Here is a 69,277-nt window from a genome sequence, read left to right as displayed (position 1 = left end):
CCAAAAAGGGCTGTAATTTTCCTACTTCAACACACGCGCTAATAAGCCCTTTTTCTTTTTCCCCACTAATACACGCCTAAAAAGGCTTTAGAACATATCCGCTGAACTGCAAATATATTTTGATTTTGCCACTATTACACGCCAAAAAGGGCTTTAGAACTTGTAACTGCACCGCTTAACGGCAAATAGGCCCTTATTTTTTTCCACTTATACATGCCACAAAAGGCTTTAGAACATATAACTGCACCGCACCGCTGAACGGCAAATATAGTTTACTTTTTCTACTATTACACGGCAAAAAGGGCTTTACAACATATAACTGCACCGCTGAACGGCAAATATATTTTACTAATACACGGCAAAAAGGGGTTTAGAACATATAACTGCACTGCTGAACGGCAAATATGTTTTTCTTTTGCCACTAATACACGCCCAAAAATGCTTTAGAACATATTAAATAATGACAGAAAATAAGAAATGAATCGCACATCCACTGCTAATGCTATGATCTCATCCCTGCATTCCTGCAGGAGACAGCACTGAATAGCACATGTGTACTACCTCCATGCTAAATGAGGCATTTGTGTACATTTTGATCAAAAGGCAATAAGCCCACTCACCATGCACAAGGTTGCCTCTATGAGTGGGTCCTAACCTTAAATTGGCGCAGCGCTACACGGCGACCACCAGCGCTGTGGCGCCATCCTGGCCGGCAGCGGGACCCAGTGACCAACCAGCACCCCTGCTGCCTGACCATGCCATACCTAGCTCTGGGCCCCACCAACCAGCCAGAAAAACAGCACAGTGGCCCCCATGCAGCACTGCCCCATGTGAACAGTTGTCAAAGCTCACCTGCTCTGAAGCTCACAGGAACTCCAACTGAGAGCATAATAGGCTAATTTCACCCCTACTACTGAATACTAGGCTAATTAAGGGACAGAATTCTATGTATTAAATAATGAGAGAAAATAAGAAATTAATCGCACATCCACTGCTAATGCTATGATCTCATCCCTGCGTTCCTGCAGGAGACAGCACTGAATAGCGCATGTGTACTACCTCCATGCTACATGCTAAATGATGCTTTAGAACATATAACTGCACCGCACAAGGGCAAATAAGATGTAAAAATAGTTCCTTGTAATAAACCCTGCTAATGGCTGTATCAAACAGCACTTCCACCCCAATAACAAGAACTGTTTACTGGAATTACAGAGCTGTAAAATGGCAATTTGGATCCACAGACAGTGCAGCAAGGTGTAATAGGATTGTTCCTATTACCCAGGCTGTAAACTCCCCTACTGAACCCTGTTCAACATAAATGCTGTGGATAATGCCTCTCTATCCTTTCCCTACACCTTGAATAATCTTTCCCTGAACTTGCAAATCATTTTTTTAGCACAATTAAGCTTTTCTAGCACCGTCCCTAGCGTCTGCTGACATCTCTCCCTGCACTAAGTACTCTGGAAAATGGCAGAATCCAAGATGGCTCACGTTATTTATAGGGCTGTGACATCACAGGGCTGGATGCTGATTGGCTGCATGCATGGCATTATGGGTGATCCCGTGTTCCCAGAGTTCCTTGCTCCTTGTCCTCACACGTGCAGCAGCCATTTTAGGAAAAAATGTGATTCGTTACCACAAAGCGTGAGGAAATTCGGTTTTGATGCAAATTAAATTTTTCCTGAAATTCGGATCAAATTCCACTTCGTCAGGATTCGATTCGCTCATCTTTAACCAGAATCAATAAATAGCACATGGTAGATGGGGCCTGTTACAGACTTTACTTTAGGTCCCAGGAGATTAGGTTACATCTCTGACTTGACTTATTGCTTCTGCAGTCCATCCCCACCCTCTGTAGCAAAAAGACCCCTATAAAGCGGACCTTTCATGTTTTCTTTTTTTTCTTTCTAGATAAATACCTTTACTTGCGGTGTCCCCCCGCTGATGCTGCCACCCTGTCTGTTTTTTTTAAATATGGCTCCTACGCCCCGCTGTGCCCCCCTGCACTTTTCCCGCTCAGCGTCACAGCCAGGGAGGAAAAAAAAGCTCATCTTCTCCCTGATCCTCTCCTTTATGATTGGATCGCGGCACAGCCAGGGAGAAGGAGACACCCATTAACCACCTCCGGACCGCCTAACGCAGATTCGCGTTCCGGAGGTGGCAGCGCTGCGCAGAGTCACGCATATACGCCCACATCTCGCGAGACGCGAGATGATGCGCTTTGCCGGCCCGCGCATGCACATCGCGGGCCGGCAAAAGTTAAAGGGGGGTCACGTCAGCAACCTGCCAGCCAATGATCGTTGCTGGCAGGTTGCTGATTTTTAAAAAATCCAATGAGAAGCCATATAACACATCATATTAGTAAATATGATGTGTTAAATGGCTTCCCTGCTCCTCTGCTGGTCCTTTTTGTCGGTTGGATCCAGCAGAGGAGCAGGCTTCACAGTGAGTACACTAAACACCACACACTAGCCCCAGATCACCCCCTGCACCCCAATTAACCCTTTGATCACCCCTTTGATCGCCCCTGTCAATCACTAGTGAAAGTGAAAAAAGTGATCAGTGCAAACTGTCACTTTTTTTTTTCACTGGTATTGACTGTTAGGTTTTAGGGATAGTTTGGGCCCCTTGGTTAGGTAGTTTAGGGATCGGTTAGCGCCCAGCCCACCGCACCGCAGTCCGTTATTCGCTGATTAGCGTATCGCTAATCAGCTTTTGTACTTTTATAGTATCTGTAAGTGATCAGAACTGATCACAGTCAGATCTATAATAGTATTAGTGTCACCTTAGTTCGCCCTCCACCCAAAACGCAGTGTTTGCCCGATCAGGCCTGATCGGTCGCCCACACGTGCGTTCGCCCACGCCCGCCCCGCCGCAGTGACAAAAAATATATATTTTTTGATCACTGCACAATCACTTTACACGCGCTGCGGCGATAAAAAAATCTGTTTTGATATTTTTTATCAACCGCAGCGGCCTCCGGTACTTCGCTAGCCTCCCATTTGTAAGACAGGCTTGCTTTTTTTCTTGGGTAGTCTCAGGGAATACCCCTAAATTTAGTTGCCCAAATGTCAAACAGGGGGTATTCTTCTGAAGAGGCCTACAGGCTTCTGACCCAGTTGGATGAGGAATGGGAACCCTCATCTGATGAATCTAGCGGGTCAGAATATGAACCTGTAGAAAGCAGTGGCACTCTGACCCAAAGTTTGGACGAGGAGGTTGAGGTCCCTGATAGCACCAGGCGTACCCGGCCCTGTGTTGCTAGACCACAGGTTGTGCAGGATCCGCTTCAAGGGCAGCAGAGTGGGGCTGGCGCTGTCGGATTACGTGGTGAGGCATACACCAGCAGCGCAGCCCTCCCTGGACCTAGTACCAGCACTGCCGTAGAACATGGTGAAGTGGCGAGCACCAGAAGGGCAGTTGAAGCTGGTACGGTGGCACGTGCATTAGTTACCCCGTCGCAGCCACCGCACAGACGGGCCCGTAGAGCCCCTAGAATCCCAGAGGTGCTGGCAAACCCTGATTGGCAGTCCCCAACTTCAGCCGCACCTGTAGTTCCCCCTTTCACCGCCCAGTCTGGAGTTCGGGTTGAGACAGCTCAGATCGGTTCGGCCCTGGGATTTTTTGAGCTGTTCTTGACTGCGGAGCTCTTGGACTTAGTCGTGGCAGAAACAAACCGGTATGCCACTCAATTTATATCCGCCAACCCGGGAAGCTATTATGCCCAGCCTTTCCGGTGGAAACCAGTCCAAGTTTCCAAAATTAAAATTTTTCTGGGCCTTCTCCTCAACATGGGTCTAACCAAAAAGCATGAATTGCGGTCATATTGGTCCACTAACCCAATTCATCACATGCCCATGTTCTCTGTTGCTATGTCCAGGACACGATTTGAGGCCATCCTGCGTTTCCTGCACTTTAGTGACAATAGTACCTCTCGTCCCAGAGGCCACCCAGCTTTTGACCGGCTCCACAAAATTCGGCCCCTCATAGACCACTTCAACCAGAAATTTGCAGATTTGTATACCCCTGAGCAAAACAACTGCGTAGACGAGTCCCTTATACATTTTACCGGGCGCCTTGGCTTCAAACAATACATCCCAAGCAAGCGTGCCCGGTATGGGGTCAAATTGTATAAGTTCTGTGAAAGGGCCACAGGCTATACCCAGAAATTTTGTGTCTATGAGGGAAAAGATCAGACCCTGGAGCCGGTCGGTTGCCCTGACTACCTGTGGAGCACTGGGAAGACAGTCTGGGACTTGGTGTCACCCTTATTCGGCAAGGGGTACCATTTAGTCCCAACGGCTCGTTACCACCCGTCTTGCAAGGGGGGAGAGGGCTGCCTTGTGTAACGAAGAACTGCTTGCGGTGAAATGGAGAGACAAGCGTGACGTTTACATGCTCTCCTCCATTCACGCAGACACGACAATACAAATTGAGCGAGCAACCCGTGTCATTGAAAAGCCCCTCTGTGTCCACGACTATAATGCGCTCATGGGAGGAATGGACTTCAATGACCAGATGTTGTCTCCGTATTTAGTTTCCCGACGCACCAGACGCTGGTATAAGAAGGTGTCTGTATATTTGATTCAATTGGCTCTGTATAATAGTCTTGTTCTCTACAGTAAGGCTGGGAGAACAGGATCCTTCCTCAAATTTCAGGAAGAGATCATCGAGAACCTCCTGTATCCAGGAGGTTCCGTGGCCCCATCCACCAGTGTAGTTAGCCGTCTACACGAGCGACATTTCCCCAATGTCGTTCCTGGTACCTCAACCCAACCGTCACCCCGAAAAAGATGTGTCTGTAGCAGGAGTGGAATAAGGCGTGACACCCGCTATTTCTGTCCTGACTGTCCTGACCACCCTGCCCTGACCACCCTGCCCTATGCTTTGGAGAGTGTTTCCGGAAGTACCACACACAGGTACACCTAGCATAGGGATCACATCTCACCAGGACAGGCACACAGGGCTATTAGGGCCCATTCACATACAGCTGCTGCAAACCTCTCCGTTCACCTGGGATAAAGTGCATAATGTACTTCGCCACATCTTTGGGCGATTTGCGCTTTGTCCCATGGGGAAGGAGAGGTTTGTCCTATAAAGGTAAAAAAATAAAAATAAAAATAAATCACCAGTACGCAAAAAGGTTAATGTTCAGTTCAAAAAGTTAAAGTTTATATGTTCTGTTCAAAAGTTTTTTTTTTTTTTTTACCTTCCAGGTGGACCAACCGATCGACTAGCTGCAGCACTGATGTGCATTCTGACAGAAGCATTGCGGCGCTGTCGGTGTCGGTGTATGCGGTGTATGCGGCGCTGCAAGACGAGATTTCTCCTCTGCAGTAAAAGATACGTTTGCCGAGGCATATGAGCTGAGGAGGTGGCGGTGTTCCTATGCTTTGGCAAACACTTTGTATATTAAAAAAAAAATCCCGGCAATGATTTTTTATTTTATTTTTTTCTTACAAAGTCTCATATTCCACTAACTTGTGACAAAAAATAAAAAATTCTAGGAACTCGCCATGCCCCTCACGAAATACCTTGGGGTGTCTTCTTTCCAAAATGGGGTCACTTGTGGGGTAGTTATACTGCCCTGGCATTCTAGGGGCCCAGATGTGTGAGAAGAGGTTTGCAATCAAAATCTGTAAAAAATGACCGGTAAAATCCGAAAGGTGCACTTTGGAATGTGTGCCCCTTTGCCCACCTAGGCTGCAAAAGAGTGTCACACATCTGGTATCGCCGTACTCAGGAGAAGTTGGGGAATGTGTTTTGGGGTGTCATTTTACATATACCCATGCTAGGTGAGATAAATATCTTGGCAAAAGACAACTTTTCCCATTTTTTTATACAAAGTTGGCATTTGACCAATATATTTCTCTCACCCAGCATGGGTATATGTAAAATGACACCCCAAAACACATTCCCCAACTTCTCCTGAGTACGGCGATACCAGATGTGTGACACTCTTTTGCAGCCTAGGTGGGCAAAGGGGCACACATTCCAAAGTGCACCTTTCGGATTTTACCGGTCATTTTTTACAGATTTTGATTGCAAACCTCTTCTCACACATCTGGGCCCCTAGAATGCCAGGGCAGTATAACTACCCCACAAGTGACCCCATTTTGGAAAGAAGACACCCCAAGGTATTTTGTGATGGGCATAGTGAGTTCATGGAAGTTTTTATTTTTTGTCACAAGTTAGTGGAATATGAGACTTTGTAATAAAAAAAAATAAAAAATCATCATTTTCCGCTAACTTGTGACAAAAAATAAAAAGTTCTATGAACTCACTATGCCCATCAGTGAATACCTTAGGGTGTCTACTTTCCGAAATGGGGTCATTTGTGGGGTGTTTTTACTGTCTGGGCATTGTAGAACCTCAGGAAACATGACAGGTGCTCAGAAAGTCAGAGCTGGTTCAAAAAGCGGAAATTCACATTTTTGTACCATAGTTTGTAAATGCTATAACTTTTACCCAAACCATTTTTTTTTACCCAAACATTTTTTTTTTATCAAAGACATGTAGAACAATAAATTTAGCAAAAAAATTATATATGGATGTTGTTTTTTTGCAAAATTTTACAACTGAAAGTGAAAAATGTAATTTGTTTGCAAAAAAATCGTTAAATTTCGATTAATAACAAAAAATGTAAAAATGTCAGCAGCAATGAAATACCACCAAATGAAAGCTCTATTAGTGAGAAGAAAAGGAGGTAAAATTCATTTGGGTGGTAAGTTGCATGACCGAGCAATAAACGTGGAAAGTAGTGTAGTGCAGAAGTGTAAAAAGTGGCCTGGTCATTAAGGGGGTTTCAGCTAGCGGGGTTGAAGTGGTTAAGAAACACTGGCGTCTCCTCCTCCCTGTACCGATGCTCAGTATTAACATACTGAGCGGAAAAACTACAGGGGGCACAGCGGGGCATATTAAAAAAAAACAGGCAGGGTGGCAGCATCAGCAGGGGGGTACCCTGCAAGTAAAGATATTTATCTAAAATAAAAATTAAAAACATGAAAGGTCCGCTTTAAGGACGCTTTTAGATGAACGAATGTCAGGCTTCGGACTCCCATCGCAGCACCCGTCCTGAACTTCCAGCACTGCCGGGCTCGCAAAGCATTTTATTGATTTATGATGCTATGTGACCCTTACAGTTCTGAAATGTATTGGATAACACTGACAGTATTATGTCAGTGTTATCCAGTACTTTCCAGATCTCTAGGGGGTACATAGCATCATAAATCAATAGGTTGGTATGCAACCCCAGCAGAGCTGGAAGTTCAGGACGGGTGCTGCAATAGGAGTCAGCAGCTTGACACTCGCTCATCTGAAAGTGGCCTAACACTGCCATCCTGTAGTGTCCACCAATACTGTGCCCGCTGCTGCCCTGAAAATACTGTACTGCCAAAGGGCGCAGCTATAGAACTAGAAAATGATGGGTCCCAATGCGACTTTAGGAATCAAACCCCCAGACAAAACCCCAAATTAATACAGACCTCAGATTAGCCCCAAATTAATGTGGCTCCCTATAATCTTCATCTCTTATCAGACCCCAAATTCATATCCCCTTTAACCCCCACCCCTTCATCCTTCAAATCAAACCCTAAAGTTATGGTGCCTTTATAACATCCCCTCCATGAATTAGACCTCAGATTAGACGTGAAAGTCATGGCCCCTATAACACTCCCCTCCTCCATCAATCAAATCTGATATCAGACCAAAAGTCATGGCCCGTTCAGATCGGATCCGTCTGCATTATTTTAGCATATAACAGCTAAGTGTGAAAATAGCCTCGGACGGATCCGTCCAGACTTTCAATGTAAAGTCAATGGGGGACAGATCCGCCTGAAGATTGAGCCATATTGTGGCATCTTCAAACGGATCCGTCCCCATTGACTTACATTGTAAGTCTGGACGGATCCGCACGGATCCGCACGCCTCCGCACGGCCAGGCGGACACCCGAACGCTGCAAGCAGCGTTCAGCTGTCCGCCTGTCCGTGCGGAGGCGAGCGGAGCGGAGGCTGAACGCCGCCAGACTGATGCAGTCTGAGCGGATCCGCTCCATTCAGACTGCATCAGGGCTGGACGGCTGCGTTCGGGTCCGCTCGTGAGCCCCTTCAAACGGAGCTCACGAGCGGACCGACGAACGCTAGTGTGAAAGTAGCCTAACAGCCCTAGCAGCTACACTCACCGCTCCCTGACCTCCTGTAAAAAGTAAATGATAGAAAAAAAAACACACAAAGACATTAAAATAATGTAAATGCACCACCCCCTTGAGAATCCTGGACATTCCTGGTCATTTAAAAAATTCCTACTGGACATTTTTTTAGGTCTCAAAATGAGGACATGTCTGGGCCAAAGATGTCCTATATTCTGTGGTGCAGAGGCACTGACCCGGAAACACACGGAAGGTTTGTGCCTCCATAATTTAAAAGATAGGACATGTCCTATCTGTGGCTGCATCTTGAAGTTAACGGGTCCGCACAGCGATGCGGGTTGTACACGGCCAGTGCCAGTGTTTTGCGGATCAGTGGTTTTTGGTCTGCAAAACAGGCACATCTATCACATGATTGCATGAATGCACCTTTACAGGGAGGACAGTGGTGATTATGGCTGACAATGTCCCTTGGCCACTGAAGCAAGTGTCAGTTCCATTCAAGCACGCTGTTACAGATCATCCTACAGATATTGCAGTCTAGAATTAATAGGACAGGCAGATAACAGTTTCGTAACTCAACTTTGCAGCACCCACATTACCAGTTCTTAGCAGCCTGTAAAGAATGTGCTCATAATCTTATTATAATTAATTCAAGCCATCCCAAAGACATATTCTAGAATACAATTACGGTACAAACTACAATTCTGTAAAAAAAAACTTATTTAATGGCATACATGTGTGTATATGAGTGTGTATTTATCACACAACCAAATTATCAATGGTCAATTAGTAGATATATAATAGGTGACCCAACCGACAGGATTTTGCCTATCGAGTTGCTATCTTGGTACTATCAGTACTATCATGGGAATCTCGGTGAGTGTATTGAGGAGGCGTGTCTGGCTCATTCAGCCTCCTCACCCAAGAACCTGCCCAACCACAGCATCATGGAGTTGGACGTGCCTTCTGTGAGCTTAATACCGGTCACGTCACCTACTTGGTCATGTTTCCGCTCATTTGATCGCTCACATGCTAGAAAAGGCGGTCTTATAGTAAATCCGCACAGGATTAAAACCAGCCAGCATGGATGCTTGGGCTGTCACTGCCACACGCAGGACGAGATGCAGGAACATCAACTTCTTCATGGAGAGATAAGTATAAAACAATACAGAGACTGATCATCGCCGATTCTTGATTTCTGAAACTGTTGATTTGTGAGTCCAGTTTGTACTGTGGCTATTGGGCACTTGGTTGCCAATGTTGTTGTACCAGTCCCCTGATGATTTGGCTGTGTACCATTGAATCGTGTCGGGACGTCGCGTGGAGTTGGCATGAGTGTACCCTTGATCTTTTGTTTCCGTGATGAACACTGGGCAGCCTTCGCCACTACACAGGGAGAATCGGGGACACCTAGAGAGGTGGGAATTGGAGGAAGGTATAGGGACACATAGGGGAAGAGACCCAGCATTTGTGTCCCACCAACTTCTCTTCCTCATAACAACTTACTACTCCCTATCCCCATCTCAGTCTTTTATTCTCTTTTTGTATGCGGGAAGACTTTATGCATGCATGTGTTTTGCACCACTTTTTGTATCATTTTAAGGGCCTATTTTAAATTGATTATTTATTAAAAGCTAAGTTTTACTAAGGTCACCCACTATATGAGTATGTACCAGAATGTGTGATTATATAAAATATTTGCAGCTCCCTTTTTTGTGAGACAAAAACCCTAATTTACCTTCATACGGTCAATAATAAACTTCTAATTGCCTATACTGCCACTAGGGCAGAATATGTGGATGTATACAGCTAGTATTGACCTAACTGAGAGCTCTTAATATCTGTATTCAGTGACATTTAGCATAGTTTTAAATAAACTTCTTCAAACGGTTGGGTACACTTTAATAGTTTATTTTTATTAATGCAAAATGAATGAACAAAAGAGAGATCTGAATTCAATCAATATTTGGTATGATCACCCTTTGTATGCGAAACAGCAAATTAGATCTTCTAGGTACAAGTGCACACAGTTTTTGAAGGAACTCAGCAGGTAGGTTGTCTCAAACATCTTGGAGAACTAACCGCAGATCTGTGGAGGTACAGTAGCCTTGCTCATTTTCTTCTGTCTCTTCATGTAAGCCCAGACCGACTCGATGATGTTAAGATCATGGCTTGGTGGGGCCCATATCTTACTTCCAGGGCTCCTTGTTTTTCTCTATGCTGAAGGTAGTTTATAATGACAGTGGCTGTATGTTTTGGGTTGTTGTCCTGCTGCAGAACAAATTTGGAGCCAGCCAGGTGCCTCTCTTATGGTACTGAGTGATAGAAAAGTATCTGCTTGTATTTATCAGCATTGAGGACACCAGTAATCCTCACCAAATCCCAAAATCCATTTTCTGAAATGCAGCCCCAAACTTGGAAGGAACCTCCGCCATGCTTCTGTTGCCTGCAGACACTCATCCGTCGGTGAACAAACTGCCTTCTTTTAAAGCCAAATATTTTAATTTTGACTCCAGAACACTTGCTGACATTTTTCTGCATCCCAGTTCCAATGTTTTTATGTATAGTTGATTTGCTTGGCCTTGTTTCCACATGGAATAATGACTTTTTGGCTGCAATTCTTCCATGAAGACCACTTCTGGCCAAGCTTCTCCAGACGGGTGTACATGTGTCCCACTGGTTTTAGCCAGTTCTGAAATATGGCTCTGCTGGACATCTTCCAGTTTCAAAGAGAAGTAAGCATGATTTGTCTTTCATCTCCTGCAGTAAGTTTTCTTAGCCGACCACTGCATCTACAGTCCTCATCATTGCTTGTTTCTTTGTGTTTCTTCAAAAAAGCTTGAACAGCACATTTTGAAACCCCAGTCTGCTTTGAAATGTTTGCCTGGGAGAAACCTTGTTGATGCTTATGTCTTCTTGCTGTGCCTTGTCATGGTGCATGACCTGAAACTGTCTTCCACAACCTCACCTTGGTAGCGGAGTTTGGTTGTTCCTCATCCAGTTTTAGCCTCCTATACAGTTGTTTTTGTTTGAGTTAATGACTATGTTTCAACGTGCATATGAAAATTAAGATATTTATCACCTATTTGATATGTTTGGTTAATTCATACACCTGACTATAATCTTACAAAACCCCTGACTTTGTACAAGTGTACCTATAAGAACTGATGCTATTTTGAAGGCAAAGGCTGGTCACACCAAATATTGATTTAGATTTTTATTTTTTTTTGCTCATTCACTTTGCATTCTACCTGTGCCACCTCAGTTTGGCTAAATCCTGACATAGCACATTGGTACCCTGCCTGTACCGATATGCTATGCCAGGATTTAGCTGAGCAGCCCCATTCTAGCAGTACAAAATTCATACACCAATATACTGCTATGTCAGCAGTGTACAAGTGTACTGATTCTAAAGCGGGTGCCTATTTCTTAGTAAAACCGTAAAAAGACATTAAAGAGTAAGTCAACTTTTATTTAACTTTTTTAAATGTTCAAATCTTTGTAGGAGTCTAGTAAGAGTTTTTTATTTTTTAACCATGATTAATATAAGTTAAAAAAAAAATCTACATCATATACACTGTAGTACATGCCAATCTCTTTTTAAGGCTTTTTTCTCACTTGCAATTACCGATCCGATAGGCTGTTCCGGCCGGGAACACCAGACGCTGCTGGAATGCCATCTGGCCCCATTAATTTTAATTGAGTCTGTCCACCATCCGGCAAATATGCAGAGAAACTGACGGACAAATACTGCTGCATGCAGCAGTTTTTGTCCAGTCGGGATAGCCTTCTGGCAATGTGAAACAGGCCTAACAAGGCTACAACCAGCAGTCGAAGGATGGAACTGAGCATGTGCAACCATCTCAGTGAGGTGAATGAGAAATAAGGAAATCAACGAATGACAGGTGACACTATGCATATGCATTTTATTTAAAAACAGTCAATAACAGTTGATGTCTAGGCAAATCCAGTATATATTTAATGTCCATAAAGTGAAAGACTAAAATGTAAAAGATTTAGGCGTATTGAATATTCTGACAACTAACTTTCTTATTTCAACCCCTTCCCCCTCAGTGCCATAATGATACTTCACTCAAGTAGGTAGTTTGCTCTGTAGAAGTTAGCACTCTGCTCTCCCTGCTAGGCTCAGAGATAATTTATATCCTGGCAGTGTAACCCCTCAGATCCCATAGTCTTCCTTTTGTCCCCTGATTGGCACCACCAAGATGCAACCACAGATTCTGAGTAATTATCATGGCAGCTGTGGGCCCCCAGGCCTGCCTTGTCCTGTACCTGTTGCCTCAGACAGGATGTAATAGCCAGTAAAATCTCTTCCTGCTGTATTTCAGAAATATTGCGGTTTATAGCACAAGCAATCATAGGTTGATCGCAGGTTTAAGTCCTCTAACAGACAAAAAAAAGGTCAAACATATTTGAAAACAGTTTTTCAAACTATTAAAATTTACATTAAAAATGAAATACAAACCTATACCCGTTTCTCATATACAAAAAAAAACAAAAAACTAATTGGTATCAACATGCCTAAAAATGTCCAAAATATTAAAATAACATGTACACGTGGTGAACACTATAACAAAAATAAAAATATAAAAGTCGCCTCACCCCCCAAAGTGAAGGAGGATGGACAGTGCAAGTGTGGCTACCCTCCATTCACTTCTATGGGAGTGCTGAAAATAGGCAAGCATTGGTTTGGCTATTTTCAGAACTCCCATAGATGTGAATAGAGAGGCAGCCGCTCTTGAGTGGTGTGCTCTTCATTCACTTCTGTGGGAGTTCTGGAAATAGCAAGCACGCTTGCTCGGCTCTTTTCAGAACTCCCACAGAAATGAATGGTGAGTACGCTGTATATGTGCGGTGCATTCTCCCTTGCTTTGAGAGCCTTCTTCTAGATATATGTGTGGGTCTGAGAGGAGGGACCCGTAACTATCTGACATTGGTGGCATAACCTAGTGATATGCCACAAATGTGTGAGATGGGCAAACCCCTTTAACACTGTCACCGTCATGCCTAGTGCAAGACCCTTGTGGGAGAGGGGCATGACAAGGGTTCAAAAACACTGAAGATATCATTTCTGTGTCATGATCCTTGATCCTAGGCATAACACAGTGCATTAGTTTTACCTGTACTGTTCTTTTAAAAGGTCACGTTGCTTTCATTATAGGTATTTAATGCTTTTGCTACATTTTTCTAATTGCTTTGAATGTAAGTGTGTATTTGTACTTCCAAGGCAGATTATCTTTTCTCCTGATGCCCACCACCAATAATCTTTCCATTTTAGGTTCCACAATTTGTCTAACAGGCATCTTGTTAGAAGAATACAGATTTTTACTTATAAAGTTAAATATGATGCTGTACTTTCTATGTGAGCAAGCATTGGAAATAAAGAGCACAACACCTTCAGTATAGTTTCTGGTTTTCAGGAAAAGACATGGCTTTTGAACTATGGTCCTATACGTCTTAGTCCATGTCACAGTTTCAGAATCAGTATGATTTTCTATAGTTCTGTTTCCATATGCAGAATGTCTTTCACATATGCATAACTGAAGGTCAATAGCGGGGTCTGCACAATGCTTATATGAGCTGAAGGGGGTGAGCCTGCTATAGCCAAGGAAAAGTATTCCCTCTCTCTGGGATGTCGAACCAAACAGCATGGTTACTGTGAACCTCTCTTCTTCATGTTTTGTTCTGTATGGTGACATGATGTGAAGGTCCATCAAAATAGTAGTGTCTCCTGCCCCTTCTTCTGTGCTGATTTTCACATTGGTAAAACTGGTGGCAACAAGTCTATGGCATGATTTGCTGCTATTACTCCTCTGCACAATAATCCTCATATTTATGTAACTCAAAGCAAATTCTGCAAATAATGCATAATAGGAAGAGTTCTTCTCCATCTTATAGGAATCTTGACAAATACACAGATTTGGGTGTAGTCTTGGTATGTCTTTACATGTTCGAGTTACAGAAACAGGACTCAATAGGCCATCACGGTTTACAGGGAATCTTGGGATCTCTGAATATGTCTGTTTCGATGAAGAAAGAAGGCCCAATAAAGTATAATATACATCAAGAAGGCTGACTAGTCTCTTCTGATTTACTAGCAGTGCTTTCATTTTTGCATCCCCTAAGATTCTGGATGCACTATCGGGTACAATCACAAACAAAGAAGGGTGGAAAATTTCCACATGAAATTCTGGAGATGCTGAAAGAAATTGTCCATATGTATTACCATGATCAGAAAGAATGAAGGATATTGTGTTTTCCTGATGTGCCAAAAAGGAGACATGTCCAGCTAGCTCTTTATCCATTTGTTTTATTCTAATGCCGGTGTCCTCGTGTCCTGTGTCTAGTATCATGAAAGTGAATGTTGGCCTTCGTAGACTTGAGAAGCGACTTAAAAAATACTCCATGTACTGAAGAAGATAGGTGTGTTGGTGGATTCCATTGTAGCAGATAGAAGCTGGACCATGAAACTGATTCTTCACTCTGTTCGCCTTAAGAATTAAACAGTTGCTGTAGGTAACATCTATGCGGTTTATTCCAGCCCTATGAATGGCTTCATTAAATAGCTTTACTCGTTCCTGAAAGGGGGCAGATAGATTTATTGCCCCTTGTTCTTTAACAAGACCCCATTCATAAAGCCAACACAAGTCTTCAACATACAGGGTCTCGTATCCAAAGGCTCTAAATTTACCAAGGGTTTCATTGATATCCACAATACGAGGAATTTGTTCTAAAGCATCAATCAAGGGAAACAAATTTTTGTCACCTCCAAAAAGTGCTTGAAGTGATTCAAATGTTCGGCTCTTAATACCTTGAAGGAGCTCATAATCAAATACGTGACCACTTGTAAAATATTCTTCATTCAGGTGTCGGAATTCTTCGATAGTCCTTGGCAAAGACCTATAAAAATGATGCCTGGAAACGGAATCTATTAATAAAATGTTAATATTTAATAATGACCTAGCACTAGGTATATCTTTCAGCTTGCATCTTGTATGTAGAACAGGTGGTAAGATGAGGAGTTGTGAAACATACCCTCCGGCTGTGTCAGTACACTGAATTACACAAAATCCATTATTTGGAAACTGTAATTGGTAGTCTACAAGCAACTTGGAATTGATGAATATTTCTAGTTCTTTAGTTGATTTTAGATTGTGCCATACATATTTACCCATCTTAGGACTGTATAATCCGATAGATACATAGGAGAGGTTCCTGCAGATATCATGATGGCAAACAACATACGGGTTCTTTGGGTTCAAAAGCTAAGGATATTAAGAAATAAAATTAAATAGTAATAGAACTGAACTGACATGTTTTAATGTAGAAAATAGCAAATGTTTTTTTTTCTAATTTCTATTCTTATTCTAAAAAATTAATTTAGATTTGATATATACTTTTACCAAACACTAGTCCCATTGCTTCATTACCTCCTGTTTTTGTGTTGTAATTTGTTATAGTCATAACATGAGCCTTTCACTGTGCTTCATTCCTGCTATAACAGTATATACACTATACAGTCAAATATATATGGACAATCCTTCTAAGGCCTCTTTCACATGGGCGTCATGTTTTTGGCCCGGATAAGATTGAGTTGCGGGAAAATGCACGATTTTTCCGTGCGAGTGCAAAACATTGTAATTGGTTTTGCATGTGCATGAGAAAAATCGGCATGTTTGGTACCCAGACCCGAACCCGAACTTCTTCACAGAAGTTCGGGTTTGGGTTAGGTGTTGTGTAGATTTTATTATTTTCCCTTATAACATGGTTATAAGTGGAAAATAATAGCATTCCTAATACAGAATGCATAGTACAATAGGGCTGGAGGGGTTCAATAAAAAAAAAAAAAATTAATACACTTGTTCTCGCAGCCTGGCTGCTCTTCTGTCTTCATCTTTGCTGTGCACAAGAATAGGACCTTTGATGATGTCACTGTGCTCATCACATGGTCCATCACATGATCCATCACCATGGTGATGGATCATGTGACAGACCATGTGATGAGCACAGTGACGTCATCAAAGGTCCTATTCCTCAAAGAAGCAGACAGAAGAGAAGCCGGGCTGCGTGAACAAGTAGATTAGGTGAGTTAAATTATTTTTATTTATTTTTTAACCCCTCCAGCACTATTGTACTATGCATTATGTATTAAGAATGCTATTATTTTCTCTTATAACCATATTATAAGGGAAAATAATAATGATCGGGTCCCCATCCAGATCGTCTCCTAGCAACCGTGCGTGAAAATCGCACCGCATCTGCACTTGCTTGCGGATGCTTGCGATTTTCACGCAGCCCCATTCACTTCTATGGGGCCTGCGTTGCGTGGAAAACGCACAAAGAGGAGCATGCTGCGATTTTCACTGAACACACAAGTGATGTGCGAAAATCACCGCTCATGTGCACAGCCCCATAGAAATGAATGGGTCCGTATTCAGTGCGGGTGCAATGCGTTCACCTCACGCATCGCACCCGCGCGGAAATCTTGCCCCTGTGAAAGGGGCCTAATTATAGAGGCCAGGTGTTTCAGCCACACCCATTGTAAACAGGTGCATAAAATAATACACACAGTCATGCAATATTGGTAGTAGTGTTAGTGTATTCTGAAGTGGTAAATTGGTCCTTGCCAACTGTAAGTACTATTGGTGTCAAACTGAAGCGTCTAGGACAGGGATGGCCAACCTGAGGATCTCTACAACAACTCCCAGCATGCCTAGACTGCCTACAGCTATCAGCCTACAGCAGGGCATGGTGGGAGTTGTAGTTTTGCAACAGCTGGAGAGCTGCAAGTTGGCCATGCCTGGTCTAGGACTAGCAAAAGCTCAGCCACAAAGTGGTAAATCACACAAACTAGAGTGTTGAAACCTGAGACTCGTAAAAATCTCCTATCCTCTATTGCATCACTCACTACAGTTTCAAACTGCCTATGGAAGTGACATCAGCACATAAAACTGTGCATTGGGAGCTTCATGAAATGAGTTCTCATGGTCAAGCATCTGCACATAAACCTAAACCTAAGATCACTATGCCCAATGCCACCCGTCAGCTATAGTGGTGTAAAGCGCACCACCAATAGACTCCGGAGCAGTAATACATTCCATCACACTAGTGGGCATTCCAGTGGGTGAGTGTGGTTTTGCCAGAGGCCCAGAGAACACTACCTATAAGTATGTACAGTGCCTAGTTAAAAATTTGGTGGAGGGGTGATAATTGTACTGTATGAGACAGGTTTTTCAAGGTTTAAGCTACAGCAAATACACTGTAGACAATTGTCTGCTTCCAGCTTTTTGGTAACACCTTGGAGAAGGATCTTTCATGTTCCAAGAGGACTGTGTCCTTGTTCACCAAATGATGTTCATAGAGACATGGTTTGATGAGTTTGGAGTGGAGGAACTCGAATTGACCTCAACCCCATCGAGCAGCATTGGGATGAACTGGAATGCAGATTGTGATCTAGACCTTCTTGTGCAATATCTGTGCCTGACACTGTTTTTGCTAAAAGGGCACAAATTCCCACTAGCACACTTCAGAATAATGTGGAAAAACTTTCCAAAAGAGTGGAGGTTGTTCTATGTGCAAGGAGACTGTTACAGTTTTGGAATGCTATGGTGTGTTATAGTGGTATAGGGATCGTCCAGTTCCTCAAGATTTAGTCAATTAATATATATGCCCTTAAAACTGAGTCCAATCCCCGGTGAGCTAATGGCACCCAGACTGAATAACTGTCTAGTGAATTAATAATGCAGTGTCTTGTATCTAGTAATCATAGCCATTGAAGTGGCTTTACCATGATTAAAGGGTTTGCTCAAGGAAAAACTGTATTTAAAAACAAAAAGGGTATATCTACTTTCCTATTCCTGAAATGTTCCCCAGCATTTTCTATTTCCTGCTCTACATGTCACCACTGCAACCAATCACTGGAATGGGAGTGGTTTTGAATCGAGGTGAGTATACCTTTTTTTAATTTATTTTCACTATGCTGAAATGTTCTAAAGGTTATGAACACCTTTGTGCATGAAAATTCAATAAACACATATCTTACTAAAATATTGTAGAAAAAAAGCACTTATCAGTTTTTCGCATTGAGCAGCCCTTTTTTGTGCCAACCCAACACTCATCCAGTTACATTCTAATTTCTGACTCTGGGGGAGTTCCCTATGTACTGGTCATATAGTCTCTTGTAGCTGTCTGTGAAGCTGTGTGAGGGGTCATTTTTTGTGAGGTGAGCTGTAGTATTTATTTACATCATTTAGGGGTGTATATGACTTTTTGATCACTTTTTATAAAAAACAAAGACAGACCATCTACATTTTATTTTCCTGCTATGCCATTCACAGTATGGGATAAATACATTTATATTTTAATAGTCCGGCCATTTAGGGAGATGGCGATAACAATTACCTTTATTTTTTTATCGTTTATTTTATCTTTTAAATAGGGACAGCTCAGACCGCTCACACATGGTCAACATGCACACTTTGACAGCTCAGACATGGCAACAATCATATTCTGGCAGCTCACACGTCACCAACATGCACACTCTGGCAGCTCAAACATAGACAACATGCATTCTCCTATCAGACACAACCAGGCCCTCAAACAGTGGCTTACCCCTTTAAACATGGTGAGTTCCTCATGTAGCAGAGGCTCTGCAATCTGAAGCTTTTACTTGCATGGCTGAGTCTCCATTCCATGATGAAGCGCTCTGCTCTGCTTGTTGTCTACTGCACAAGCACACAGAGCACTGCGCTTCCTCATAGAAAGGACTTTGCAAAAGCTTCTGATCACGAGCCCAGCTGGGTCCTACACAGGACCATAACCTCATGTCCCTGGATACTGGCCAAGAAACTCCTCACGGTGGAGCAGGACTGCAGCTGACACCTGGTCACGGGTCTGCTGCACCTTGATGTTACAGTCATCACAGTATGGAAGAAGGAGAGCAGAGCAGGAACTAATGAGCCTGCTGCCCGTGCAGTGTTGAAACAGAGCATGAGTGGCACTATGGAGAGGACTGGGAGAGGACGATCTGCTGTGGCACCACAGCGACCCCCTGAGGAGCTGGTGTAGAGGATAGGAGTGGTAGTGGCCCTGATAAAGGCAAAAAAATATACAATGCAACAGCACTCTGCAAACCAAATAAAGTACAATAATGCCAAAATAATAGAAAGTATTCTGGTGCAAATGCTGCGCTAATAAATTTTAGATGCTTGGCAAATCATTTTGTACAAAATGATTTGGGCCCGTCTGCCAAACGTCAAGGCGATCTCAGTAAGACGGGAACCTAACAGTAAATACCACATTAACTGGTGCCATACTGGCCTCCATTACATTCAGGGAATGCAGGCTCCACATGCATGCCGAGCCCACATTATATTATGCCTCTTTGGTGCCGACCTCCATTTTGTTGAAGAAATGCAGGTTCCACTAGCATGCTGAGCCCACTCTGTATTTCACCCCACCTGGTGCCAAATGGCCTCCAATACATACAGGGAGAGTAGGCTACAGCTTTATAGTTTTACTAATTAAAATCAGCCTATAGGGCAGACAGGTTATTAGGAGTGCACTACGAACAGAGTCAGCCACACCTCTAATACAAACTGCAAAGACAAATTGGGGGTCAGTCAGCACATCCAGTGCACAGGTGCGCATTGCCATGGCTGAAAGCACAAAGGAAAAAAAAATATACCGTAATAGTGGGTGTAACGGATCACCTGGCACCCCGACTGAGTACCTCCGTTGACGGATGCTCCTAGCGTTTTCCTGAGGTTCCCAAGCACTCTGGCAGACACCACAATCACCGAAACGAAGCAGCATATAAATACTCTTCAAGCATATGAATGCTGTAGACAGTTGAATAGGAAACCATACGAATAGGTTTACACTCCTAGCAGTCAAACTGGGACAGCATGCAATAAATCCTCCCCCAAGAATGAGACGACACTTCACCTTGAGGGTAAAAACAGGAACTGACTTTATTTAGATATAGCACACCTACTTTAAACCCCCCCAACAGCCTCATTTGCATACAATAGGGCACATGGAGGTCTATGGTACAAGGAAGGGTGGGGCCCGACAATAGCAAGGGCTGATGGGAGATGGAGGAGGGACAGGAAAAGGGGGAGGAGAAGAGGCACAGAACAGCAATGCCTTTACCATCACAGCAAGAGCAAGATACACACAGCCCACAATACATCGCAATACAATCCAACCAAACCCATAACAACATACACAATATTCAAGACAGCCCGAATGCAATCTGCTACACAGTCTCAAAGGCCATTGTTCCCAAAAGTCACATGTCCACGGATGGTCCTTAAAGGGCCAGTAGCAGCAATATAAAATACCACATGCCCAAATTGCATTCAAACGTGCAAATTTACCAGGGGCCATAGTCAGCAGGTAGGAGGCGGGTAGCCAGTCCTCTCCAATGCCCAGTGGCGAGGCGGGTTCCGCTACAGTGGGCTCAGCATGCTAGTGGAACCTGCATTCCTTCAACAAAATGGAGGCCGGCACCAAAGAGGTATTATATAGTGTGGGTTCGGCATGCATGAAGAGTCTGCATCCCCTGAATATAACAAAGACCATTTGGCACCATAAGAAGCATAATATAATGTGGGCTCGGCATGCATGTGGAACCTGTATTCCCTAAATGTAATGGAGGCCAGTATGGCACCAGTTAATGTGGTATTTAGTGTTAGGTTCCTGTCTTACTGAGATCACCTTGACGTTTGGCAGAAGGGCCCAAATTAATTTGTACAAAATGATTTGCCAAGCATCTCAAATTTATTAGCGTAGCATTTGCACCAGAATACTTTCTATTATTTTGGCATTATTGTACTTTATTTGGTTTGCAGAGTGCTGTTGCATTGTATATTTTGTTGCCTTTGTGCTTTCAGCCATGGCAACTGGCAACACGCACCTGCGCACTAGATGTGCTGACTGACCCACAATACTTGGCCCTGATAAAGAGTTGTGTCACAGTGTACTCCCTCAGGCCATTGCTCCCTGGGGATTAGGGCAGTGGAATTACAGAACTTTAGAAGGTTGCCAGAGTTGAGCGTAATCACTGTCCTCAGCTGTCTTGAAATCAGATCACAGGTCAGCCTGTGGAGGAAGGCAGAGAACTGGAACTAATGAGCCTGTCCTGGAGCCTGGGAGTGTCGAGCCAGGGATCATAGAGGGCACAGAGGAGGAGGCATCAGCCAGTGTTTGTTAACTGCTGCGTTCTCAAAGACTCTGCAAACCGCCGCCTGAGGCGAGATGAGCACTTAGCCTCAGGGCAGTGGTTTACAGTGTCTTTGAGGTCACAGTAGTTAACAAACTGTAGCTCTGATCAAGCTTCTATTCCATGAAGAATTTCTTTGTATGTGCAGTAATGCACCCTCCTGACAGGAGAAGGGAGGGGTTACAGGCAACCCGTCAGACTAGTTGTCTGAGGAATAAAGTTAAAATCTGGGCATGGCAGCTTGCTTTGTATAGGAAGCACATGCAAGGTGCAGAAGAATATCTACTAGAACATTTTTAAATACAATCACTTGTATTTAATCAATTTCTCCATATTGTTCATTCAATAGCAAAAAAAAGAAAAGTGGTTGAGGTGTACATAGCCTTTAAATATATTTTTTCCCTGGACAATTGCTTTAAAGAGGACCTTTCATGGGTCCAAACATTGTAAACTAAGTATCAGGATATGTAGGGCACAGTGCAGGGATCTCACTGCACTCACTATTATTCCTGGGCGCCGCTTCATTAATCCGCTGTGGCCCCTGGTATATTCTCCCGCTCTGTATGCTAATTAATAGCATTGGTGCAATGGGGAGGAGACTGCCCTTTTTCTCAATGGGCGTCTCCTTCTCCCTGGCTGTGAGCTGTCCAATCGCAGCGCGGAGCGTCACAGAAGGTGTTATTTTTTTCCTCCCTGGCTGTGACGCTCTGCGCTTTGATTGGACAGCGCTACAACCAGAGAGAAGGAACACCCATTGAGAAAAAGGGCAGTCTCCTCATTGCTCTGATGCTACCAATTAGCATACAAAGCGGGAGAATATACCAGGGGCCACAGTGGGTAAATGGAGCGGTGCCCAGGAATAATAGTAAGTGCAGTGACATCCCGGCACTGTGCCCTACATATCCTGATACTTAGTTTACAATGTTTGGACCCCAGAAAGGTCCTCTTTAAATAAAACATTATTCTGTTTACATCCTGCAAGTCATAGCAATTTTTCAATTGGAATCATTTTATAAATGTTCCTCTGCAGGGGTGGGATTGATATTTTTAACAACAGGTTCCCTACTCAACAGCGGACAAGTGGCGTCACATATACATAATACATACACCATATATATGCAATACACATAAATACACCATATACATGGTACACATACACTCACCTAAAGAATTATTAGGAACACCATACTAATACGGTGTTGGACCCCCTTTTGCCTTCAGAACTGCCTTAATTCTACATGGCATTGATTCAACAAGGTGCTGATAGCATTCTTTAGAAATGTTGGCCCATATTGATAGGATAGCATCTTGCAGTTCATGGAGATTTGAGGGATGCACATCCAGGGCACGAAGCTCCCGTTCCACCACATCCCAAAGGTGCTCTATTGGGTTGAGATCTGGTGACTGCGGGGGCCATTTTAGTACAGTGAACTCATTGTCATAATTTGAAATGATTCGAGCTTTGTGACATGGTGCATTATCCTGCTGGAAGTAGCCATCAGAGGATGGGTACATGGTGGTCATGAAGGGATGGACATGGTCAGAAACAATGCTCAGGTAGCCCGTGGCATTTAAACTATGGCCAATTGGCACTAAGGGGCCTAAAGTGTGCCCAGAAAACATCCCCACACCATTACATCACCAGCCTGCACAGTGGTAACAAGGCATGATGGATACATGTTCTCATTCTGTTTATGCCAAATTTGGACTCAACAGTCAAGTGCAAATTGTAGCCTCTTTTTTCTATTTGTAGTGGAGATGAGTGGTACCCAGTGGGGTCTTCTGCTGTTATAGCCCACCTTTCTTTCCCATTCTGACAGTCAGTTTGGGGTTCAGGAGATTGTCTTGACCAGGACCACAACCCTACATGCATTGAAGCAACTGCCATGTGATTGGTTGACTAGATAATCGCATTAATGAGAAATAGAACAGGTGTTCCTAATAATTCTTTAGGTGAGTGTACATAAATACACCATATATACACTACACACATACCACCCAAAAGTGTTGGACTGGGATACCTAGGGCCCACCAGTAAAATTAATTCTGGGGGCCCACTGTACAGCAACCTGCAAATATATCCTGCCCACAGAGAGGCAGACAGCAACAAGACGCTAACAGATGATTGATTTTGGTGTTCTCTGCAACAACTTCCAAATGTGGGTCCCAGGAAAGAGGGAACTGGCTGACCCGCATCTATTCCTAGAGGCCATCTAAACCTTCCAATGCATCTATAATACTAAACTGGAGAGTCTACCCAGTTTTTATATTGATATAGGTTATTTGAGATGCTGTGCTGGTGGACAGGGAGCCCACATTTCTCAGGGGCCGACCGGGGGATTCCCCTGTTCCCCTGTGGGCCAGTCCGAGCCTGCCACCCAACTAAGGAGCTAAACTTAGCAGAGAGCGAAGCTATTAAAGCGAACATCTCCAGCTGTCCTGCCGCCGTCAGAGCACCGGATTGGGACTCAGCCGGTAACACAGTTCTTCGAACCAGTTGTAATTTTAACAACTGGATCTGGAAAACTGGAAGGAACCGGCTGAATCCCATGCCTGCCCCTGTGTATACAGTTGAAACCAGAAGTTTACATACACTATATAAAAAGACACATATGCATGTTTTTCTCAATATCTGACATGAAAGCAGAATAAACCTTTCCTGTTTTTGGTCAATTAGAATTACCATAATATTTGCCATATGCCAGAATAATGAGAGAGAGAGAATGTTTTAAGGCATTTTATTACATTACTGAAATGTCAAAAGTTTATATACACTAAGATTACTATGCCTTTAAACAATTCTGGACTGCCCATATGATGATGTCATGTGTTTGGAAGCTTCTGTTAGGTTTGTTGGCAACATCTGAATTATTTAGAGAGACACCTGTGGATGTATTTAAATGCACACCTGAAACACACTGCTTCTTTGTGTAGAATCATGGGAAAATCTAAAGAAATCAGCCAAGATATTAGTAAGAGAATTGTGGACTTGCCCCTGTGTGTACAGTTGAAACTAGAAGTTTACATACACTATATAAAAAGACACCAGAAGGTGCCACGTTCTTCTGTACAAACAATTTTACGCAAGTACAAACAAGATGGGAATGTCCAGCCATCATACCGCTCAGGAAGGAGACTAGTTCTGTGTCCCAGAGATGAACGTGCTTTGGTCCGACATGTGCATATCAACCCAAGAACAAAAGCAAAAGACCTTGTGAAGATGATGGCGGAAGCTGGTAAGATTGTTTAAATATCCACAGTGAAACGAGTACTGTGTCAACATGGACTGAAAAGCCACTCTGCCAGGAAGAAGCCATTACTCCAAAAAAACATAAAAAAGCCAGATTAATGTTTGCAAATGCACACAGGAACAAAGACCTACATTTTTGGAGACATGTCCTGTGGTCTGACGAAGCTAAAATTGAACTTTTTAGCCATAATGACCATTGTTACGTATGGAGTAAAAAGGGAGAAGCTTGGAAGCCTAAGAACAACATCCCAGCTGTGAAACACGGGGGTGGCAGCATCATGTTGTGGGGTTGTTTTGCTGCAAGAGGGACTGGTGCACTTCACAAAATAGATGGCATCATGAGGAAAGAAGTTTATGTGGAAATACTGAGGCAACATCTCAAGACATCAGCCAGGAAGTTAAATCTTGGGCAGAAATGGGTCTTCCAAATGGACAAATGGTTACAAAGTGGCTTAAGGATAACAAAGTCAATGTTTTGGAGTGGCCATCACAAAGCCCATTACAAAGCCCTGATCTCAATCCTATTGAAAACGTATGGGCAAAGCTGAAAAGGCAGGTGTGAGCAAGGCGTCCAATAAACTCGGCTCAGTTACACCAGTTTTGTCAGGAGGAATGGGCCCAAATTCCAACCAACTATTGTGAGAAGCTTGTCGAAGGATATCCAAAACGTTTAACGCAAGTCATGCAGTTTAAGGGCAATGGTACCATATATTAATTAAATGTATGTAAACTTTTAGCATTCTCTCTTTCATTATTCTGGCATTTGGCAAATAATAATAATTATGGTAATCCTAATTGACCAAAAACAGGAAAGATTTATTCTGATTGCATGTCAGATATTGAGAAAAACATGCATATGTGTCTTTTTATATAGTATTTGTGGTCAAGGCTCCGGGGGGAGCGCTGGGCGAAGGTGGAGAACTGGAGATGTGGAACCTAACTTGGCTAGTAGTGTGCCTTTAGCCATGTAAGGCGGGTGAGCCAGAAAAGGGGGCAAAACATGGATTTAGGCAGTTTATTGTTGAAGAATTACAGAACCAAACTGGAGAAGGCTTTGGCGATCTCGACCAGTGGATGCGGGATGTAACGGGAAAAACATGAAGACTGCCACCGTCCCATCTTCCGTATGACGTGAGCGGGAACGCCGTGTTTGGAAGCTGCGGACGCGGCCCCGATTCGGAAGAATGCCCGGATATGGAGGCAGCGTGAAACCCTAGACCCGAAGCTATGGAGCGGATGTGTCTGATGAACTGCGCAGAAGTCAGTGAGAGCACGGGAAAGGGCAGTAAGGGGCTGTCGGGAGTTCTGTCACGGAGAGTGGAGAGCAGTTGGTTGAACACTGTCACAGGGCACCAAGGATTGAAAGAATTGAAGTACTCGATCTGTACTGGTGGACCGACTTGGGAGGTTTTGGAGGAAGGGAGGAAGAAGATGAAGTGGTCTAGACTGCGGTGGAACTGACTGATTGCTGGCCCTAAGTTCCGGGCTGAGGTGCAGCAGAACTCCCCAGGCCTGAGGAACCCATAGAAGCTGAGGTAGAGGGCAGCTTTGAGGATCAGACTTTGAATGGGCCAAAAGGACTACCATCTAGGGCGGCAGAATTTTTTTGAAATATGTCCCCTGTGAATGGTTGTCTGGTGGGAGTGGATGGAGAAGAGAGCTTCTGGATGCCCCTCAAGACTGCCTTAACCGCCTGGGAAGAAAAGAAGGAGGTGTGACTGGGGTGACTGATCATGTGGTGGTGCTGGATCCCTGCTAGGTAAAGTCTGATGGTATTGTGGGATAGCCGGAGTTCCTTGTGGCAGTACGCCAGGAAGGCCAGGACGAAGGAGACTTTGTCCCTGTCCCCCCTGGGGTGAAGGCGTGAAAACCGTCTGAAGGTGTTCCACCCTGTTAAATAGTTCCGGGCAGTATTGGCCGAGAGCGATTTGCGGATGAGACCATGGGCTGCGGAGATGTACTTATCTAGTCCATGATCAGGGCTTCGAACCCTGGAGGGTTGATTCCGACTCTCCGCGCTCCCGGCATGACCTGAAAAAACAAATTAAAGTTTAAACGGGACAGGGCATCGGCTGCGGTGTTTTTCTTGCCCTCAATGTGCCTGCAGATGACACGGAAATTGTGTTGTAAGGACAGCCAGGTGAGCTTGCGAACTAGACGCATGACCTTTGGGGAGCTGGAGCTACCCCTGGCGAGGATGTCGACAACTGCTTGGTTGTCTGTCATGAAGCACACCGGCTTGTTACTCCATGACTGCCCCCAGATACAAGCAGCTGCTACGATGGGGTATACCTCGAGTAGGGGAGAGGACTTGGCGGCCTCCTGGTCTGAAGAAACCTGCGTGGGCCAAGGACCCGCAAACCATTGGTCCCCGCAGATGGCCCCAAAACCGAGGGAAGCGGCAGCATCGGAGAACACCAAGGGGGAGGCATCGTTCCACTGAGGAACGAAAAGGGAGATACCGTTCCAGCTGGACAAAAAAACGGACCACATGGCCAGGTCTGCTAATGCATCGCGTCCGAGGTGGATGAGGGCATGCTGATCTGAGGCTGTTGGGAGGAGTCTGAGCAAGCCGGAGGTGAATGAACTGCCCTGGGGCATGATCCTGGCGGCAAAGTTGAAGGACCCCAATAATGATTGGAGTTCCAAGTAATGGATCACCCTCGGACAATGGACATGGTTAACCAGGATCCAGTGAAGTGCTTGGGCGAACTGGTCAAAGAGCCAGGGGCTGCTCTTTGACCCGAACGTCAAGCGGGTGGCAAAATAATACTTTGCCCTCCATTTGATGCCATATAACTTCCACAGGTGAGGCAGGATTGGCAGCAACTGGAAGGCATTGTAAATGTCAGCCTTTGACAACCAGGCTCCTGCCCCGACCTGTAAGATGAGCTCTATGGCCTCATCCAGAGAAGACTGCATTGAAAATTCATCTGAGGGGACCAGGGAATTTAGGCTGGGGGTGCTGGATGCATGAGGAGCAGACAGATCGTATTTTAATCTTTTTTTATTTGAGGTTTTCTTAGTGAGCAAACCTATGGGGCTGACCCGGTAAACAAGGAAAGGAGACTCGGCGAAAGGACCGATCATGAAGCCTTTCTGCAACTCGGCCTCCAACAATTCGTCCACCGCCACGGGGTCCGCAAGGGATGACAGAAGGTTGGGGCATTCATGAGTGACCTGCGGAAGGGTGACTAACCCTGTGTGGAAGCCCTCCGAGAAACCCTGTTTGAGGAACAGGACGAAACTGGGGTCATGATGTTGTTGGAGGAGGGAGAGTAACAGGTCAATGTTGACCCCGCCTAGTCAGGAGCGTTTGGCCGTGCGTTGGGAACAGGAGGACTGTGGATGGGCCCTAAAGCAAATGGAGCAAATGTGCAAAGCTTTACACTTGTCATAACTGCAAAAACCTAGATTGAAGTTGTTACATATTTGATTTTTCCCTAAAAAGGTGATGGGACGACCGAGTTTGTCCGTGAAAGGGTTGGACTTTTGCGCACTGGAGTTGATCACTGGTCTGGCAGAGGTTGGGTTGGAGACATGGGGGCACCAGTCGTAAGAATGGAGGACTGACTGGCAACTGGCACAAGCTGGGGCTTTCTGGCCGGCAAAATGCCTGCAAAAGAGCTCCATATCCAAGACAGCCCAGTTGGTGACATGCTGGTACTGGAGGAACGCCGCTGCAGCTTTAGTGGAAAACGACCGATGGTACTCGTAGAAGGCGGAGCCGCCATACTTGTAACCTAACTCGGTGATCCTGTATAGGTAAGTATCCAGTTCTTCCCTGCGGTGGGGATGAATGGAGCACACAATGTCGCGGTACAGGCTGAAGGTCAGCATGAATTCAGGAATGGTGAGCTTCCTGTTGAGGCGGACGTCTTTAGACCTCAGCACCACCGATACGTCACCACAGGCAATTGTCCGGTTTTTGACCGTGTCGTGGGTGGAAATCAGGATGGCGGCCAGGTTGATGTCCTTTCCAGCCAGGATATCCCGTCTGATGTTCTCTGGTACAAAGAAAGCAGGGGCGATGTCAGGAGTGCCAAGACTTGTACCTGGGGGGTTGGCCCAGGAAGTTGAAGGAACAGCTTCGGGCTCAGTTGGAGGAGGAGACGTGGAATCCTTGTTCTCGATGGCCTGGAGTCTTGAATCGATGTCCGAAACAGATGACGCTAGGTTGTTTATGGTTGCGTGGAGCTGCGTCAAGGATAGCTGGATGGTAGACATAGAGACCAGGTCTTCGGAGGCTCTGGGTGGTTCAGGGGCCCTGGGTGTTTCAGGAAAGAGCAGACGATATAACTCTGCCTTTCGTGCTGAAGCATAGTGGCGGATCCCTTTCTTTTTAAGTTCGCCGATCAACCTGGGGATGGTCCAGTGTCTGTATGAAGCGCGGCTGGCTGCCTCGGAGATCGCTGACTCCGGGATAGACATTGAGTCTTCAATGTCAGACACGTGGGACATGATATCGAGAAAGATGGGCACACCGTTTGAACCGGACCGTGTTGGGAGGATCTGAATTGAAATGACAAACCTCATGCAAATATCCCCCAAATTTTTTCTTTTATTTATTTTTCTTACCTGGAGCCAACAGGAATTAGGGTGGAAAAAGGGAAACCTGGGAGCAAGCAAAATGCCCGGGAAAGTCCACGAAGAGGGTGAGACTTCACACCCCGCAACCTGGGATTTGTAAGTGAGGCAGAAATTTAACAGGTACCTGCGTGAAGAGGTACACCAACAACATTTCTGAAAACAGAACTTACGCAGATGACGATCAGGAAGAACGAGACCTGAATGAGGGAAGAAAGAAATGACAACCTGAGCGGGTCAGGAATTAACGAGACCCCGGGGTACGCCGGGAGATGGTAACTGGAGAAGATGAAAACGGTGCTATGTTGCCGAGTGGCCCATACGAAGCCGTGATGGACGAACAAAAAACACATGCCTAGGGCCAACGAACCTGGCTGGAAGGTGAAAACAAGAACGGTACCAGGTGAAGGAAAGACAAGACAACGAAATGGCCTGAGCGTATCAGGTAGTAAAAGGAGCATGAGCTGCTTGACGGGTGACTTAGAAAAAAAACGTTGGGTCCTGTAAACAAGACCGAAAGCCGAGATGCCTCTAGTGACGAGGCCTCAACTGGAATTTGGAATTTAGCTTGGAATTTACCAGAGTGGCAGCTAGCGAGGCGACATGACCCGCGCACGACGGCAACGGAGAGCCAACAGGACCCGAGTGTGAGAGGTAAAGAGCATGAACTGACCGTGATAGGTACACTTAAAGCAGAAAGAAGGCGTGACAGGACAGTAGGAGGGGAGTTGACGTGAGTGGACAAGGACAGATGAGGAACCTGGACGGGACGGCTAGGAAACATGGAGTGATTGTGGAAGTGTCAGGCAACCAGCCCTGAGAATCCGTGCGCATCGGAAAGGAGAAAAACTGAGCCTGACAAGCAAGGGGACATGATGAAAACCTGGACGTGTCAGGTGACAGGACACAAGAAAACCTGAACGTATCAGGTGACTGGACACAAAGCGAACCTGAACGTATCAGGTGACAGGACACAAAGCGAACCTGAACGTATCAGGTGACAGGACACAAAGCGAACCTGAACGTATCAGGTGACAGGACACGAAGCGAACCTGAACGTATCAGGTGACAGGACACGAAGCGAACCTGAACGTATCAGGTGACAGGACACTGAAGCGAACCTGAACGTATCAGGTGACAGGACACGAAGCGAACCTGAACGTATCAGGTGACAGGACACGAAGCGAACCTGAACGTATCAGGTGAACGGACACGAAGAGAACCTGAAAGTATCAGGTGACAGGACACGAAGAGTGACAGGACACGAAGAGAACCTGAAATATCAGGTGACAGGACACGAAGAGGACCTGAACCTAACGGGTGACAGGACACGAAGAGAACCTGAACGTATCAGGTGACGGGGCACGAAGAGAACCTGAAAGTATCAGGTGAGAGGACACGAAGAAAACATGCATGTGACAGTGTGGAGACAGGAAAATCATGACGGGCCAGGCGAAGGAAAGCAAGGAAAACATGGACAGAATCTGTGATGGGGGTCCCGACCGGAACTCCCAACTCCAACCCTGCATGAGTTATAGTCTGAACGAGGGGTCAGCAACCTCTGGCGCTGATGCTGCTTGGAAACTACAACTCCCAGCATGCCTCGCCCACGCCTATGGGAGCGAGAAGAGTACCTGAGCATGTTACATGCTGGGGGTTGTAGCCTGCCGCGTGAAACATTTTGGTTGAATATTTGACACAGACCTGTTTTGTTTGCCACCTGCTGTCCCTACCCAACCATCTGACGAAAAATGATGAGTGTGGACGAAGCCAGAACCATAATAAATGGTACATGGCTGGCGTTCGACGTGTACAAGTGGATGTGTGAAACCAGTGTTGAGTTCAAGGACGGTGTAGTGCCAGGACACACTCACAACGCCTCTGTGTGCAAAAGTACGGAAAGTTTGGCACTATGTGTGCCAGAGTATGTTATGATATCTGCGTTGTGGGGCTGCGCCTGCCCAAGGCAGAGAGCCGACCCCTCCAGCAGGGAAGCGCAGCCCTCTGGGCCCCGGCTGCCGCCGCCTCCGGTACTGGCACCGGTGACGCGGCCTGCAGTGAGGAGAAGATGTGCTGCGCCCCCTGCAAGATGTTTGCCAGCCTGCTGTACATGTAAACTTCTGGTTTCTGTATATATTGCTAATATTACATACCTGTGGATTTCTTTAAACATCTTTTCAGAACTTCCACCTAATGTGTCCTGTGCTGGTGGTCACACATGCTCAGCAGCTCAGTCCCACCATCCAGATTGTCTTCTACAAGGGCGGTGGAGTAACTGAAGTTCATTTTTGTGGGTATAAGAGGAGTTGTGTACACAGAGCGAAATAATTAGCTTTTTGCTATTCTTATTATAAATGTGGCAATGAGCAATGAAAGTACGGTACAACGGCACTGCCATTGTCAACAGGTGTGAGCCACACTGTTGCACATCCTCAAGAGAATTCCCTATTAGCACACTATCGTGTAGCCCAAGAATAGATCTTTATATGGCGGACTTACTCTGCCCGATACGCAGATTATCCAGGACGAACATTCCTTTGAAAGACAATCTTCCCGACTAAAGGTGCAGCTGATTACCTGATATACGAGCAAAACATTTGTTCACTGGGTGTCATTAGTACAGTCGAGTAAAGTATCGTTCTGGGCAGCAGATTGTGCAGTTTAAACAGTGACCTGCTGCCCCGAAACAATGCAGCTATACGAGGATTAGCGATCGCAGTAGTCATTGTTCATTCTCATACTGTGGAGGTGATCGCTGTATGTAAATGTTGCTCTTCACCTCCACTTAACGAGCAGCTGACTGTCGGGATAGAACGCTTCATTCCTGTTAATCGGCTGCTCCTTGCCCCATGTAAGCCTACCATTAAGATGGTGCTATTAATTCATTTCTGTTTACCTTACCTTGCAAACAATATAAGTGGGTTGATGGGTGCAGTTTGTGGGTTCTTCTCTAAAAACAGTTTTCATTAATCTACAGGAACCTGGATGAAAATCAGCTCTCTTGCAGGACACCTCAGGAGAGGTGCTTTTATTTGGCATCAGCTGAAATACTGGGCATATGTCATCTACTTCTCTGCTTTTCCCATCACTGTTCAGATTTTGTATTTGTGAATTGATTATCTGGTAGAAGACAAGAAAATGTTTCAGTGTGACAGTATCTACAGATTTTACCACAACACAATGTATTAGATAACCATTGACAATTAATAGCACTTCCATTTTAGAGGGAAGCTGTTACCAGGTAATTCCAGGTACAACACCTGGTGTTAGTCCTATAAGAGGTAACAATTAGAGTTGAGCGAACACCTGGATGTTCGGGTTCGAGAAGTTCGGCCGAACATCCCGGAAATGTTCGGGTTCGGGATCCGAACCCGATCCGAACTTCGTCCCGAACCCGAACCCCATTGAAGTCAATGGGGACCCGAACTTTTCGGCACTAAAAAGGCTGTAAAACAGCCCAGGAAAGAGCTAGAGGGCTGCAAAAGGCAGCAACATGTAGGTAAATCCCCTGCAAACAAATGTGGATAGGGAAATGAATTAAAATAAAAATTAAATAAATAAAAATTAACCAAAATCAATTGGAGAGAGGTTCCATAGCAGAGAATCTGGCTTCCCGTCACCCACCACTGGAACAGTCCATTCTCAGATATTTAGGCCCCGGCACCCAGGCAGAGGAGAGAGGTCCCGTAACAGAGAATCTGTCTTCATGTCAGCAGAGAATTAGTCTGCATGTCATAGCAGAGAATGAGGCTTCACGTCAGCCACCACTGCAACAGTCCATTGGCATATATTTAGGCCCAGCACCCAGGCAGAGGAGGGAGGTCCCGTAACAGAGAATCTGTCTTCATGTCAGCAGAGAATTAGTCTGCATGTCATAGCAGAGAATGAGGCTTCACGTCAGCCACCACTGCAACAGTCCATTGGCATATATTTAGGCCCAGCACACACACAGGCAGAGGAGAGAGGTCCCGTAACAGAGAATCTGGCTTCATGTCAGCAGAGAATCAGTCTGCATGTCATAGCAGAGAATGAGGCTTCACGTCACCCACCACTGCAACAGTCCATTGGCATATATTTAGGCCTAGCACACAGGCAGAGCAGAGAGGTCCCGTAACAGACAATCTGGCTTCATGTCAGCAGAGAATCAGTCTGCATGTCATAGCAGAGAATGAGGCTTCACGTCACCCACCACTGCAACAGTCCATTGGCATATATTTAGGCCTAGCACACAGGCAGAGCAGAGAGGTCCCGTAACAGACAATCTGGCTTCATGACAGCAGAGAATTAGTCTGCATGTCATAGCAGAGAATGAGGCTTCACGTCAGCCACCACTGCAACAGTCCATTGGCATATATTTAGGCCCAGCACCCAGGCAGAGGAGAGAGGTCCCGTAACAGACAATCTGGCTTCATGTCAGCAGAGAATTAGTCTGCATGTCATAGCAGAGAATCAGGCTTCACGTCAGCCACCACTGCAACAGTCCATTGTCATAAATTTAGGCCCAGCACCCAGGCAGAGGAGAGAGGTCCCGTAACAGACAATCTGGCTTCATGTCAGCAGAGAATTAGTCTGCATGTCATAGCAGAGAATGAGGCTTCACGTCAGCCACCACTGCAACAGTCCATTGGCATATATTTAGGCCTAGCACACAGGCAGAGCAGAGAGGTCCCGTAACAGACAATCTGGCTTCATGACAGCAGAGAATTAGTCTGCATGTCATAGCAGAGAATGAGGCTTCACGTCAGCCACCACTGCAACAGTCCATTGGCATATATTTAGGCCCAGCACCCAGGCAGAGGAGAGAGGTCCCGTAACAGACAATCTGGCTTCATGTCAGCAGAGAATTAGTCTGCATGTCATAGCAGAGAATCAGGCTTCACGTCAGCCACCACTGCAACAGTCCATTGTCATAAATTTAGGCCCAGCACCCAGGCAGAGGAGAGAGGTCCCGTAACAGACAATCTGGCTTCATGTCAGCAGAGAATTAGTCTGCATGTCATAGCAGAGAATGAGGCTTCACGTCAGCCACCACTGCAACAGTCCATTGGCATATATTTAGGCCTAGCACACAGGCAGAGCAGAGAGGTCCCGTAACAGACAATCTGGCTTCATGACAGCAGAGAATCAGTCTGCATGTCATAGCAGAGAATCAGGCTTCACGTCAGCCACCACTGCAACAGTCCATTGTCATAAATTTAGGCCCAGCACCCAGGCAGAGGAGAGAGGTCCCGTAACAGAGAATCTGGCTTCATGTCAGCAGAGAATCAGTCTTCATATCATAGCAGAGAATCAGGCTTCACGTCACCCACCACTGTAAGAGTCAATTTTCATAAATTTAGGCCCAGAACCCAGGCAGAGGAGAAAGGTCCCGTAACAGACAATCTGGCTTCATGTCAGCAGAGAATCAGTCTTCATATCATAGCCTAGAATCAGGCTTCACGTCACCCACCACTGTAAGAGTCAATTTTCATAAATTTAGGCCCAGAACCCAGGCAGAGGAGAAAGGTCCCGTAACAGACAATCTGGCTTCATGTCAGCAGAGAATCAGTCTTCATATCATAGCAGAGAATCAGGCTTCACGTCACCCACCACTGCAACAGTCAATTGTCATAAATTTAGGCCCAGCACCCAGGCAGAGGAGAGAGCTCCCGTAACAGAGGATCTGGCTTCATGTCAGCAGAGAATCAGTCTGCATGTCATAGCAGAGAATGAGGCTTCACGTCACCCACCACTGCAACAGTCCATTGGCATATATTTAGGCCTAGCACACAGGCAGAGCAGAGAGGTCCCGTAACAGACAATCTGGCTTCATGTCAGCAGAGAATCAGTCTGCATGTCATAGCAGAGAATGAGGCTTCACGTCACCCACCACTGCAACAGTCCATTGGCATATATTTAGGCCTAGCACACAGGCAGAGCAGAGAGGTCCCGTAACAGACAATCTGGCTTCATGACAGCAGAGAATCAGTCTGCATGTCATAGCAGAGAATGAGGCTTCACGTCACCCACCACTGCAACAGTCCATTGGCATATATTTAGGCCTAGCACACAGGCAGAGCAGAGAGGTCCCGTAACAGACAATCTGGCTTCATGTCAGCAGAGAATCAGTCTGCATGTCATAGCAGAGAATGAGGCTTCACGTCACCCACCACTGCAACAGTCCATTGGCATATATTTAGGCCTAGCACACAGGCAGAGCAGAGAGGTCCCGTAACAGACGATCTGGCTTCATGTCAGCAGAGAATCAGTCTGCATGTCATAGCAGAGAATCAGGCTTCACGTCAGCCACCACTGCAACAGTCCATGGTCATAAATTTAGGCCCAGCACCCAGGCAGAGGAGAGAGGTCCCGTAACAGACAATCTGGCTTCATGTCAGCAGAGAATTAGTCTGCATGTCATAGCAGAGAATCAGGCTTCATGTCAGCCACCACTGCAACAGTCCATTGGCATATATTTAGGCCTAGCACACAGGCAGAGGAGAGGTTCATTCAACTTTGGGTAGCATCGCAATATAATGGTAAAATGAAAATAAAAATAGGATTGAATGAGGAAGTGCCCTGGAGTCCAATAATATATGGTTATGGGGAGGTAGTTAATGTCTAATCTGGACAAGGGACGGACAGGTCCTGTGGGATCCATGCCTGGTTCATTTTTATGAACGTCAGCTTGTCCACATTGGCTGTAGACAGGCGGCTGCGTTTGTCTGTAATGACGCCCCCTGCCGTGCTGAATACACGTTCAGACAAAACGCTGGCTGCCGGGCAGGCCAGCACCTCCAAGGCATAAAAGGCTAGCTCTGGCCACGTGGACAATTTAGAGACCCAGAAGTTGAATGGGGCCGAACCATCAGTCAGTACGTGGAGGGGTGTGCACACGTACTGTTCCACCATGTTAGTGAAATGTTGCCTCCTGCTAACACGTTGCGTATCAGGTGGTGGTGCAGTTAGCTGTGGCGTGTTGACAAAAGTTTTCCACATCTCTGCCATGCTAACCCTGCCCTCAGAGGAGCTGGCCGTGACACAGCTGCCTTGGCGACCTCTTGCTCCTCCTCTGCCTTGGCCTTGGGCTTCCACTTGTTCCCCTGTGACATTTGGGAATGCTCTCAGTAGCGCGTCTACCAACGTGCGCTTGTACTCGCGCATCTTCCTATCACGCTCCAGTGCAGGAAGTAAGGTGGGCACATTGTCTTTGTAGCGTGGATCCAGCAGGGTGGCAACCCAGTAGTCCGCACAGGTTAAAATGTGGGCAACTCTGCTGTCGTTGCGCAGGCACTGCAGCATGTAGTCGCTCATGTGTGCCAGGCTGCCCAGGGGTAAGGACAAGCTGTCCTCTGTGGGAGGCGTATCGTCATCGTCCTGCCTTTCCCCCCAGCCACGCACCAGTGATGGACCCGAGCTGCGTTGGGTGCCACCCCGCTGTGACCATGCTTCATCCTCCTCCACCTCCTCCTCATCCTCGTCCTCCTCGTCCTCCAGTAGTGGGCCCTGGCTGGCCACATTTGTACCTGGCCTCTGCTGTTGCAAAAAACCTCCCTCTGAGTCACTTCGAAGAGACTGGCCTGAAAGTGCTAAAAATGACCCCTCTTCCTCATCCTCCTCCTCCTCCTCCTGGGCCACCTCCTGTTCCATCATCGCCCTAAGTGTTTTCTCAAGGAGACATAGAAGTGGTATTGTAACGCTGATAACGGTGTCATCGCCACTGGCCATGTTGGTGGAGTACTCGAAACAGCGCAACAGGGCACACAGGTCTCGCATGGAGGCCCAGTCATTGGTGGTGAAGTGGTGCTGTTCTGTAGTGCGACTGACCCGTGCGTGCTGCAGCTGAAACTCCACTATGGCCTGCTGCTGCTCGCACAGTCTGTCCAGCATGTGCAAGGTGGAGTTCCACCTGGTGGGCACGTCGCATATGAGGCGGTGAGCGGGAAGGCCGAAGTTACGCTGTAGCGCAGACAGGCGAGCAGCGGCAGGATGTGAACGCCGGAAGCGCGAACAGACGGCCCGCACTTTATGCAGCAGCTCTGACATGTCGGGGTAGTTGTGAATGAACTTCTGCACCACCAAATTCAGCACATGCGCCAAGCAAGGGATGTGCGTCAAATTGGCTAGTCCCAGAGCTGCAACGAGATTTCGCCCATTATCACACACCACCAGGCCGGGCTTGAGGCTCACCGGCAGCAACCACTCGTCGGTCTGTTGTTCAATACCCCGCCACAACTCCTGTGCGGTGTGGGGCCTGTCCCCCAAACATATGAGTTTCAGAATGGCCTGCTGACGTTTACCCCGGGCTGTGCTGAAGTTGGTGGTGAAGGTGTGTGGCTGACTGGATGAGCAGGTGGAAGAAGAGGAGGAGGAAGCCGAGAAGGAGGAGGTGGCAACAGGAGGCAAAGAATGTTGCCCTGCGATCCTTGGCGGCGGCAGGACGTGCGCCAAACAGCTCTCCGCCTGGGGCCCAGCTGCCACTACATTTACCCAGTGTGCAGTTAGGGAGATATAGCGTCCCTGGCCGTGCTTACTGGTCCACGTATCTGTGGTTAGGTGGACCTTGCTACAGATGGCGTTGCGCAGTGCACACTTGATTTTATGGGATACTTGGTTGTGCAGGGAAGGCACGGCTCTCTTGGAGAAGTAGTGCCGGCTGGGAACAACATACTGTGGGACAGCAAGCGACATGAGCTGTTTGAAGCTGTCTGTGTCCACCAGCCTAAATGACAGCATTTCATAGGCCAGTAGTTTAGAAATGCTGGCATTCAGGGCCAGGGATCGAGGGTGGCTAGGTGGGAATTTACGCTTTCTATCAAATGTTTGTGAGATGGAGAGCTGAACGCTGGCGTGTGACATGGTTGAGACGCTTGGTGACGGAGGTGGTGGTGGTGGTGTTGGTGGTACATCCCCTGTTTGCTGGGCGGCAGGTGCCAACGTTCCTCCAGAGGCGGAGGAAGAGGCCGAGGCGGCAGCAGCAGAATAGGCCGAGGCGGCAGCAGCAGAAGAGGTAGCAGGGGGAGCCTGAGTGACTTCCTTGGTTTTAAGGTGTTTACTCCACTGCAGTTCATGCTTTGCATGCAGGTGCCTGGTCATGCAGGTTGTGCTCAGGTTCAGAACGTTAATGCCTCGCTTCAGGCTCTGATGGCACAGCGTGCAAACCACTCGGGTCTTGTCGTCAGCACATTGTTTGAAGAAGTGCCATGCCAGGGAACTCCTTGAAGCTGCCTTTGGGGTGCTCGGTCCCAGATGGCGGCGGTCAGTAGCAGGCGGAGTCTCTTGGCGGCGGGTGTTCTGCTTTTGCCCACTGCTCCCTCTTTTGCTACGCTGTTGGCTCGGTCTCACCACTGCCTCTTCCTCCGAACTGTGAAAGTCAGTGGCACGACCTTCATTCCATGTGGGGTCTAGGACCTCATCGTCCCCTGCATCGTCTTCCACCCAGTCTTGATCCCTGACCTCCTGTTCAGTCTGCACACTGCAGAAAGACGCAGCAGTTGGCACCTGTGTTTCGTCATCATCAGAGACATGCTGAGGTGGTATTCCCATGTCCTCATCATCAGGAAACATAAGTGGTTGTGCGTCAGTGCATTCTATGTCTTTCACCGCTGGGGAAGGGCTAGGTGGATGCCCTTGGGAAACCCTGCCAGCGGAGTCTTCAAACAGCATAAGAGACTGCTGCATAACTTGAGGCTGAGACAGTTTCCCTGGTATGCATGGGGGTGATGTGACAGACTGATGGGGTTGGTTTTCAGGCGCCATCTGTGCGCTTTCTGCAGAAGACTGGGTGGGAGATAATGTGAACGTGCTGGATCCACTGTCGGCCACCCAATTGACTAATGCCTGTACCTGCTCAGGCCTTACCATCCTTAGAACGGCATTGGGCCCCACCATATATCGCTGTAAATTCTGGCGGCTACTGGGACCTGAGGTAGTTGGTACACTAGGACGTGTGGATGTGGCAGAACGGCCACGTCCTCTCCCAGCACCAGAGGGTCCACTAACACCACCACGACCATGTCCACGTCCGCGTCCCTTACTAGATGTTTTTCTCATTGTTATGGTTCACCACAACAACAAATATATTATTTGGCCCAATGTATTGTATTCAAATTCAGCGGGATATAAATTTGAGGCCTAGTATTTAGGCGCTGGGTGACCGGTATGGATTTAGTGACAGAATTAGACTTGGAAATGCACAGAAGCGTGTGTGTGAAGTTATTCTGAATGACCCTATGTGCACCTTCAATATTATATACCCTTTTAGGGATAGATTTCAAATAGCTCTGATATAGCAGAAACCACTAAATTATGAAATTGCTAAATTGGGAATTGTACTTCAACCCAGAACAAAAAATGTGCTTTGACGGACACTAAATATCTTGCCCAGCAACAACAGTACAGCGGTGGGTAACGAGAGATTTAGAGGGATTTAAATTTGAGGCCTAGTATTTAGGCGCTGGGTCACCGGTATGGATTTAGTGACAGAATTAGACTTGGAAATGCACAGAAGCGTGTGTGTGAAGTTATTCTGAATGACCCTATGTGCACCTTCAATATTATATACCCTTTTAGGGATAGATTTCAAATAGCTCTGATATAGCAGAAACCACTAAATTATGAAATTGCTAAATTGGGAATTGTACTTCAACCCAGAACAAAAAATGTGCTTTGACGGACACTAAATATCTTGCCCAGCAACAACAGTACAGTGGTGGGTAACGAGAGATTTAGAGGGATTTAAATTTGAGGCCTAGTATTTAGGCGCTGGGTCACCGGTATGGATTTAGTGACAGAATTAGACTTGGAAATGCACAGAAGCGTGTGTGTGAAGTTATTCTGAATGACCCTATGTGCACCTTCAATATTATATACCCTTTTAGGGATAGATTTCAAATAGCTCTGATATAGCAGAAACCACTAAATTATGAAATTGCTAAATTGGGAATTGTACTTCAACCCAGAACAAAAAATGTGCTTTGACGGACACTAAATATCTTGCCCAGCAACAACAGTACACCGGTGGGTAACGAGAGATTTAGAGGGAATTAAATTTGAGGCCTAGTATTTAGGCGCTGGGTCACCGGTATGGATTTAGTGACAGAATTAGACTTGGAAATGCACAGAAGCGTGTGTGTGAAGTTATTCTGAATGACCCTATGTGCACCTTCAATATTATATACCCTTTTAGGGATAGATTTCAAATAGCTCTGATATAGCAGAAACCACTAAATTATGAAATTGCTAAATTGGGAATTGTACTTCAACCCAGAACAAAAAATGTGCTTTGACGGACACTAAATATCTTGCCCAGCAACAACAGTACACCGGTGGGTAACGAGAGATTTAGAGGGAATTAAATTTGAGGCCTAGTATTTAGGCGCTGGGTCACCGGTATGGATTTAGTGACAGAATTAGACTTGGAAATACACAGTAGCGGGTGTGTGTGAAGTTATTCTGAATGACCCTATGTGCACCTTCAATATTATATACCCTTTTAGGGATAGATTTCAAATAGCTCTGATATAGCAGAAACCACTAAATTATGAAATTGCTAAATTGGGAATTGTACTTCAACCCAGAACAAAAAATGTGCTTTGACGGACACTAAATATCTTGCCCAGCAACAACAGTACAGTGGTGGGTAACGAGAGATTTAGAGGGATTTAAATTTGAGGCCTAGTATTTAGGCGCTGGGTCACCGGTATGGATTTAGTGACAGAATTAGACTTGGAAATGCACAGAAGCGTGTGTGTGAAGTTATTCTGAATGACCCTATGTGCACCTTCAATATTATATACCCTTTTAGGGATAGATTTCAAATAGCTCTGATATAGCAGAAACCACTAAATTATGAAATTGCTAAATTGGGAATTGTACTTCAACCCAGAACAAAAAATGTGCTTTGACGGACACTAAATATCTTGCCCAGCAACAACAGTACACCGGTGGGTAACGAGAGATTTAGAGGGAATTAAATTTGAGGCCTAGTATTTAGGCGCTGGGTCACCGGTATGGATTTAGTGACAGAATTAGACTTGGAAATACACAGTAGCGGGTGTGTGTGAAGTTATTCTGAATGACCCTATGTGCACCTTCAATATTATATACCCTTTTAGGGATAGATTTCAAATAGCTCTGATATAGCAGAAACCACTAAATTATGAAATTGCTAAATTGGGAATTGTACTTCAACCCAGAACAAAAAATGTGCTTTGACGGACACTAAATATCTTGCCCAGCAACAACAGTACACCGGTGGGTAACGAGAGATTTAGAGGGAATTAAATTTGAGGCCTAGTATTTAGGCGCTGGGTCACCGGTATGGATTTAGTGACAGAATTAGACTTGGAAATACACAGTAGCGGGTGTGTGTGAAGTTATTCTGAATGACCCTATGTGCACCTTCAATATTATATACCCTTTTAGGGATAGATTTCAAATAGCTCTGATATAGCAGAAACCACTAAATTATGAAATTGCTAAATTGGGAATTGTACTTCAACCCAGAACAAAAAATGTGCTTTGACGGACACTAAATATCTTGCCCAGCAACAACAGTACAGTGGTGGGTAACGAGAGATTTAGAGGGATTTAAATTTGAGGCCTAGTATTTAGGCGCTGGGTCACCGGTATGGATTTAGTGACAGAATTAGACTTGGAAATGCACAGAAGCGTGTGTGTGAAGTTATTCTGAATGACCCTATGTGCACCTTCAATATTATATACCCTTTTAGGGATAGATTTCAAATAGCTCTGATATAGCAGAAACCACTAAATTATGAAATTGCTAAATTGGGAATTGTACTTCAACCCAGAACAAAAAATGTGCTTTGACGGACACTAAATATCTTGCCCAGCAACAACAGTACACCGGTGGGTAACGAGAGATTTAGAGGGAATTAAATTTGAGGCCTAGTATTTAGGCGCTGGGTCACCGGTATGGATTTAGTGACAGAATTAGACTTGGAAATACACAGTAGCGGGTGTGTGTGAAGTTATTCTGAATGACCCTATGTGCACCTTCAATATTATATACCCTTTTAGGGATAGATTTCAAATAGCTCTGATATAGCAGAAACCACTAAATTATGAAATTGCTAAATTGGGAATTGTACTTCAACCCAGAACAAAAAATGTGCTTTGACGGACACTAAATATCTTGCCCAGCAACAACAGTACAGCGGTGGGTAACGAGAGATTTAGAGGGAATTAAATTTGAGGCCTAGTATTTAGGCGCTGGGTCACCGGTATGGATTTAGTGACAGAATTAGACTTGGAAATACACAGTAGCGGGTGTGTGTGAAGTTACTCTGAATGACCCTATGTGCACCTTCAATATTATATACCCTTTTTGGGATAGATTTCAAAGAGCTCTGATATAGCAGGAACCACTAAATTATGAAATTGCTAAATTGAGAATTGTATTTCAACCCAGAACAAGAAATGTGCTTGAACGGACACTAAATAACTCGCCCAGCTACAGCACTAGGGACAGATTTAGCTGGATATAAATTTGAGGCCTAGTATTTAGGCGCTGGGTGACAGGTATGGGTTTAGTGACAGAATTAGACTTGGAAATACACAGTAGCGGGTGTGTGTGAAGTTATTCTGAATGACCCTATGTGCACCTTCAATATTATATACCCTTTTAGGGATAGATTTCAAATAGCTCTGATATAGCAGAAACCACTAAATTATGAAATTGCTAAATTGGGAATTGTACTTCAACCCAGAACAAAAAATGTGCTTTGACGGACACTAAATATCTTGCCCAGCAACAACAGTACAGCGGTGGGTAACGAGAGATTTAGAGGGAATTAAATTTGAGGCCTAGTATTTAGGCGCTGGGTCACCGGTATGGATTTAGTGACAGAATTAGACTTGGAAATACACAGTAGCGGGTGTGTGTGAAGTTATTCTGAATGACCCTATGTGCACCTTCAATATTATATACCCTTTTTGGGATAGATTTCAAATAGCTCTGATATAGCAGGAACCACTAAATTATGAAATTGCTAAATTGGGAATTGTACTTCAACCCAGAACAAAAAATGTGCTTTGACGGGCACTAAATAACTTTCCCAGCTACAACAGGACAACGGTAACGAGAGATTTAGAGGGATTTAAATTTGAGGCCTAGTATTTAGGCGCTGGGTGACAGGTATGGGTTTAGTGACAGAATTAGACTTGGAAATACACAGTAGCGGGTGTGTGTGAAGTTATTCTGAATGACCCTATGTGCACCTTCAATATTATATACCCTTTTTGGGATAGATTTCAAATAGCTCTGATATAGCAGAAACCACTAAATTATGAAATTGCTAAATTGGGAATTGTACTTCAACCCAGAACAAAAAATGTGCTTTGACGGACACTAAATATCTTGCCCAGCAACAACAGTACAGCGGTGGGTAACGAGAGATTTAGAGGGAATTAAATTTGAGGCCTAGTATTTAGGCGCTGGGTCACCGGTATGGATTTAGTGACAGAATTAGACTTGGAAATACACAGTAGCGGGTGTGTGTGAAGTTACTCTGAATGACCCTATGTGCACCTTCAATATTATATACCCTTTTTGGGATAGATTTCAAAGAGCTCTGATATAGCAGGAACCACTAAATTATGAAATTGCTAAATTGGGAATTGTATTTCAACCCAGAACAAGAAATGTGCTTGAACGGACACTAAATAACTCGCCCAGCTACAGCACTAGGGACAGATTTAGCTGGATATAAATTTGAGGCCTAGTATTTAGGCGCTGGGTGACCGGTATGGATTTAGTGACAGAATTAGACTGGGATATGGCCAAAAAATGAACAGACTATTGCTGGTTAAATGCACTTGGTGTGACAGCTTCACCCTGATGTAGGCTTTAGCCAAAAAACAACCACACCATTGAGGGTTAAATGCACTTGGTGACAGGCGCAGCTTGCCCCTGATTTTGTATATGGCCAAAAAATGAACAGACTATTGCTGGTTAAATGCACTTGGTGTGACAGCTTCACCCTGATGTAGGCTTTAGCCAAAAAACAACCACACCATTGAGGGTTAAATGCACTTGGTGACAGGCGCAGCTTGCCCCTGATTTTGTATATGGCCAAAAAATGAACAGACTATTGCTGGTTAAATGCACTTGGTGTGACAGCTTCACCCTGATGTAGGCTTTAGCCAAAAAACAACCACACCATTGAGGGTTAAATGCACTTGGTGACAGGCGCAGCTTGCCCCTGATTTTGTATATGGCCAAAAAATGAACAGACTATTGCTGGTTAAATGCACTTGGTGTGACAGCTTCACCCTGATGTAGGCTTTAGCCAAAAAACAACCACACCATTGAGGGTTAAATGCACTTGGTCGCAGCTTGTGCTGGCGCACCACAAGACACAAAATGGCCGCCGATCACCCCAGAAAAATGAGACTGACAAACGGTCTGTGCAGCCTAAAAACAGTGAGCAATTGAGGATCAGCAGCTCAATGATCCACAGCTGCAGATCGATCAGTTAATCAAGTCCTTTGGAGGAGTTAATCTGCCTAATCTCGCCCTACTGTCGCAGCCGCAACCTCTCCCTACGCTAATCAGAGCAGAGTGACGGGCGGCGCTATGTGACTCCAGCTTAAATAGAGGCTGGGTCACATGGTGCTCTGGCCAATCACAGCCATGCCAATAGTAGGCATGGCTGTGATGGCCTCTTGGGGCAAGTAGTATGACGCTTGTTGATTGGCTGCTTTGCAGCCTTTCAAAAAGCGCCAAGAAAGCGTCACAAAAGCGCGAAGAAAGCGACGAACACCGAACCCGAACCCGGACTTTTACGAAAATGTCCGGGTTCGGGTCCGTGTCACGGACACCCCAAAATTCGGTACGAACCCGAACTATACAGTTCGAGTTCGCTCATCCCTAGTAACAATATATTTCAGTTAGTGATCCGTCACTTCACTCTGGAGAAAAAATACCTTTAATCTTTATGCAAATCAGAAATTAAATGCAACTGGGCAGTCCCCAAGCCACTCTGGAGACCGCTGCTATTAAATGCAGTGATCTCCTCAGCAACATGGGTAGGAGTGATCCCTATGCCATCACTCGTCCCCATGCTATAGAGTCTGGATTGCCCGATGAACAAGCGTTTGCTCGTTCATCATGCAATCGGTGGCAGTATTACACTGCAAGATGATAGCTAACAGGCCTTCATGTGAACGCTCATTAGCGATCAGCGCGCAGAAAATCTGCCCATCTAATACACCCATAACTTACTAAAAGATAAAAATGTATTACCAGGCACTTCAATTTGGCGCTATTCATCAGTTTGGATGTAATTGAATTCATTAATTTAACTCTTATCAGGACTGGATTACAGGGAGGGCAAAAGGACAACCTCCCAGGGGTATGGACCACATAAGGGCCACCATCTCCCAGTTCCTTAAATGCAAGAATATAGGTTATTTGTTCCAATGAGTTCCAATTTCTAAATTGACTGCACCGCTAACTAGAAGATATCAGTAGCAGATTTTGACCACTGAGGGAGTGATAAGTAGATGCCAGATATTTTCAGCTGTGCCAATTCAAATATGGGTAAGCTTGACATGCTGCTTGTGGCCACCTGATGCCGGCTTCCTCACTGAGACCTAGCCTAGCAGGCGCAGTGAGGAATCCGGCACCATCATTCACTCACTGTGCCTGCGCCGAATACAGAAGCGAACGGTGCAGGCTTGGGATTTCGTAAGCGATGCTGCGAACTGTGGCATCAATCAAAATGAGCGAGGCGAGCAGAACTGGGGAAAAACGTGATGTGAACCCAGCCTAATATCCAACATAATCCAAGACTTATCTTGAGCTGCACCACTTCCCTAGAATGCTGTAGCCCAAGCAATTAGGCTAATTCCTAACATCCACAGTTTTATTCACTCCCTAAAAACACATCTTTTTAGGGTGGCCTATCACATACCTTAATCTAACTGTTCACCATTCACACCCACCTCCCCCAACATCATTCTTCATGCCTGATCTATCATCAAACGCTATCCACCACACCCCATGCATTCAGAGGCACTACAGATATCAGCTGGTGACTGGCTCATGTAGCTCTCTACTCCTCTATTTAGTTAAGATGGCCGGACCATTGTACAAATCAGACACTTGTTACCTTCTGTGTCGCCCCATCTCTTCATAGATTGTACGCTCTTCTGAGCAAGGCCCTCATTTCTCTTGTCTTAATGGTTGACCTGTTTCTTGTTATTTATGACTGTTAGTGTTGAGCGAATCAGAGTTAACAAAGTGGACTTCAATCCGAATTTCAGGAAAATTGTGATTTGCCGCAAAACCGAATTTTCTTGTGTCTTATGTTAACAAATTTATTTTCCCTGAAATGGCAGTAAAAATAAATAAATAATACTTACCTCATCCATTAGAGGTCGCCACGGCCATCTTGCTTGAAGATCCCGTGTGAAAGCTCATACCCGGTGACATATGACGTCACCAAGCTGGCTGTCGTGATGACGTCATTATGTTCAATGGGAAATTTTGAGCTGGATCTTCAAGCAAGATGGCAACAGCGGCCTCTTTGGACTCAAATGAATGAGATAAGTACAATTTATTTTTTTAAGGAGCACTAAAATGCTTTCATTTTAATCTCAGATGCCGAGATCAGCGATTAACGCAGTATCTGAGGGTTTAATGTCGGGGAGGGGAGCGCGACACAATCGCCGTTCCCTGTCATTGCACCTGCTATTTACAAAGAAATTTGTCACAGAGAGAATTTTTTTTTTTATTCAGCGAAGCAGCCAAATCTAATTTTGAAGAACTTCACTCGTCTCTACTGTTAGTACATGCAGCCCCGATAATAAAGAGCTGCGGAATATATTGGTGCTATATAAATAAAGATCATTATTATTATAATATAGCTTTTGATTTAAGTAAATAAAATCAGCTTAATGAGTGACCAGTGTAAATTAAAAAGAAAATGTTAGTTTAGGGTTGACAGTTACCTTTACCGTAACCACAGATTGGCTGTGAGAGTAGAATGATTTGATATCATGCGATTTTTCCAGAGACGCTTGGAGCAGCCATATAACGCTCTGTAGAAGAAGCAGAACAGCACTGAAGTATGCCGGGATGTTGTCATTGTAAGCAAACTGCTGCGGGAAAGATGGAATCACACATGTGGCCTTTTGGAAGAGAAAACAGCATATACAAATCCAGTAGAACAGTATGTAACAAAAGAAAATCGGACAGATTACTGCTACAGTAAATAAGAGAAGTATGTGTGCTGCCATCTGCTGCCAAATATCATGTAACTGCATGTCAGTGGTCAAAGCTACAGGAGATCCATGGCAAATAATACATCCGATTTTGTACTCTGCACATAGATGCAACAATTTTACATTCTGATTTTGGTGAGGTATTCTTTCAAAGGGTTCTCTGGAATTTTGATATTGATGGTCTATCCTCAGGATAGGTCATCAACATCAGATCAGTGGGGGTCCAACTCCCTACAACCCATCTGATCAGCTATTTGAAGCGACCGTGGCACTCCGTGAGCGCTTAGGCCTGTTCCTAGGCCATGTCATGTTCATTGATTCCATGGACTGGACACAGCACAGTGCCATTCAAGTGAATGGGCCTGGGCTGCAATAACGAGCACAGCTGCTATCCAATGTACGGAGCTGTACTTGATAAACTGTGAGGAGGCTGCAGTGCTCCTCAGGGCTCGGTGAGGGATGCAGCTTCCTCAAACAGCTGAATCTGAGGATAATGGGGTTCCAACAGACAGCCCACCGCCAATGTCAAATTCATGACCGATCCTGAGGATAGGCCATCAATAATAAAACCCAAGAGCTTTTTTTTTTTTAAAGTGGAAAAGTTAACAAAGTCCTTTGTAATGACAAAGTACTCCCCCTTCATGCATTCTTTGCCAACTTTCTAAATGTAATATCATACTTTTTATATCGGGTGGTTTAGGGTCAGTGATAAAATTCCTAATAATATCACTTGTGGCTAAAGAGCAGTGGGAGACCACACAAAACTGTTATGGGGTCCAGGGGGAGGAGGGCCGACTCTGAACTTTCTCTACACAATATAAAAACACAGCATTTTCATGCAGCCGCCATATGGGGAGCTCAGTGCAAAGGACTTTATTAAATGATGTTTTGATAGAGACACGGTGTGCTGGACTTCACCTTTTTCCATTACGTATTTCCTGACTCCAGGTGTCCTGTGGCTGAGGGTTGAGCAGGATGTCTTTATGTATGCTTTTTGAACATCAAAATTACAGCGTTACTCACAGCAAAATTTGTAGCATTTTTCCACGCTTTGGCACATCTTATTTTTGACAAGTAAGCCAAAAAGAATCAACCGCTGACTGAGACAGCGTGACTTAGCAGGAAAGGCCTATGTTTTAGTTGGAAAGAGGAGAAGCCTAAAATGTTCCATTTTGCATCAAACTTTTACCACAAAATTCTGTCACAGTAAGCCAAATATAATTGGTGATAAAAAGTTTGTTAAAAAGTGTGCCTAGCCATGCACTAAAATCATCCAGCCTAAGCCACTGTAATAAATCTGAAGAATCTCTAGACTGTTTGGGGAGGATTTATCATAAATTTGCATTGCTGTAATATACGTCAAATGTATTACCTTTTACCTGATGGTTTTTCACAGACCCAATGAGTAGAATGAGCACGTTCTGTTCACAAAACAGACCAAAGTAGTGCATGCTCCTGTGGGGTTGACAACCTGAATTTTTCTTTTTTCTAAACAACTTATCACAAAAGTAACACAGTAAGGCAACAGTTTTTACAGACAAATTGGAAAACTATAATGAAAGATAAAGATTCTATGCAATACTTGTCTACAGCTCAATTACCATCATTTACTATGAGCTGTAAAGTAATAATTAGAGATGAGCGAATTTTAAAAAAATTCTATTTGCCGGTTCACCAAATTTTGGGGGGAAAATCCGGTTTTATTCGAATATTAAAAAAACTACTATTTCCTGGCTGCAGAGACCCTTTATAGTGGTGTAGAACACTGTGCCTTGCAGTAACACGCATAGGGAGTCTTCTGTGGTAGTGAAACTATACTGTGAGTCCGTATGACATGCAGGTGACAGGCGTCGTTCTTAGAATCACTGTACACGTCACTTATTAGGGCAGTCACGGGGCCAAAACTGACCAAATAACTCAAGTGTGAACTCAGCCTTACAGGTCAATGTTAGTGCCCAGAAGAAGCGCACTCCTTTTACACAGTCGTCAGCTGATTCCACATAGAGTTTATCAGAACCTGTTCTATTAAACGCTTATACAAGTAGAACCCCAAGACAGAGTGGAGAGGGTGTCAGCAGTAAGTTTGTGTTGACATCACTGATTATTTTGCCCTTCCTTTGATCCATTAGAACAATAACCCCCCAAAAAAACAGATCCTGTCTGTTTAGCACCCTCCTTCTCTCGGTCAGCACTTGGTCAGTAATCCATCAGTATTTCTGAAGCAAAAAAAAAAACTGGAGTGGATCAAAAAAAAAATGACACGTGAACAGAATATTTGCATGTCTTCTGTGTTTTGTACCCACTCCTGCTTTTGGCTACCAAATCATAACCCAATTCTGATTGGACCATATAGGCCTTATAGCTTATATACAGAGAGGATCCATTGTGCATCAAATTTTTCCTTCCTTCTGACAGATCAGAAGAAGGATCAAGAAAATGATGATGTCAGCAAGGCCAAAAGGCAAAATAGTGTCCCAGTGATGAAGTGGGGAGGGTGGGAACAGCATGAGAAGTCCACAAAGTGGCCCTATGACATAGTGGTAAGGTGGAAGCAGCATGAGGAGGCCACCGAGTGGCACAATGACAGTGTGGAGGTGGCAGCAGCAGCATTAGGAGGCCACAGAGTGGTACAATGACAGAGTGTGGAGGTGGCAGCAGCAGCATGAGGAGGCCAGAGAGTGGCAAGGTGACATAGTGTTGAGGTAGCAGCAGCATCAGGACACCACAGAGAGGCAAGGTGACATAGTGTGGAGGTGGCAGCAGCATCAGGAGGCCACAGAGTGGCAAGGTGACATAGTGTAGAGGTGGCAGCAGCATCAGGAGGCGACAAAGTGGCAAGGTGACATAGTGTGGAGGTGGCAGTAGCATCAGGAGGCCACAAAGTGGCAAGGTGACATAGTGTGGAGGTGGGTAAAGATGGTGGGTGAAATAAGGAGCACTTGGCATCAGAATAGTAGCCGAGGCAGGTAGCCAGAAATAACTGATCTCTTTTGTCAAAATGTTGGTGTGGCACCATGGATGATCTAGTCTGGTGCATCAGGCATTGGTGGGTGGAAATCATGGCTGATCCACTCCTGATTCATCTTGACAAAGGTCAGTCTCTCCACATTTAGGGTGGACAGGCGAGTTCTCCTTGGGCTAACTATGGCCCCCGCCGCACTAAACACCCACTCTGATGCCACACTATTGGCTGGGCAGGACAGCTTTCCAGGGCAAACTTGGCCAGTTGCTGCCACAAATACAGATTGGCTGTCCAGTAGTCTAGAGGATCTTCAATGACGGCTGGCAGGGTGCACTCCAAGTATGCCACCACCTGCTGGTTCCGGTTCTGCTTGATTTTCAGTTGTCGCGGAGAAAGCCAGGATTTGATTTCTTGCTGAAGGACACGGAGCAGTTCCTCCCCTGTGTGACTACATTCGCCCAGGCAAACCAGGTGCAGAACAGAGTGAGAGTGATGAGAGTGGTCGCATATGGTTTGCATACACTACATGCCTCCAACATAATTCTTGGATCTCTACATAAAAATAATGTATTTGGTGTAAATCGCGTGAGTGGCATAGTTGGAGACATTGACTTCAAAAGAGACACAGAGCAGTGGAGTTTGCTTTGAAATTAAAAATTTCACCACTCCGTAAATCGGCACATACAGCAAAAGGAGGTGTACAGTCACCCATCAATTTTCCCCCCAAAAGGCGGTTCACATAACAAATTTCACCACTAAGTAAGTCGGTCCATACTGCAAAAGGAGGTGTACAATCACCCATAAATTTTCCCCAAAAAAGCCTGTGTCACATAAAGAATTTCACCACTAAGTAAGTCGGTCCATACAGCAAAAGGAGGCGTACAATCATCCATACATTATAAAAAAAAAAGCCAGTGTCACAAAAATTTCACCACTAAGTAAGGCTAGTTTCACACTATCGTTCGGCTGTCCGCTCGTGAGCTCCGTTTGAAGGGGCTCACGAGCGAACCCGAACGCTTCCGTCCAGCCCTGATGCAGTCTGAATGGATGCGGATCCGCTCAGACTGCATCAGTCTGGCGGCGTTCAGCCTCCGCTCCGCTCAGCAGGCGGACACCTGAACGCTGCTTGCAGCGTTCGGGTGTCCGCCTGGCCGTGCGGAGGCGTGCGGATCCGTCCAGACTTACAATGTAAGTCAATGGGGACGGATCCGTTTGAAGATGCCACAATATGGCTCAATCTTCAAACGGATCCATCCCCCATTGACTTTCAATGTAAAAGTCTGGACGGATCCGTTCAGGCTAATTTCACACTTAGCCATTTTTTGCCAATATAGTGCAGACGGATCCGTTCTGAACGGAGCCACCGTCTGCATTAATATGAGCGGATCCGTTCAGAACGGATCCGATCGAACGCTAGTGTGAAAGTAGCCTAAGTCGGTCCATAGCGCAAAAGGAGATGTACAATCACCCATAAATTTTCCCCAAAAAAGCCAGTGTCATATAAAGAATTTCACCACTAAGTAATTCGGCCCATACAGCAAAAGGAGGTGTGCAATCACCCATACATTTTCTGAAGAAAAAAAAAGCCAGTGTCATATAAAGAATTTCACCACTAAGTAATTCGGTCCATACCGCAAAAGGAGGTGTACAATAACCCATACATTTTCCTGAAAAAAGCCTGTGTGACATAAAAAATTTTACCACCAAGTAAGTCGCTCCATACCACAAAAGAAGGTGTACAATCAGCCATAATTTTTCCCAAAAAAGCCTGTGTCACATAAAGAATTTCACCACTAAGTAAGTCGGTCCATACGGCAAAAGGAGGCGTACAATCACCAATACATTTTCCCCCCAAAAAACGGTGTCACATAAAAAATTTCACCACTAAGTAATTCGGTCCATTCCGCAAAAGGAGGTGTAGAACCACCCACAAATTTTACTGAAAAAAGCCTGTGTGACATAAAAAATTTCACCACACAAAGGGCTTTACCACATATAACTGCATCACTGTAAGGGCAAGTAGGCCCTTCATTTTTTCAACTTTTACACTACACAAGGCTTTTCAACATATAAGTGCAATGCTGAACGATGAATATATTTTTCTTTTGCCTACGGAGTCCTTTTGTTATGGCTTTGCACAGGGAGCAAGAATGTTACGCACAATTCTGATGGAACTCCTGATCTTAAGAAACTGGACTTGGACTCTAAAGCAGAGGCTCTACTGTCGTGTCTTGTGTGCTGTTGATATCGAATGCAGATGGAGCAGATAAAAACACACTTCTGTTTTAAGATATTACTCCACGATCTATGCTAACACTTTACTGGAATAAAATTGTAGCAATTTTTGTGACTTTTTGAAAAGTTGCAGACTATATATCTGGCTTAAATCACTTTGGCAGGCTAACCACAACCCATTTACCATCTACTTTTCAAATCTGGATAGAGTGGTGGAAAGATGTAAAATGTTGCAATTTTTTTTCCACAAATAAGACCATAAAGTTGGAAAGGCCCATTTTGTTGTTTGTCCCTGTAGCTTCTTGGTGGCCTTGTGGGGCTGACCTAACAAGGCAATTATCTCATGTTTAATCTTGCTCTGCAGCATGTACAGTAAGACATGTAGGGAAACGTGGCATGTAGGTAAACAAGAAACTATAGGATGTATGAGAACTTAAAGGGGTTGTTCCATCTCGCCGTAGAGATGGGACTAAGAGCCAGGCCCCAGGTGGCCAGGCGTATGGAAACAGCTGAGCATGCCGGCACTATGCTGTTTCCGTAGCTCTTATTGTAGTGAACAGCGTAGCAGAACAAGCAATACGGCTTCTGTAAAGTCTGTAACTTATTTTTTTTTTATACTTAATCTATGATGCAGTGATGTAGTGTTTGCTCAGTTGCAGTTTTGCACAGCATTTTTGCCATGGATTTTCCTACTGATTTCAATTGCGGCTTTCCTCCACTCTGATGGTGGTGTGTCTGAAAGTACCAAGAGTACCCAAAACTGGATTGAAATAGAACTAAGATTTGCCTTAAACATAATTATAAAGTAGTGGTTGATCATAAAGACACTTACCAATGTTAAAATAATCCCAAGCAGAAATACGATCCTCGCCATCTGATAGAAATAATGGCATGCTAACATCTCTAAACCGTTCCCAGGGGTGGTTTCTCCTATGTATTTTCCTTCTACCAAGTTCTATTAAACCGGTATAAAGGGAAAAACACAAATTTGCCTTTGTTGTATGTAACAGTCTCTCCGCCTTCAAGTGTTGCCATAGATCCTATAACCAACTAAACAGATCACTGAACCGAAACCGCTCTCCTCTTCATAAACTTGCAGGACACAGTAAAGTATTTGTAACATAAGTATATGTCCTTGCTATATAACACATGCAAGTTAAAAGGTGACCAATTACAAAAGGAAGGGACAGAAGTGGCACAAAAATATGATAACAGTGACATCTTAAGTGCACTTTCAGCCAGTGAGATGGCAACAATAGATTTTGAATATCGGTTTCAATTTTGGCTACAACATATTTTGTTTCTTCCTCCCTTCCATTCAAGAACCCTCATTTTTCATATTTATAGACATATGACTAGGGATGAGCGAACCCGAACTGTATAGTTCGGGTTCGTACCGAATTTTGGGGTGTCCGTGACACGGACCCGAACCCGAACATTTTCGTAAAAGTCCGGGTTCGGGTTCGGGTTCGGTGTTCGTCGTTTTCTTGGCGCTTTTTGAAAGGCTGCAAAGCAGCCAATCAACAAGTGTCATACTACTTGCCCCAAGAGGCTATCACAGCCATGCCTACTATTGGCATGGCTGTGATTGGCCAGTGCAGCATGTGACCCAGCCTCTATTTAAGCTGGAGTCACATAGCGCCGCACGTCACTCTGCTCTGATCAGTGTAGGGAGAGGTTGCAGCTGCGACTGTTAGGGCGAGATTAGGCAGTGATTAACTCCTCCAAAACACTTAAGTCAGTGATCGATCTACAGCTGTGGATCATTGAACTGCTGCTATTCAATTGCTCACTGTTTTTAGGCTGCCCAGAGCGTTTTTCAGTCACTTTTTTCTGGGGTGATCGGCAGCCATTTTGTGTCTTGTGGTGAAATACAATTGCCAAAATAGCAGTACCCTAAATCTGGTGTTTCAGCTGTGGCCAGCCAATTGTAATACTGTCTGCTGTCTGGCAAAGGATATATTTTTGTTCTGGGTTGAAATACAATTCCCAACTTAGCAATTCCCTAAATTAGTGGTTTCTGCTGTATCAGGCCTGCTTTAAATCTATCCATAAAAGGATATATTAGATTCTAGGTGCTGATAGGGTCATCCACAATAACTTCACAGGCTACCGTGTATTTCCAAGTCTAATTCTGTCCGTAAACGTATACCTGTCACCCAGCGCCTAAATAATAGGCCTCAAATTTATATTCATCTAAATCTGTGGTTATTGCTGTAGCTGGTCAAGTTATTTTGTGTCCGTCAAAGCACAGTTTTTGTTCTGGGTTGAAATACAATTCCCAACTTAGCAATTCTCTAAATTAGTGGTTTCTGCTGTATCAGGCCTACTTTAAATCTATCCATAAAAGGGTATATTAGATTCAAGGTGCACATAGGGTCATTCACAATAACTTCACACACACGCGTGCATTTCCAAGTCTAATTCTGTCCGTAAACGTATACCTGTCACCCAGCGCCTAAATAATAGGCCTAAAATTTATATTCAGCTAAATCTGTGGTTATTGTTGTAGCTGGTCAAGTTATTTTGTGTCCGTCAAAGCACAGTTTTTGTTCTGGGTTGAAATACAATTCCCAACTTAGCAATTCTCTAAATTAGTGGTTTCTGCTGTATCAGGGCTACTTTAAATCTATCCATAAAAGGGTATATTAGATTCAAGGTGCTGATAGAATCATTCTCAATAACGTCACACACAAGCTACCGTGCATTTCCAAGTATAATTCTGTCCGTAAACGTATACCTGTCACCCAGCGCCTAAATAATAGGCCTCAAATTTATATTCAGCTAAATCTGTGGTTATTGCTGTAGCTGGTCAAGTTATTTTGTGTCCGTCAAAGCACAGTTTTTGTTCTGGGTTGAAATACAATTCCCAACTTAGCAATTCTCAAAATTAGTGTTTTTTGCTGTATCAGGCCTACTTTAAATCTATCCATAAAAGGGTATATTAGATTCAAGGTGCTGATAGGGTCATCCACAATAACTTCACACACACGCGTGCATTTCCAAGTCTAATTCTGTCCGTAAACGTATACCTGTCACCCAGCGCCTAAATAATAGGCCTCAAATTTATATTCAGCTAAATCTGTGGTTATTGCTGTAGCTGGTCAAGTTATTTTGTGTCCGTCAAAGCACAGTTTTTGTTCTGGGTTGAAATACAATTCCCAACTTAGCAATTCTCTAAATTAGTGGTTTCTGCTGTATCAGGCCTACTTTAAATCTATCCATAAAAGGGTATATTAGATTCAAGGTGCTGATAGGGTCATCCACAATAACTTCACACGCTACCGTGCATTTCCAAGTCTAATTCTGTCCGTAAACGTATACCTGTCATCCAGCGCCTAAATACTAGGCCTACAATTTAGATTCAGCTAAATCTGTCGTTACTGCTGTGCCTGTATTAGTGTAATACGGTACCTAAATAGATAGCCAGATAGTGTTAGGTGTCTGTAAAAAAAGGCCTGAATTTGAATTCAATACATTGGGCCAAATAATATTTTTGTTATTGTGGTGAACGGTAACAATGAGGAAAACATCTAGTAAGGGACGCGGACATGGTCGTGGTGGTGTTAGTGGACCCTCTGGTGCTGGGAGAGGACGTGGCCGTTCTGCCACAGCCACACGTCCTAGTGTACCAACTACCTCAGGTCCCAGTAGCCGCCAGAATTTACAGCGATATTTGGTGGGGCCCAATGCTGTTCTAAGGATGGTAAGGCCTGAGCAGGTACAGGCATTAGTCAATTGGGTGGCCGACAGTGGATCCAGCACGTTCACATTATCTCCCACCCAGTCTTCTGCAGAAAGCGCACAGATGGCGCCTGAAAACCAAGCCCATCAGTCTGTCACATCACCCCAATGCATACCAGGGAAACTGTCTGAGCCTCAAGTTATGCAGCAGTCTCTTATGCTGTTTGAAGACTCTGCTGGCAGAGTTTCCCAAGGGCATCCACCTAGCCCTTCCCCAGCGGTGGAAGACATAGAATGCACTGACGCACAACCACTTATGTTTCCTGATGATGAGGACATGGGAATACCACCTCAGCACGTCTCTGATGATGACGAAACACAGGTGCCAACTGCTGCGTCTTTCTGCAGTGTGCAGACTGAACAGGAGGTCAGGGATCAAGACTGGGTGGAAGACGATGCAGGGGACGATGAGGCCCTAGACCCCACATGGAATGAAGGTCATGCCACTGACTTTCACAGTTTGGAGGAAGAGGCAGTGGTGAGACCGAGCCAACAGCGTAGCAAAAGAGGGAGCAGTGGGCAAAAGCAGAACACCCGCCGCCAAGAGACTCCGCCTGCTACTGACCGCCGCCATCTGGGACCGAGCACCCCAAAGGCAGCTTCAAGGAGCTCCCTGGCATGGCACTTCTTCAAAACAATGTGCTGACGACAAGACCCGAGTGGTTTGCACGCTGTGCCATCAGAGCCTGAAGCGAGGCATTAACGTTCTGAACCTTAGCACAACCTGCATGACCAGGCACCTGCATGCAAAGCATGAACTGCAGTGGAGTAAACACCTTAAAAACAAGGAAGTCACTCAGGCTCCCCCTGCTACCTCTTCTGCTGCTGCCGCCTCGGCCTCTTCCTCCGCCTCTGGAGGAACGTTGGCACCTGCCTCCCAGCAAACAGAGGATGTACCACCAACACCACCACCTCCGTCACCAAGCATCTCAACCATGTCACACGGCAGCGTTCAGCTCTCCATCTCACAAACATTTGAGAGAAAGCGTAAATTCCCACCTAGCCACCCTCGATCCCTGGCCCTGAATGCCAGCATTTCTAAACTACTGGCCTATGAAATGCTGTCATTTAGGCTGGTGGACACAGACAGCTTCAAACAGCTCATGTCGCTTGCTTTCCTACAGTATGTTGTTCCCAGCCGGCACTACTTCTCCAAGAGAGCCGCGCCTTCCCTGCACTGCGCAACGCCATCTGTGGCAAGGTCCACCTAACCACAGATACGTGGACCAGTAAGCACAGCCAGGGACGCTATATCTCCCTAACTGCACACTGGGTAAATGTAGTGGCGGCTGGGCCCCCGGCGGAGAGCTGTTTGGCGCACGTCCTTCCGCCGCCAAGGATCGCAGGCAGGGGCGTACATAGAAATCATTGGGCCCCATAGCAAGAATCTGAATTGGGCCCCCTAACTCCGCCCACTAGCCAACCCTTGGCCCATCCCTGTGCCCCACGTTAAACACGCAGGCCACAGTGGGTACAAGCTTACTTACACACAGCCCCAGAGAATAAAGAGTTAAAGCAGTGACGTCACCTCCTTCTGCAAAACAAGAACGTTTCTGAAAACTGGATTCACAGGAAGGGGGAAGACGACAACATCGCCCCCCTGACGGCCACAAGCAGAACAGCATTTCCCCGGATGATAAAAGTCAGCAGTCAGACGCCCCTGTGAAAAATAGAGGTTGAGGAGACACAGGGTGAGGAACTGCAGGCAGATGGGGGCGCAATAGAACAGCCAGGCTGCAGTGCATTGGCCTGAGCAATACTTATACCAGCTGTACATATATAATTATATACAGGAAATGCCCAGGTTATACCAGCATGCTCCATATCACTATATACAAGAAGATGTATACGGTATTGCATCTTCTTGTATATAGTGATATGGAGCATGCTGGTATAACCTGGGCATTTCCTGTATATAATTATATATGTACAGCTGGTATAAGTTATACATCTTCTGCTATATAATATACCAAAAGATCTGTAACTTATACCATATACGTTACAATATGTACATATATAATTATATACAGCAGATCCCCATGTTATACCTCAATGCTCCATATCACTATATACAAGATGTTATACCGTATACATATTATTGTATATAGTGATATGGGCCATTCTTGTGTAACCTGGGCATCTCCTGTATATGATTATATATGTGCAGCTATTACCATCTGTACATATATATGAGCCTCCCCCCCTGAGTCCTCTAAAAGCCCCCCAAAATGTCCAGGGGATGGGGAAGTACACTGTCCTTTATGAGACCCCCCCCCCCTTTCCCCCTTCTTGCTCCCTATGAGTCCTTGATGCATACTACATGATGAACCAACCATATAGTCAGGAGCGGCCTTAAGTCCGGGAAGGGAGGGGGGGTGTCTGCCACTGCACTGACAGTGGCTGATAACTTCAGGCGGGCAGCACATGTGAGCAGCGCGCAGGGACTCCAGAAGATCATGCGCCGCATCGCCTCACTGGACTGTATGTATGGCCAATCAGCAGCAGCCTCTTTGCGCTGATTGGCCAGTGTGAAATGCAGCCCGGAGTCTCGCTTCTTCCGGTCAGTGATTGGCTAGTGGCTCCGACGGGGGGGGGGGCCCCGTTCGGAAGAACACACAAGTGCCGCTAGCGCCGCATATTAACTAAGTGTGCAGACTGTAGAGCAAACAGAGGGGGCGGGGCCTTCGGTGCACTCCGGGCCCCCCTGTGCCACGGGCCCCATAGCAACGGCGTGGTCTGCCTATATTGGCGGTACGCCACTGATCGCAGGGCAACATTCTTTGCCTCCTGTTGCCTCCTCCTCCTACTCGGCTTCCTCCTTCTCTTCTTCCACCTGCTCATCCAGTCAGCCACACACCTTTACCACCAACTTCAGCACAGCCCGGGGTAAACGTCAGCAGGCCATTCTGAAACTCATATGTTTGGGGGACAGGCCCCACACCGCACAGGAGTTGTGGCGGGGTATAGAACAACAGAACGACGAGTGGTTGCTGCCGGTGAGCCTCAAGCCCGGCCTGGTGGTGTGCGATAATGGGCGAAATCTTGTTGCAGCTCTGGGACTAGCCGGTTTGACGTACATCCCTTGCCTGGCGCATGTGCTGAATTTGGTGGTGCAGAAGTTCATTCACAACTACCCCGACATGTCAGAGCTGCTGCATAAAGTGCGGGCCGTCTGTTCCGGCGTTCACATCCTGCCGCTGCTCGCCTGTCTGCGCTACAGCGTAACTTCGGCCTTCCCGCTCACCGCCTCATATGCGACGTGCCCACCAGGTGGAACTCCACCTTGCACATGCTGGACAGACTGTGCGAGCAGCAGCAGGCCATAGTGGAGTTTCAGCTGCAGCACGCACGGGTCAGTCGCACTACAGAACAGCACCACTTCACCACCAATGACTGGGCCTCCATGCGAGACCTGTGTGCCCTGTTGCGCTGTTTCGAGTACTCCACCAACATGGCCAGTGGCGATGACGCCGTTATCAGCGTTACAATACCACTTCTATGTCTCCTTGAGAAAACACTTAGGGCGATGATGGAAGAGGAGGTGGCCCAGGAGGAGGAGGAGGAGGAAGACGGGTCATTTTTAGCACTTTCAGGCCAGTCTCTTCGAAGTGACTCAGAGGGAGGTTTTTTGCAACAGCAGAGGCCAGGTACAAATGTGGCCAGCCAGGGCCCACTACTGGAGGATGAGGAGGAGGTGGAGGAGGATGAGGATGAAGCATGTTCACAGCGGGGTGGCACCCAACGCAGCTCGGGCCCATCACTGGTGCATGGCTGGGGGGAAACGCAGGACGATGACGATACGCCTCCCACAGAGGACAGCTTGTCCTTACCTCTGGGCAGCCTGGCACACATGAGCGACTACATGCTGCAGTGCCTGCGCAACGACAGCAGAGTTGCCCACATTTTAACGTGTGCGGACTACTGGGTTGCCACCCTGCTGGATCCACGGTACAAAGACAATGTGCCCACCTTACTTCCTGCACTGGAGCGTGATAGGAAGATGTGCGAGTACAAGCGCACATTAGTAGACGCGCTACTGAGAGCATTCCCAAATGTCACAGGGGAACAAGTGGAAGCCCAAGGCGAAGGCAGAGGAGGAGCAAGAGGTCGCCAACGCAGCTGTGTCACGGCCAGCTCCTCTGAGGGCAGGGTTAGCATGGCAGAGATGTGGAAAAGTTTTGTCAACACGCCACAGCTAAGTGCACCACCACCTGATACGGAACGTGTTAGCAGGAGGCAACATTTCACTAACATGGTGGAACCGTACGTGTGCACACCCCTCCACGTACTGACTGATGGTTCGGCCCCATTCAACTTCAGGGTCTCTAAATTGTCCACGTGGCCAGAGCTAGCCTTTTATGCCTTGGAGGTGCTGGCCTGCCCGGCGGCCAGCGTTTTGTCTGAACGTGTATTCAGCACGGCAGGGGGCGTCATTACAGACAAACGCAGCCGCCTGTCTACAGCCAATGTGGACAAGCTGACGTTCATAAAAATGAACCAGGCATGGATCCCACAGGACCTGTCCATCCCTTGTGCAGATTAGACATTAACTACCTCCCCTTAACCATATATTATTGTACTCCAGGGCACTTCCTCATTCAATCCTATTTTTATTTTCATTTTATCATTATATTGCGGGGCAACCCAAAGTTGAATGAACCTCTCCTCTGTCTGGGTGCCGGGGCCTAAAAATATCTGACAGTGGCCTGTTCCAGTGTTGGGTGACGTGAAGCATGATTCTCTGCTATGACATGAAGACTGATTCTCTGCTGAGTCGCTGACATGAAGCCTGAATCTCTGTTATGGGACCTCTCTCCTCTGTCTGGGTGCCGGGGCCTAAATTATATGACAATGGACTGTTCCAATTTTGGGTGACGTGAAGCATGATTCTCTGCTATGACATGAAGACTGATACTCTGCTGACATGAAGCCTGAATCTCTGTTATGGGACCTCTCTCCTCTGCCTGGGTGCCGGGGCCTAAATATATGACAATGGACTGTTCCAGTGGTGGGTGATGTGAAGACTGATTCTCTGCTGACATGAAGCCTGAATCTCTGTTATGGGACCTCTCTCCTCTGCCTGGGTGCCGGGGCCTAAATATCTGACAATGGACTGTTCCAGTGTTGGGTGACGTGAAGCACAATTCTCTGCTATGACATGAAGACTGATTCTCTGCTGACATGAAGCCTGAATCTCTGTTATGGGACCTCTCTCCTCTGCCTGGGTGCCGGGGCCTAAATATATGACAATGGACTGTTCCAGTGGTGGGTGACGTGAAGCCTGATTCTCTGCTATGACATGAAGACTGATTCTCTGCTGACATGAAGCCTGAATCTCTGTTATGGGACCTCTCTCTTCTGCCTGGGTGCCGGGGCCTAAATATCTGACAATGGACTGTTCCAGTGTTGGGTGACGTGAAGCATGATTCTCTGCTATGACATGAAGACTGATTCTCTGCTGAGTTGCTGACATGAAGCCTAAATCTCTGTTATGGGACCTCTCTCCTCTGTCTGGGTGCCGGGGCCTAAATTATATGACAATGGACTGTTCCAATTTTGGGTGACATGAAGCATGATTCTCTGCTATGACATGAAGACTGATTCTCTGCTGAGTCGCTGACATGAAGCCTGAATCTCTGTTATGGGACCTCTCTCCTCTGCCTGGGTGCCGGGGCCTAAATATCTGACAATGGACTGTTCCAGTGTTGGGTGACGTGAAGCATGATTCTCTGCTATGACATGAAGACTGATTCTCTGCTGAGTCGCTGACATGAAGCCTGAATCTCTGTTATGGGACCTCTCTCCTCTGTCTGGGTGCCGGGGCCTAAATTATATGACAATGGACTGTTCCAATGTTGGGTGACGTGAAGCATGATTCTCTGCTATGACATGAAGACTGAATCTCTGTTATGGGACCTCTCTCCTCTGCCTGGGTGCCGGGGCCTAAATATCTGACAATGGACTGTTCCAGTGTTGGGTGACGTGAAGCATGATTCTCTGCTATGACATGAAGACTGATTCTCTGCTGACATGAAGCCTGAATCTCTGTTATAGGACCTCTCTCCTCTGCCTGGGTGCCGGGGCCTAAACATCTGACAATGGACTGTTCCAGTGTTGGGTGACGTGAAGCATGATTCTCTGCTATGACATGAAGACTGATTCTATGCTGACATGAAGCCTGAATCTCTGTTATGGGACCTCTCTCCTCTGCCTGGGTGCCGGGGCCTAAATATCTGACAATGGACTGTTCCAGTGTTGGGTGACGTGAAGCCTGATTCTCTGCTATGACATGAAGACTGATTCTCTGCTGACATGAAGCCAGATTCTCTGCTATGGGACCTCTCTCCTCTGTCTGGGTGCCGGGGCCTAAATTATATGACAATGGACTGTTCCAATGTTGGGTGACGTGAAGCATGATTCTCTGCTATGACATGAAGACTGATTCTCTGCTGACATGAAGCCTGAATCTCTGTTATGGGACCTCTCTCCTCTGCCTGGGTGCCGGGGCCTAAATATATGACAATGGACTGTTCCAGTGTTGGGTGACGTGAAGCCTGATTCTCTGCTATGACATGAAGACTGATTCTCTGCTGACATGAAGCCAGATTCTCTGCTATGGGACCTCTCTCCAATTGATATTGGTTAATTTTTATTTATTTTATTTTTATTCATTTCCCTATCCACATTTGTTTGCAGGGGATTTAACTACATTTTGCTGCCTTTTGCAGCCCTCTAGCCCTTTCCTGGGCTATTTTACAGCCTTTTTAGTGCCGAAAAGTTCGGGTCCCCATTGACTTCAATGGGGTTCGGGTTCGGAACGAAGTTCGGGTCGGGTTCGGATCCCGAACCCGAACATTTCCGGGAAGTTCGGCCGAACTTCTCGAACCCGAACATCCAGGTGTTCGCTCAACTCTACATATGACGCATGTATTTTGCGGGTTATATTAATGGCAACATTTAATAATACATATATCTATAGCAAAACTGTAAAAAATAATTTGTGGGTGGAGTGGGAAAAATAAGAGTTTTTATAGTTTATTGTATTTTTTTGTTTTGTTTTTACAGTGTTAAGTAGTAAAATAGAGATGGTAGTTTTATTCTTTGGGTCAGAATCATTATGGTGATACCAAATTTTGATAATTTTTATGTTTTACTACTGTTACAAAATAAAAAAAATAAAAACTGCTTATATCGTCATTCTGACACCCCTAACTTTTTAAATCTTCCATCAACAGTGCTTTGTGAGGTCTAATTTTTTTGCAGGGTGTGCTATAGCTTTTTGGATACATATGACTTTTAATATCTTTTATATTTATGAGAGGTGAGATCACCAAAGGACAGTATTTCTAGCACTGGGATTTTTTTTTTGTATTTCATTGTGTGTGATTAATAACACAATAATTTAATGTTTTGGACGTGGCAATATGTTTTTTTATTATCTTTGGTAATTGTGTATTTTTGTACCTTGTAAAATAAATTGCAATACTTCTGTATTGCAGTGTATTGTGATTCTATGAACATCCTATAGGAGTCCTAACACTGCAGGCCTTGGAGCCTTTACAAGATCCCCAGCTGCTATAGCAAATGCTCGGCTTCCAATGATGACTGCATTAGGCTACTTTCACACTAGCGTTCGGGTGTCCGCTTGTGAGCTCCGTTTGAAGGGGCTCACAAGCGGCCCCGAATGCATTCGTCCAGCAATAATGCATTCTGAGTGGACGCGGATCCGCTCAGAATGCATCAGTCTGGCAGCGTTCAGCCTCCGCTCCGCCCAGCAGGCAGACACCTGAACGCTGCTTGCAGCGTTCGGGTGTCCGCCTGGCCGTGCGGAGGCGTGCAGATCCGTCCAGACTTACAATGTAAGTCAATGGGGACGGATCCGTTTGAAGATGACACAATATGGCTCAATCTTCAAACGGATCCGTCCCCCATTGACTTTCAATGTAAAGTCTGGACGGATCTGTTCAGGCTACTTTCACACTTAGAAATTTTTTAACAATATAATGCAGACCGATCCGTTCTGAACGCAAGTGTGAAAGTAGCCTTATCGGTAAGAGAGACTGGAGGACAGAAAGAGTTCTCTTTCTTTGTATAACTGCCCAGAAGGTACAGTCACTATTGATCATGGCATCTGAGGGGGTTAAAGAATGGATCAGAGTTGTCTCTGATTCTGGCTGCTCCAAGTGGGCGTTAGCTGTGTAACATGGCTGGCACCTGCTGCTTAAGGAGCAGGATCAGCTTACAATAGAGGGGGACTGGCCATAGATATTACAGGGAAACTTCCCGGTGGGCTGATGTCCAGGGAGCTGCCTGAGCACTCCTCGCAGCCACTTGTCATGGTAAGTAATGATCTGACGCTCATCTCCTGACTTCAACTGTATTGCCATCCTAAGGCAACTGGAGTAGGATGTCAGAACGTGGTAGCTGGCGTTGACCACCACAGTGGTTCATCTTCTGAGGAAGTATTTTGTGCTGCTGGAGCAGTATTTTGTAATGCACTTTAGTATTTGGCTCTGTTAGGGTGTTATATTATGCCACAATGTGGTGTTGCTTGCCCCTCCTACTTGTGTTGGCCCCACCTTCTGTCAATTTGGATCTGACTACAAAATGGAGCCACTTTTAGGTTTTTTTCAGGGCCTCCTAAAGCTCCCCGTCTGTTCCTGCCCTGCAAGCCCTCCCCATACACTCCTCACACACCTGTGATGCACGTGTACGTCAAGGTGCTCAGAAGGATTAAACTTCTTTCCTGCAGACTGTAGGGCAGACTTGTCGGTGGGATATTACGATAAAGGGCTGTAACAATGCATGTGGCTTATCTATATGATGACTAAGGAGTTTGGGACTGTAATACTTAGATGAGTCAGACTGAGTCTCTCAAATGGGATTTTAACTGTGAATAAATGTAGTGAGAATTGAATTCTCCTAACTTGCATATTTCCTGTCCCTTTGACAGCCTACTCTAGCACCTGGAAGATTTGACTGCTTTCTCACCCACTGGCTTTACCTGGACATGAAGAGATCCGATGGATTCTATGTTCCGGCACAGATGGTGACTCAAGCATACACTCCCCCTTGTCATAGCGACGAATGATGACAGAAGGAGGTGGAGTCGACGCGAACGGCTGTGCAAGGGGCTGTCTGTCTACTGGTGATGACGACAGTAGCAGGCGTGGCCATCTAGCGATCGAATGCCCATTGGATGCCTGTTAGAGGCTCGGCAATGGAAGGGGAGGAAACATCTCCATTTAAACAGCTCACACTTCGCGTGCGTTATGGCCACTACGGTGCCGGGAGGCTCGCTGCTGCACGCACGATATCAGAAGCGCGTAGCGTCTTTCTAGTCAGTAGACCTAAATGTGTTTGACAAGACTATTGCATACCCACCATCAGGGTCGCAATATATGATGTCTGCCAAACATTAGGTCTAATGCTCCTGATGAATTACCGACAACTGTCAGAAGGGAAACGTGTCGAGCATTAGACTGCAGTTCAGAGAATACGCGCAGAGTGACTCTCGCTTCTATATTGAGCCCGGATAGGGATTCATCCTTTAAGTGTGAGGTCCTACACAGCACTTATCAAGGGGTCTACAGCCCTGTGTATGTAGTGCAAAAATATATTTTTTCAGGATCACAAGAGGATTTATCCCTCATTTTTCATACTCCTAAATATAAAGGAGTTCTTGTGGTAGGGTGTAACTAGGAACCAGCATATAATTGGTCTGTAAAAGTTCCAGCTCACCTTATCAACCTATTCATGTGGAGATTAACTTTTAATATTTCTAAATAAAGTGTTTTTAACGTACTTCAGCTAGGCAGTAAACGGTATTTGACTAGTTTGATTCAAGAGAAATGTCGCACCAAAATGAGAAGGGGATCCAAGAAGAGGTGCACCCACTAACAGACAGCACCCAGTCTGATAGAGATAAATAGATAAAGGAGTAGAAGTGGGGCACTCACTAAAAGTATAGGGATCTTGAATTTATTAGGGTAATAACATGGTAAAAGTACAATAAAGTAATAAAATATAGTAATAAAATATCACGTATCAATATTGCATTGAAATATCAAAATAACAATAAAAGTGGAGCGAATAAAGTACTATCGACAATGAGCAATAAAATATAACTATAATAAAATGCAGTAAATAAGGGTTGAATACAGTACTATATAGATATATAAATTAATATGGATCCCGATAAATATGGTTAAAAGTAGTGAGTTCATATGTCAGCCATAGGGACATTCACTGATTAAATCCTGAGGAGTATTCCATGTAAGGTAATCCGTTCCAACAACCAGTCTTTAAATGGTTCTCTCAAGCAAGTAAGGTCAGAGTCCCAAGCGTATGCAGCTAAAGAAGTTTTACTGAATGTCAGTTTGGCTGCTAATACGCACAGCGGCGTCCCGCTGTAATAATGCGATCGCTTATGAGTGGGGTATACAAGTGCTTACCCGAGGCTTCTGGATAACGATTCCTGTCTGTCGATAAGCTGAACAAAAAGTGATAGTCAGTTCCAACTGATCCTAAGCCTTAAAATTCGGATTCCGAACCAGCTCTTTCTTGTCTCTCATGCTCTATAAAAACGGAACATGAACAGGGGGTTGTCAACCACTGAAGAAGGGGTCTGCCTTGTAAATCCCCGAAACGCGTCTGGTATCCATTTCCCCCCACCAGGATAAGTGGGTCTACAAGTCCGAGAAGCCTGGAAGTCATCACCTGTGCGCCAGAGCCATTACTGGAATCATCGGTGTTGTACTACGCGGGTAACTCATACCGCGTGCAACAAACATTTCAACTGGCGCCAATTTTGAAACAGGACATCTATCCTTGAGACCGGAGCCGTACACCAACGCACCGTGTCGAGGAATCGTTATCCAGAAGCCTCGGGTAAGCACTTGTATACCCCACTCATAAGCGATCGCATTATTACAGCGGGACGCCGCTGTGCGTATTAGCAGCCAAACTGACATTCAGTAAAACTTCTTTAGCTGCATACGCTTGGGACTCTGACCTTACTTGCTTGAGAGAACCATTTAAAGACTGGTTGTTGGAACGGATTACCTTACATGGAATACTCCTCAGGATTTAATCAGTGAATGTCCCTATGGCTGACATATGAACTCACTACTTTTAACCATATTTATCGGGATCCATATTAATTTATATATCTATATAGTACTGTATTCAACCCTTATTTACTGCATTTTATTATAGTTATATTTTATTGCTCATTGTCGATAGTACTTTATTCGCTCCACTTTTATTGTTATTTTGATATTTCAATGCAATATTGATACGTGATATTTTATTACTATATTTTATTACTTTATTGTACTTTTACCATGTTATTACCCTAATAAATTCAAGATCCCTATACTTTTAGTGAGTGCCCCACTTCTACTCCTTTAGGTATTTGACTAGTACGTCTACAAGATTATCATACCCAAGTTAACCTGCTTTCTCAGCCAACCCAACTGCCCCCCCCCACCCCCACTCCCCCGACACTCTTCCTTTTTAATTTTGGAGTGGTAGAGTCGCAAGAGACGAGCCTTTGTTTTGCACTGCTTCACTCATGTAACTCATACCGTAGGATGGTTTTCTACTGTCTTACGTCTGTTATGGTTCTTTTACTTTGTACCTCTTAAGATGGCATTTCCATATTTGACATTGTACCAACATGGGACACCCACAGCCAATCATTGACCACTGCACCTATTAATTATCTGGTCACAAGTATGTATGGTAGGCTGGGGGAAAATTCAGGGGTTGGCAGCACTACTCATCCCACTCATTTGGGTACTGACCAGGAAATGGCTTACAAGCCAAATGGTGCGCGCAGATAGGGATCCTGGCTGGGGGTCCCAACTCATCCAGACAATTCAATAATCCGCAGCACTTGCCGGTAAATGATGAAAATAGTGGTGATTTATTCACTCAAGAAGCCAGTATACAGCGACGTTTCGACCTCAGTTGGTCTTTATCAAGCAGACTGCTTGATAAAGACCAACTGAGGTCGAAACATCGCTGTATACTGGCTTCTTGAGTGAATAAATCACCACTATTTTCATCATTTACCGGCGAGTGCTGCGGATTATTGAATTGTCTGGTATGCTGGGGGACCACTTAATATTTTGGATTGGGTGGGGAATTTAAATATTTGTATATTTGTTACTCCAACCGCCCCCCTTCCTTTTTTTTTTTTTTTTTTTTTGCGGGATCCTAATTACAAAGGACAAAAAAACTGAATGCCTGTGAGATAATTTTATGTTTATTGCCATGGGCTCCTCCCTTGGACCACTCCTATATATGATTTACAGTCTCATACCGTACATAAAAAGAAAGCTTTCTCATTTGCACACAATGGTAAGATATTTTCACAGAGACCTGATGTCTAGGTCTTCAGATGTCTCTGTCCTGTGAGATTTTCAAATGCTAATGACTTAAGCAGATGTGAGTGAATACTGCTTATATAACCTCTGGGCATACAGCCACATCCACTGATCATGATGAAAATATAATATCTTAGTTTATCAGGTTCTGCTTGGACAGAAAAAAATATTTTACAGTAACGTAATGTACAAATAGGAACCAACAGTTTAACTCTTTAAGACTGCAGCAATTTTAAACATTTTCTTCCTAACTGCAGTGGCGTGCCCAGGGGGGGAGCGGTGCGCCCCGGGTGTCGGCTCTGACGGGGGTGCCAGCAGGCCGAGAAGCAATGAGCACTTCCATCAATACAAATGAAAGAGCTCATTGCTGAAGCACTGACACCCATGACCCACATACTGTGGTGGGGCAGGGAGCGGAGCGCATAGTTCCCCGCACAGCCGCCGATCACCGTCATAGGCTTCAGGCCTAGTAGGCCTGAA

The 69,277-nt window shown here is 45.4% G+C and overlaps 1 protein-coding gene across 2 annotated transcripts; it reads right to left on the bottom strand.

Annotated features, from left to right (window-relative positions):
- Positions 1 to 12,113: 12,113 nt before the first annotated feature.
- Positions 12,114 to 53,610, bottom strand: LOC122926269. Of its 2 annotated transcripts, none has more exons than XM_044277646.1 (3): positions 53,494 to 53,604; positions 47,192 to 47,281; positions 12,114 to 15,436 (listed from the first exon to the last, which is right to left on the bottom strand). In XM_044277646.1, the coding sequence occupies exons 1-3, from the start codon at positions 53,560 to 53,562 to the stop codon at positions 13,349 to 13,351; spliced, it is 2,247 nt and encodes a 748-aa protein (XP_044133581.1). In that variant the 5' UTR covers positions 53,563 to 53,604; the 3' UTR covers positions 12,114 to 13,348. The 2 variants fall into 2 exon arrangements, 1 of the variants encoding a protein (XP_044133581.1); XR_006387656.1 differs by lacking the exon at positions 12,114 to 15,436 and adding an exon at positions 32,141 to 32,353 and having other exon boundaries at positions 53,494 to 53,610.
- Positions 53,611 to 69,277: the final 15,667 nt, after the last annotated feature.

Source organism: Bufo gargarizans, chromosome 1 (genome assembly GCF_014858855.1).
Source record: "Bufo gargarizans isolate SCDJY-AF-19 chromosome 1, ASM1485885v1, whole genome shotgun sequence".
Classification (NCBI taxonomy): domain Eukaryota; kingdom Metazoa; phylum Chordata; class Amphibia; order Anura; family Bufonidae; genus Bufo; species Bufo gargarizans.
The sequence above is the reverse complement of the archived record's forward strand: the minus strand, read 5'-3'. Positions and strand labels throughout refer to the sequence as shown.

Bases quoted from the DNA above. Each gene is read 5' to 3' on its own strand.
- LOC122926269 (XM_044277646.1), bottom strand. From the start codon at position 53,562: ATGTTAGCATGCCATTATTTCTATCAGATGGCGAGGATCGTATTTCTG. The intron at 47,282-53,493 runs GTAAGTGTCTTT...CTTCTTCTACAG, and splicing joins TTGGGATTATTTTAACATTG to AGCGTTATATGGCTGCTCCA. The intron at 15,437-47,191 runs GTAACTGTCAAC...TAATATCCTTAG, and splicing joins AATCTGTGGTTACGGTAAAG to CTTTTGAACCCAAAGAACCC.